We start from the raw sequence: 72,089 nt of genomic DNA, 5'->3' as shown, positions 1-72,089 counted from the left end.
TTTCCAGACAAAGAGAAACTAGCAGAAATTGGGCTGGTGAGTTTCTCATGGCCAAGGAGGCCAACCCAACACTCCTGGGTACTTGAGGGATGGTGAGATGAGGGGAAGCAGGTGCTTCATACATAAGCATCTCACCTCCCATCATGGGACCAGCAGCAGCCTTTGAACCTCTGTCCATTTCAAATCACACACTGGCAATCTCACTTTGATTACAGGACCAATTACTTTTTTCTACTATAATCTTCTGAGTATGCAACAAGATTATATCAAACTGTAGGATGTGGTATATTTATACAATGGAATATTACTTAGCCATACAAATGAAATAATGACATTTGCAGCAAATAGATGGTCCTAGAGATTATTGATAAGTTCATAGTAAAACAGAAGTAAACCCGACAGAGAAAGACAAATATCATATGCTATCACTTTTATGTGGAATTTAAAAAGGAAAAGATACAAGCGAACTTATTTGCAGAACGGAAACAGACTCACAGAATTTGAAGACAAACTTACGGTAACCAAAGGGGAAAAAATGTGAGAGGGATAAATTAGAAGTTTGGTATTAACATAAACACACTGCTAGATATAAAATAGATAAGCAACAAGAACCTACTGTATAGGGAACGGTACAGGGAACTATACTTAATATTTTGTAATAACCTATAAGGGAAAAAAAGTTGAAAAAAGTATAAAACTGAATCACTTTGCTGTCCACCTGAAACTAGCACAACATTGTAAATTAGCTATACTTCAATTTAAAAAAAAAAATCAGTGCGATTGGTCTTTGCTGGTGCCCAAAGGCTTCAGAAGTGTTCTAGTTTCTAGTTGTTAGATGAGTTAGAACTGATGATGACTCTATAATTAAATTGATGCAAACTGTCTTTATCCCAATCGGTCTTTTAAAGAAGATGTCTATTTATCTCTCCCACATTATTAAAGTAAGTAGTTGAATGGGAAGTCAAGATAGGGCCTATAGCAATGCATTTTTTACCGAGGAAAAAGTAAGCAGGTAACTTCCTCTCATATTCTTGTCCTCATGGTACATGGTAAAGCAATAAATGTCATGGAATTGATGTCATAAAATTGTTGCTCCAATCATATTCCAAGTGTCTTGCATGGATCTGGGTCTAATCCAGACACAATTTGAAGCCAAGAGGGGAGTCCTCTAATATTGTATTGTTACCCCCACAGTCCTTCTTATTCTTGTGAACTGAGATTCTTGAATACAAAAGTAGGGATCATTTGTTTGAATCTGGGATTCTAGGTCAAACTGTATCCACTATATTTTCCATAGAGTAGGTTCAAGTCCCTGGGCAGCTGTGCCAAATGGATTCATTTGTTTTACTAGGTGGGAATGATCCAGAATTGACCAGAGCTTCTACTTGCCACTCTAGAGCAGGGTCAGTCTCCAAGTGGACAGAGAAGCTCAAGTTTGTGAATCCCAGCTTTGGCTTTGCTGCTTCTTTGAAATTGAGAGATTTATGAAGCTGAAAAAAGAATTATGTTAGTCCAGAAAGAAAGAAATGGTATTTATTTTGCCCCTTGGGAAGGAAGTACATTCATTGTAAGTTTAGATATTTCCCCAAGGCAGGATGAGAAACATTTTCTGAAGGCAGGAGGAGAAAGAAGCTGGTTGCTGAATGAGTGATGAAGAGTTTATATAGGTAGAAAGAGAAGCTCTGGCTTGTGAACCATCTTCAAGAAGAATTAATACAAAGTATGAGCTTTCCCTCTTGTGTTTTTCCTTGCAGATACCTTGACTGTGAACAATGGTTTCAATAAGGAAGACAGAATGAGTTCTGACAGGAAGGTTGGGAGCTGTGACAGGCAGAAGAAAAATGAAGCCAAACAGCACAGAGATGTGTCATCATTGCTGGGTTCTACCTTGATATACATTCAGTTATCACTTCTTTTCAAAATGCTTGGATCTCCTTCAAGAAACAGCATATATGTTCTGACTTTGAAGTAATGGCTGATCTTTCAGGTACAGTATATTGAAATATGTCTCATAGCTTTCTTCCCACACTGTGAATTCATTAGTACATCCATCCATTCAAGGATCATTTATTGAGAACTATTATGTGATAGGCATAGTGGTAGGTACTATAGATTATCAACCACTTATTTCCTGGAAATCTTATAGTAGTAAACAATTTGCTTCTTTAAAAAGTTTTTTTGCTTTTATTCTAAAATTTGCTTTGGCTTTATGACTCATGCTAAAGGCTTCAAACCAAGAATGCCTGAATGAATAAAAAGGTAGAGATATTTGTAATGATTTACAGTGTTTTATATATGTATTTCATAGGCCTGTAAAGGCACTATATTCCTGTATTCATTATTTGAAATATGTAAGCCAATTATGAGGAAGATGGACTCCTGATTGACTCCAGAAATGCCCGAGTTGTTTCTCGGAAGTCAAGGTAATACCTTTCTGTGTGCTATTCGCCTTATTCTCTCATTGACAGCAAGTGAATCCCTGTATTTGTCAGTATGGATTTTATGCCTATTATTATTTATGGTGTAATGCTACAGTAATACATGCATTAACTCCCAGGCATGCATTTAGGAGATATGAGAGAGGGAGACTGTGGATCAAAGAAGAAGACTTGAGATAAGACAGAAAGAAAGAATGACAAAAACAAGGAGAAGTACACATTATTGTGTGGGAAGGTAGAGGAGGAGTAACAAATTGTGACCACCAGTAAAAGGACTTATGAATAAGTTACCCTTCTCATGGTCACCGTGAATGGAATGTAGGTCATAAAGCCTCCAGGGGAGAGGAAGAATGGCAAGAAAGGGTTAGTAGGTGAACTGTATCCTTTCAGCATCTGGGAAGGAAAAAGAAGAACACCTAGGCAGTGGGAGCTAGGGTCAGTGCTAGTAGAGAAGAGAGATTGTGGTGTAGCTGTGGGGCACAGGGTGGGCTAGGGGATCCTGGCCACCTCCAAGGCTTTGCATAGGCTGTACAAGAGGAAGTTTTATGGAAAGAGTGGGCCAGTTACCAGTGAAGATAATGAAAATGTAGGAGGGGTTGAAGAATTAGACTTAATGTCTGATTTCTGTGATAGTTTGGAATTTTAATTAAACACTTTAACAAAACTTCCTTGTCAAAACTTCCTCATAGGGATTTGTCCGATATTTCAAATGTTTCCCAAGTGCTGGGAAATGGAAATTTCCAACAGGCAACATTTCATAATTCTGCCGACCTGAGGAAGTTAGCGTAGCAAGTTTAGGTTTCATTCTCAAATCACATATCACCCTTCCCCTGGAAGTGTCCGTTTAACTGTTTATGATTTACTTGAAGGGTCAGTTTCAAAGAAGATTGAGCTGTGGCATAGTCTATACAGGAATGATGTAGTTTGAAGAAATCTAATGTGAACTCCTACAATCAAACCTTGGAGAATTAAAGTAAAAACATCTTAGTTTGTAATAATCAAATTTCAAGTGAAACCTACAGCCATTTGAGAAATGCTCTGCTGTCCTTTCTTGAGAGGTTCCTGCTAATAAATGTCTTGAGCCCTCTCCACTGCTGGTGTCATGGTGTTGGAATGGTAATAATAACTCAGACAACCAGCACTTGTCTGAACACAGTCTTGTGAAAGCAGGTTCTGTAAAACATAGAAGCCAACAAAGACACAGGGAGACTATGTTGTGAAGAAAGATGAATTAGCTGTAAGAAGTGTTTTGAGGGAGTTCCTGTCGTGGCTTAGTGGTTAACAAATCCGATTAGGAACCATGAGATTGAGTGTTCTTCTATCCCTGGCCTTGCTCAGTAGGTTAAGGATTCAGCCTTGCCGAGAGCTGTGGTGTAGGTTGCAGACGTGGCTTGGATCCTGCGTTGCTGTGGCTGTGGCGTAGGCTGGTGGCCACAGCTCTGATTAGACCCCTAGCCTGGGAACCTCCATATGCCGTGGGAGCGGCCCTCAAAAAGGCAAAAAGACAAAAAAAAAAAAAAGAAGTGTTTTGATTGGAAGAAATAATATCCAATAACTATGGAAGACAGAAAAGAAGGGCCATTAGCCCATTCCAAATGAGCAGAGAAAAGCAAAGTGGGAAAGTGAGAAAAAAAAAAAACCCTGTCACCAAATTGAAAAAAAAAAAAACCTTTATAACAAAAACTATATCAATGAATGACCTTTAGCTGTGGAAAGATACTATTGTGATGAAACATGAACTGAGAGGATTTTCTGAGGGCTAATTTACATTTTTTCTTTTTCGGTCTTCAGCATATTTTAGTAGATGCAGGGTTCTGCATGGTTAGTATCTTTGTCTCTCTGAAAAAGAAAAATGGGTCAGCTTGACATATCTTGATGTAAGCAGTCGGTCAGGTGATGTCTGTGAGAGGCATGACTAAAGCCAGATCAAGCCTTACTAGGAGAGGGGACATTTAGGGGCTTGCCCTGAAGTGGTATTTTATGATTTAGTTGAAGGAGGAATTTTCTTCCTCAGCTGAGCATGGCTGACGCTGAATTTATTGTAGGGAAATAGGATTTTTCTGACAGGCAATGAGGGAATTTGCCCAACATAGCCAACAGTACTTGGCTGGAGGACTTTCATGGTGGAAAAAATAATAGCTCCCCAAAGAGGTCCATGTCCTAATCTGATAACTGTAAATTATATTACTTTACGCACTGACAAAGAGCTTTGCTGATGTGATTAAGGTCAAGATTGATGTGAGAGATTATCCTGGATTATCTCGGTAGGTCCAATCTAATCATATGTGTCTTTAAAGTTGAGAAACTTTCATAGCTAGGTCAGACAGAGATATGATGATAGAGCAAGCATCATATAGATATACTGTGAGAAGGACTCATCCGCAGTTGCTTCCTTTGAAAATGGAGGAATGGGGCTAGGAGCTAGGGAATGTGGGTGAGCTTTAGAAACTGGAAAAGTCAAGGAACTGGAATGTCTAGAAAGATACACAGCTGACCTCTAGAACTGCAAGATATTAAATTTATGTTGTTGTAAGCCACTAAGATTATGGTACCTTGGTGGAGTAGCAAAAGAAAACGAATAGAGTATTGTACTTTGTCAACACGTTCTCTTTGTTGTTTCATGAATTCTGTCTAAATATAAATCTGTAGCTGTTAGCCTCTAAGGAAAATCTTGAATGTAGAACATGATTTTTTTTTTTCTTTTTTGGGTGTCCCTGTGGCATATGGAAATTCCTCAGCCAGGGGTTGAATCTTAGCTGCAGTTGCGAACTATGCCACAGCTGCAGCAAGGCCAGATCCTTTAACCCACTGTACTGGGCTGGGGATCAAACCTGAGCCTCTGTAGCTACCCACGCAGCTGCAGTCAGATTCTTAACCCACTGTGCCATAGTAGGAACTCTAGAACATGATCTGAAAGGCTGAATTAAGTAAATAAGCCTATCAGTTGTTACATTAACAAATTGATACATTCATTCTTTTTACTAGCAAATACTTTTTGAACCCCTGTTATCGACCAAGCATTTTATTCAGTTCTGGGATTAAAACCTGAATGAAGACAGATTCCATCACATACTCAAAGAAGAGTTTATGGATTTGTTGGTGGGGGTGGGGGAAGAGGGACTCTAACTATCAAACTTGCCATTTCAAGTTTGGAGCAGATAAGCTTGCGTCTTTCTGTTGTCCTTACTGTGAGCATTTAGAGTTCACTTTCATCTAATAAGTTTAACCAGTCACACTCCTCATCCTGTTTTCATCTTCCCCAAATTTGTTTAAATCTATAGTCTCTTGCCTTTTTTTTTCAGGGCCATACCCACAGCATATGAAGTTTCTGGGTTAGAAGTCAAATTGGAGCTGTAGTTTCTGGCCTATACCACAGCCACAGCAATGTGGGGTCTGAGCTGCATCTGGAAACTACACTGCAGCTTGTAGCAACACTGGATCCTCACACTGCGTGAGGCCAGGAATTGAACCTGCATCCTCATGGATACTATGTCAGATTCTTAACCTGCTGAGCCACAATAGGAACTCCTCTTGCCATCTTTTGTTCTTTTTGTTTGTTTCTAGGGGTGATGTGACTGATATCTCCTGTGTATTAGTGACCTTGGTTTTCTCTTAGGAACTTGGTGCAGCATGACCTTTCATTATCCCTCTGGAAAGATAAGCTATAACAATCCCTCCCTGGGCTAGTGCTTAAGTAGGAGAGAGGAAATAAATGTCAGCTTCTGGAACTACAGTCTTGATTCCAGGAGGTACATGCAGACCTTGCAAATCATTTAGCATTTCATTCTGCTGGGCTAGTTCAGAATAACTTGGAACAAATGATGAACGGGAATTCCGTCGTAAATGAAATAATTTAGGTTCAATTTTTTTGTTGCCACCCATTATTTTCTAGAATTATACATTTCTTTTTTCTTTCTTTCTTTTCTTTTTTTTTTTTTTTTTAAATATTTTTGCCATTTCTTGGGCCACTCCCACAGCATATGGAGGTTCCCAGGCTAGGGGTCTAATTGGAGCTGTAGCTGCCGGCTACAGCCACAGCCACAGTAACGCAGGATCTGAGCTGCATCTGCAACCTACACCACAGCTCATGGCAACGCTGGATCATTAACCCACTGAGCAAGGCCAGGGATCGAACCTGCAACCTCGTGGTTCTTGGTCGGATTTGTTAACCACTGCGCCACGACGGGAACTCCAGAATTATACTTCTAAAGGCATTGACAGATTCTCTTGGTGAAGATATATCTTCCCTCACCAGTGATCAGTTTCCTAGTTCTGACAGATACCTCTGCCCAGGCAAGTACCTGGATTGCCCAGGTAAGAATATCTAGATTCATTTTTTTTCCTACCCCCCCTTCTTTTATTGACTATAATAACAAGGGGTGGTAGCAGGCAAAGCAAAAAGAGGTTTAAAGCTGTAGAGTTCTCTGCTAACATGTAGTCAAATATTTATGTCTGAAGGGATTGTCTTTAATCCCCTTCCTATGTTTTAAGGTGATACTCTTCTCAAAACATGGCCCTGATGCATACAGATTAAATAGTGTTTGAATTAGCCAGAAAGAGAAGCTAAGAAATGGATGTACCATAGTTTATTTGTTTCTGTTGGTCCTTTCTTAGATTTCTGACATTGTGGCTCTGTGGCATGTCTCATTATCTTTGGCTAGCCTCTGCAGGATGGGTATAGTAACTATCCGAGGGGAGCAGCAGAGATGGGCAGATGAATGAGAGAGAAATTATGTTTAGGTAAATACTTTTAGGGAGGTGTTTTGCAGCCATGTGATAAAATGTACAAATTTAATTGCTCTTCCTCTTCTCACGCATGATTGCCTTGCTGTCCTACCCTGCCTGTGGGTGCCTGCAAAAAGCACATGATAGATGTTACAAGTAGGAGGTACAGAGAGGGCGTAGTGTGAGAACAAATGTGCTGGGAGTGGGTGAGTGACAGATTAAGGGAAGAGCAAGTAGCAAGCCTGGGCAGAGAAAAGAAGCAATATTCAGTCTAAGAGATCAGAGAGCCAGAACCTGAGAGTATCACAAAACTCCAAAGGCCAGGCCATGAGTTGATATGAGATTTCCCTCTCCTTCATCTTGCACATGAAGAAATCCTCTTATTCTGAAGATTCAAGTGTCTAGCCAGAAATTCTATTTGGGATGGAAAAAGCCAGGATTCTTCACTACCCTCTGATTCATTCATGACAATTTTCATAGTGAAGCATTATGTCAGGTTTGGCATAGATAACGTGGGTCACGTGGGTGGAGGGACTTCCCAGGATCCAGCCATGCCTGGCACACTCAAAATTTAGATATCCAGAGAGGATGAGGAGCCTGCATAGAATACTTAACAGGAGAAAATAAGTGGAACTGGAGGAAAAAAATCAGGAAAGTGTGGTCTCACTAAAGTAAAGAAGAGAGTTTCATGGAGTGAATTGTGGACTAATAGGAAAAACAGTATAACGTGTGGAGAGATGAGTTTACCGGATTTGGAAACCAAGAGGAGGTTTATTGGCATGATATGAAAGGAAGCCATGTTAGAATGCTTTTTTTCAATAACTAATTCTTGATGTCCACACAAATCTTTTTTTTTTTTTTTCCGAATACTTACTATGCAGTAGTCCTTACTATGTACGCTCTTACTATGTACACTACTCTGGGTGTTTGGGGATTCATTGATGAGAAAACAGACATGATATCTACTTTCATCATGGTTTCCGGGGGGAGGCAAATAAAAAAGAAAACAACAATTATTAAAGTAGGAATGACCTCAGAATATTGGAGGGAGAGAAAAAACTTCATTTTATCTGAGGCACAGTGATTAACAGAATGGACAAGTTAAGAGAAAATGCCAGAAGACCAGGGGTCAGATCACATGGTAAGGGCCTTGTAGACTAGATGATAAAGGAGTAAAATTTTATCCCACAGCACTGGCAAGACTTTAGAGAGGTTTTTGCCTGCGTGTAGTGCTATTTGATTTTGAGTGAATGAGAGATGAGGAAGTGGAGACTATAAATATCGTTAACTTCCTCAAGATGTTGTGCCGAGCAGAGTAGTTAACTAATACTTATTTACTGCTTGTTACGAACCGGTCAATATTTTAACTATTTTTTACCATCAGTAATGTAATACTACTTACTCCTACAATGGAACAGGAACTGTCATTAGTCTTATGTTGCTTACATGTAAGGACACTGAGGCACAGAGAAGGACCTAGAGTAAAAGTGGAGTTTTTTGTTTTCACTTGCTTGTTTTTCTTTTGATAGGACAGAGGTGGAGCTTCTATTTTAATAAGAAAGAAAATAGAGAATATGGCTTAAATTCAGGTGGGTTTATTGTTTGATAGAAGTTAGGAGTCTTTCCCATTATGGCGTCAATTTTCTCAATGTTCATCAGCTGAGGAAGAAAGGACCAGGGAGACACAAGGGTGAGAAATGACTGGTCAGTAGAAATAGGAGTATACTGAGAAATGTTTAACAACTTGTTTTCCTCTAAAAGCTTACTTATCCTTTACAGTTAGATCTATAATCTGTCTGTGGCTAACATTTTAGTATGATATAAAGTAGGGATCCATTTTCAGATAGAAATCCAGTTTATACAACACTATTAAAATTACTATTATTTCTCTAGTAAATCACAGTGTCACCTTTGCCAGTTAGTTAAGTTTATAGGTCTGGATCTCTTTCTGGATCTTTGACTCTTCTCTGTTGGTCAGTTGAAAATCTTTATTTTTGCCTGAAGTTTTCCACATCTGCAATGAAGGCTCAAATAAGACCTCTTGGGTTTGCTTTTATACCTTCCAGGAGCCTTACTGGGGTCAAGTCTAAATATCTACATATGAAATACAAGGTCCCCACTATTACTTGTCCCAAATATGGTGTGAAGTAAATTAAGAACTAGTATGAGGCACTGCTTAGATTCTCCCTACAGGACAGAAAGTTTTAGTTCTCTAGTTACTGGGAAGGCTGTCAATATTCAGCCCTTAGCTGTTAGTTCTCTTTGGGATTGCTGAAGACAGCTACCTTGCCCAAACTTGTGTCCCCTTCCTGGGGCTGCCCATGTCAAATGACTCCTCTTACTGACTGGTGATCTCAGGGAATGAGAAGCCGAAGGGATCAGGAGGTAGAGGCTTTATGGAGATCAATGCTACTTGACCTGAGTCTGCTGGTGGAGATGTTCCTTCTTTGGGAGCTGAGACCTCAAACTCTGAAGAGCCCTGAGTTTCAGCAATAAGAAGCTTCTCCAAGAACTTGGGGAAACTCCCCAAGGAGTGATGGTAAGTAGAGCCACTTCTACTTCATTTCTTAGTTCTTGGACCCATGTCCAACCTTCTAAAAGACTCCTTTCCTTGCCAGGTACTGCCTCAGATCTGTCATTTTAGTGGGTTCTCCTTGGTCTGGTGAGTTAGGACTAGTAGGTTCTGCATTCATGTGCTGACTCCTGCACTTTCTTTGCTGTTGTTCTCTGGATAGGAGGTGATATAATGTGAGATGCTGGGACAATGGGTCAAATGCTTTCTAAGCTTTCAGGCCTGCAAATAGGAGATACTGACGTCCTATTAGCATCAGAATGAATTGTTGCCTTTTCCTAGGTGGAAGGGATCTTATGCAGTCAACTTGCCACCAACTGGCTGGTTGGTCTTTACTAAGCTACCCCTAAAGTAGTGACTTAAAATGATGATTTTATTTTGCTCATGATTTCTTGGTTTATGAAGTTGGGAAGGATTTAGATGGCTGGTGTATTTCTGATCCACGTGATTTCAGCTGGGGTGCCTGAGGCTGGAGGATTCACTTCTAAGGTGGCTTTTTCCTCAGATGCCTGATGTCTCTGGGTACCTTGACCTCTCTTTCTCTTTCTATATGACATCTCATTCTTCGAGGCTTCTCTAGATGGCTTGGTTTTCTCATAGCACGGTCTTCTCAAGATAGAAATCTGACTTCTTATTTGGCAGATAATTTTTCTCAAACAGGAGTTACAGGAAAGAGGATTCTGAGAGGTTCCATGTGGCTGTTGCACAGCTTCTTACAACTTAGCTTTTGAAGTTCCAGAATGTCTGTATATTTATTGGTAAATGGATCACTAAGGTTCAGTTTGGATCCAAGAAAAAGAAGGAATAGATTCTACCTCTAGATGGTGGGGTGGGGGGTGGGGAGGGCACATGCCTGCAGGGAAGAAAGGCATTGATGGTGGCTGTACTGGAGACAAACTTAACAGTCTCATTGAGAGTCCTGTAACAGGGATTCAGGGTTGATCTCTGCTGTTGGCAGATAGGAGATTTGGAAGTAGCAGTAACTATATCAGCTTTGGTAAGTGGAAGTGCATCCTTTTCAGCTCATTTATGGCCTCCATTTCTGCCACCAGGGGTTACTTCATCCATGTGTCCAATACAAGGGATGGACAATGCAGAGGCTATGTTAATTGTCAAATAATTTTGTCTACCTGTGGGTTTAGTGCTTTTTCTATCATAGATTCTATTTAGGGATCATATGCAATACAAAATCTCCAGTCTTTGAATCCACTTCCATTTGTCCATCCACATGCTCCTACTATAGGTTTTCTTGACATCAATCTTTCCGTATCTCTTCTTCCAAAACTTTGACCAGCTATGCTAAGCTGTTCTGCATTGGCCACTTTTAAAAAAAATTCTCAAGCAGATGATCCTATATATCATCCAAGGTTTGGCCCATTGGGAGGACTTCCTCTCATTACTCTCTTTCAGGCCACCCTTGAATAGGAATATAATTTGGCCAGTGTCTACTTAGGCTTACACTGACATACTGAGCTGACCAATCCATGGACCAAGTTTAATCATTTAATCATTCTTCCCTTCATGTTCTCTAAAGAAACAGGAACAACAGGATATCTATAAAGATATTTATTATAAGAATTGACTCATACAATCATGGAGGTTGGCAAATCCAAAATCTGCAGAACCTATGTTCCACTGAGAGTCTAAAGGCCAGAAGGTGCTGTAGAACTGGGAAGAGAGTATGCCTCAGTTTGAAGGCCATCGGGCAGGAGAATTCTCATATTTAGCCTTTTGTTCTCTTCAGGTTTTTAGCTGATTGGATGAGGCCTAGCCACACTCTGGATGTCAGTCTGCTTTGTCTACCAATTTAAATATTAATCTCATCCCCAAACACCCTCACAGAAACATGTGGAATAACATTTGACTAAATATCTGGGCACTCTGTAGTCCAGTCAATTTACCACATAGAGGTAACCATCACAGTGAGCTAGCCATAAATAACTGCTATGTGGCTGTATGTATGAGCTGGTGCAATCATGGTGGAAGATTATGACATGTGGATCTAGCTACCTGCTCACAGAGCTTTCTAGAAACCTCAGGCCCTGTTCATGCTCAATCTCACATGTACCATTTGGATCTTGTGATGGTCTGCTGCTGGGCCCTGGGATCTTATTATGATTTTTTGGGTCTGACAGCTTAGCATCAACAGTTCTGGCCAGTGGTTCACTTGATGTCCCAGGAACAAGCTCTCCATCTCTACCATGGTTCAGTAGAACAGCAGACCTTGCTGTTCGTAAAATGTATATATATCTGGAAAAGAATTTTATATATATATATATATATATATATATATATACACATATATACATGTAATTCTATAATAATTCTCTCTCTATAATTCTTTCCATGTTACATGTGCACCTATAATACATGAGAGTTCTGGCTATTCTGTGTCTTTGCTGATACTTGGTATTGTGAGTCTTTTTCATTTTATCCATTCTAGTGGGTATATAGTGGTAATCTCTGTGGTTTTAATTTCCATTTCCCTCATGACTAATGAAGTTAAGCACTTTTTCATGTGCTTCTTGGTCATGCCTATATCTTCTTTTGTCAACTAAAAAAAATTAAAATATAGGTGTCTCAAGTGTACAGCAAAATGATTCAGTTACATGATATACACACACAGTTTTTTTCAGATTCTTTTCCATTATAGGTTATTAAAAATATTGAATATAGTTCCAAGTGCTCTAAGTAGGTCCTTGTTGTTTATGCTTTTTTTTTTTAAAATCTTTTTAGGACTGCTCCTGAAGCATATGGAGGTTCCCAGGCTAGGGGTCGAATCAGAGCTGCAGCTGCCAGCCTACACCACAGCTCACAGCAATGCCAGATCCTTAACCTACTGTGTGAGGCCAGGGATCGAACCTACATCCTCATGGACATTATATCAGGTTCCTAACACGCTGAGCCACAATGGGAACTCCTATCTATTTTATATATAGCAGGGAGTGTCTGTTAATCCCAAACTCCTAATTTATCCCTCCCTCCCTTTCCCCTTTGGTATCATACACTTGTTTTCTATGTCTGTGAACCAATTATGTTTTGCAAATAAGTTCATTTGTACATTTTTTTTAGGATTCCACATGTAAATTATATATTTTGGTTATTTATCTTTCCCTATCTGACTTACTTCACTTAGTGTGATAATCTCTAAGTCCATTCATGTTGCTGCACATGACATTTTTTCATCCTTTTTTATGGCTGAGTAATATTGTATGGTATATATGTACCACATGTTCATTATCCATTCATATGTTGGTGGACATTTAGGTTGTTTCCATGTCTTGGCCATTGTAAATAGTACTGCTCTGAACGTTGGAGTGCATGTATCTTTTTGAATTAGAGTCTTTGTCTTTTCCAGATATATGCCCAGGAGTGGGATAGTTGGATCATGTGTTAGCTCTATATTTAGTTTTCTGAAAAATCTCCATAGTGTTTTTTACAGTGGCTGCATCAGTTTACATTCCCATCAACAGTGTAGGAGGGTCTCCTTTTCCACACATCCTCTCCAGCATTTGTTATTTGTAGACTTTTTGATGATAGGCATTTTGACTGGTGTGAGGTGATACCCCATTGTAGTTTTTATTTGCATTTCTCTAATAATTAGTGATGTTGAGCATCTTTTCATGTGCCTGGTGGCCATCTGTATGTCTTCTTTGGAGAAATGTCTATTTATATCTTCTGCCCATTTTTCAATTGGGTTGTTTATTTTTAGATATTGAGCTGTATGAGCTGTTTGTATGTTTTAGATCATTTGCAAATATTTTCTCCCATTCCATAGATTGTCTTGTTATTTTTTCAATGGTTTCCTTTGCTGTGCAAAAGCTTTTAGGTTCAATTAGTTCCTATTTGTTTATTTTTGTTTTTATTTCCTTTGCTTTAAGAAATGGATCCAGGAAATATTGCTACGTTTTATGCCAAATAGTGTTCTGCCTGTTTTCCTCTAGGAGTTTTATGGTTTCCAATCTTAAATTTAGGTCTTTAATCCCATTTTGAGTTGATATTTGTATATGGTATTAGAAAATGTTCTAATTTCATTCTTTTACATGGAGTGGTCCAATTTTCCTAGCACCACTTATTGAAGAGAGACTGTCTTTCCTCCATTTTATATTCTTGCCTCCTTTGTTGTAGATTACCTGACTGTCAGTGATTTTATTTTTGGGTTTGAGCTCTGTATTCTATACCACTGATCCATGTGTCTGTTTTGGGTCCATTCGATTACTGTATTTTTATTTATTTATTTATTTTTAATTTGATTTTTTAATCATTTATAATGATTTTTATTTTTTCCATTATAGCCAGTTTACACTGTTCTGTCAATTTTCTACTGTACAGCAAGGTGACCCAGTTACACATACGTGTATACCTTCTTTTTTCTTACATTATCACTCTCCATCATGAGTGACTAGCCATAGTTCCCAGTGCTATACTGTATTTTTCAAGTGAGTCTTGAAATAAGGTAGAGTAGGGCCTTAGGACTTTTTTCCAAGATTATTTTAAATATGCTAAATCCTTTGCCTTTCCATATAATCTCTAATATCAGACTGACAGTTTCTACAAAGAAATAAGCCAGAATTGTCATTGAAGTTGCACTGAATCAGTACATCATTTTGAAGACAACTGATATTTTAACAACACTGAATCTTCCAATCTGTGAACATGGTATGGTATATCCTTCCCTCTCTTTAGGAAGGATCTTTTAAAATTTCTCTTAACAATATTTTGAATTTTTGTGGTGGATGTCTCTGAGAGCTTTTGTTAAATTTATCTCTATGTACTTTATGTTTGAAAAAATTATTTTTTTGTACAGTGATTTTTATTTTTTTTCCATTATAGCTGGTTTACAGTGTTCTGTCAATTTTCTTCTGTACATCACAGTGATGTTTGAAAAAATTATTTTCCATTTGTTCATTGCCAGTATGTATAAAAATATAATTGAGGCTTTAGGCAACTCTGCAACTGTTACCCAAAAATTGGGTTCACCTCTTAGAATGTATCCACCCAAAAGATGCAATCAAGCCAAATATTAGAAGAAGGGAGGATTTATTATTACTTGTAGCAAGTAAAGAAAATACTGGGATCTTTCCCAAAGTGGTGTCTCCCTTGGTTGTGGTCTGTGCGCATGGGTGAGAAGAAGAATTCCCAGACACATGGTGAGGTGAACAGAAAGAAGAGTTTATTGAGATAGATGCTGCTATTGGAGTGGGACACCTTCCTGATGATCAGGGAGAGCTGACCCTGAGCCCATGGTAGTGTTTGTTTTTATAGCTCAGGGAGAGAGGAGAGGTCTCGTGATACACCTGCTGATCTGTTGATTAGTTGGGGAAAGAGGGGTCTTATGATATGCTTGTTGGTTGTTGGGGGTGTACAAAGCCCCTATAGGGGTAGGGTAAGGAGTGAGTCACATGCCTTTCCTAGTAGGGGTCAGGAGGAAGGAGTAGGTCAGGTTGCTCAAAGTGGAGAAGCTGTCATTACAATGAGAAAGGTGGAATGATGATAAGTGTCTGGTAATTCTTGGCTTGGCCAGAGGCTTTGAGTTCTATCTCCTTGATGAAGCCTTGAGGTCCCACATCCCTGAACAGCATATCTCAGGGAGTTTTAAGCTAAGGGTATATGCATATTCATGGAAGGGCTTGGGTGGTTCACAGAGTCCAAGCTTCAGCTAATTGAATTTGGAAAGTTCAGAAAATGTCAATGTCATCAATCCTTAGGTTCCCATTGGTCTGATGGTTGAGTGCTTCAATTTAATCTTTACCTGAAACAGAACTGGGAGTCTTTATAATATACTGTATTATCTCTGCTATTGTTATTTATATTGCCTCATAAGAATTTTTTGTTTCTGCATTCTTTTATTCCCTTTAGGTCATTAATTACTGAGTCCTGTTCAAGGGCAAGCGTAAATGGCCAGGCTTCAATCACAAAATGGCTTCATTCAAAATGGCTTATCTTCTATCAAGAAAGCCATGCCTGGTTCTCTTTTTCTGGGGACCCCTCCACCCTATCAGTTTACACAACTTAAAACATTTCTGAATTCATTTATTACTTTTGGTAGCTTTTGTTTTTGTTTTCCTAAAGTTTTTTTTTCAATTTTAATTTTAATTTAATTTAATTTTTATTTTCCCAATACATCATTTTTTTCCTACTGTACAGGATGGTGACCCATTTACACACACATGAATACATTCTTTTTTCTCACATTATCATGCTCCAACTATATCTAAAGATTTTTTTCATATATGCTATTGTGCCATCACGAATTCAAACTGATTTACTTCTTTTTTTTTCCCTCCAAGTATTATGCTTTCCTTTTTCTTTTCTTATTGAATTGGGTAGGTACTTGAAAATAATGTTGATCAGAAATAATGAGAGCAGACATCTTTGCCTTGTTCCCAGTCTTAGGGATAAAATATTTAATATTTCATCATTGAGAAAACATTAGCTACAGATTTTTCAAAATTGATTAGATTGAGGGACAGCTGTTCTCCTAGTTTGCTAAGAGATTTTTTTTCCCCTTTCCATTTCTTTTTAAAAATCACATATGGATACTGAGTTTTGTCAGCATTTTGCTTTTACCTAATCCTATAGTTTTTCTTTAATCTGTATGGTAGTGGATTACATTGTTTGTTCTAATGTATTCAATCAACCTTGTTTTCATGGGATAAATCTTACTTGATTATGATACATTTAAAAATATAATTCTGTAATTGATTTACTAGTATTTTATTAGCATTTAAAAATATGTGTTCTTGAGGAGAGTTGTTCTGTAATTTCATCTCCTTATATAGTGCCTGTCTTATTTTGTTCTTAAAGTTATGCTATGCTCATGTGATGACTTGGACTGTTTCTTCCCTTCTCTAATTTTTGAAGGAATTTTTGTAGAATTTCATTATTTTCTTATCAAATGTTTGATAGAATTCACCATCAAAGCTATTTGGGCCCTAGCAGTTTTAAATTTAAAATTTGATAGTAAAAAAAACAGATATAATGCTATTCAGATTTTCTGTTTATTTTGTAAATTTGGTTAAGTCATGTTATTGTGTCCTCCCAGCCTATTGATAGTGACGTTCTTGGCTAGGAATGGCTGAGGACCTCACCCAGCCCTGCAGAACCGTCCCCCACTTTCACTCACAGAACATTCCCCTCACCCTCACCAATGTGTCTGGGCCAGTATTGTGGCTGGGCTGGCTCCTGTGGTTCTTATGATTGCAGGATGCACTTTCAGCAAGGAACCAAAGGGAATTTTTAAGAACAGGATTTATTACTCACAGGTATACAAATGCCTGAGGGCCACCCAACTAGGTCTTAGAGAGAGAGAGAGAACAAAAGAGAGGTAGAAGGAGAAACAGAGGTAGAGAGAGAGGAAACTTGGAGCTCTGACTTTATTAGAGTCCTAGAATAAGTTGTCTAGGGCTTTGTGAGTTCAGCCTTTATAAGATTAATTTAAAGAGTAGAGTGGGAATTTGGTTGTGGGAAGGGAGCAGCAGGGGTCACGAAAACGGTCAGTTACTTAGGTTACCTACAGCTTCCTAAGAGGGGAACTTCATGAGTGGGAGTGGCCTAGTTCCTTATCTAGTTGTTTTGCTCTGTCATAGATTTGGCAGTATATTTATTTGAGATGGATATCTTTGAAATGGATGTCTCAGCAATCAAAAGCTTTATGTCAGGCATGTACACTACATATGTCTTTCAAGACATGTATTTCATGTAAGTTATCATATTTATTGGCAAAAAGTAGTTCAAAATAACTTCTTGTTATTATTTTTAATATCTGTAGGATCTGTAGTAATGTATCTTCTTTCTTTTTTGCTATTTGGAGATTGTATTTTCTTTCTAGCATTCCTGTGGCTGTGGTGTAGACCAGCAGCTGCAGCTCTGATTTGATCCCTAGTCTGGGAACTTCCATATACTGCAGGAGCAGCCCTAAAAAGAAAAAAAAATATATATGTGGTACAAATGAATCCATCTACAAAATAGTAAAAGACTCAAAGTTATAGAAAACAAACTTATAGTTGCCAGAGGGGAGGGAGGGAGGGAGTGTGATGGACTGGGAGTTTGGGGTTAGTTAATGCAAACTATTACATTTAGAATGGATAAGAAATGAAATCCTGCTGTATAGCACAGGGAACTATATCCAGTCTCTTGGGATAGACCATGATGGAAGATAATATAAGGAAGGGAATGGATGTATATATATCTCTGGGTCACTTTGCCGTATAGCAGAATTGACACAACATCGTAAATCACCTATACTTTAATTAAAAAAAGAATGTAAAAGTGAGCTGGCAGATGGGTGCAGAGTCCCTCTGCATTTTGGGATTTTAGAGATTTGAAATCATGAGCATTAAAGTTTTATTGAACGTTCAGCTGTGTTCTGTACCCTTTCCCCCTCCCCACATCATGTCAAAGGAAGCATCCTTCTTTTCCTTCTGTTCTACCAAAGATAACAGCAGGCGTAGGACTGTCCATTCCTACAAGTGTGAGTTAAAACAATGGATCAGATCGTCAAACAGGCCACAAAAATCATAAATATTAGCCAGTATTAAGTTTTACTAGTAATTTCAGTATAGAAATAATGAAGAGTCTCAAACAAGGCAGTAAGAAATCTGAGATGCTGAGGATGGCTCTCAGGTTTTCCCTCTCTCCATCAAACACATGCCCTCTAGTTCAGAGTAGACAAAATCACTAAGTGAGTTATTGGGACATTACCTCATATAATGGAAGTATTTAGTCTATGACACACAAACATTTTATACCCTGGTTTATGTGACATTTTCTAGGGGGCCATGCCTCATAAAGCTACAGATTCTAGGTTTATAATTTTTATTTTGTTGATATAATTGACATATGTTTTATTTTGACCTTTTATTGACATTTGACATTTGACATTTTATTTTGTTGATATAATTGACATATACCTTATATTGAATCAGGTATGCAGCATGATTCAGTATATGCATATATTGGGAAATGATCATCATCATGTCCAGCTGACATCCATCACCATACTTGGTTACAATTTTTTTTCTTGTGATGAGAAGTTTTATGTTTTATCCCCTACTTCTAAATCACTAATCTGTTCTCTGTATCTATGAGGGCTTATTTGCTGTTTTCGTAGATTCCGCATATAAGTGAGATCATATAGTATTTGTCTTTCTCTGACTGACTCATTTCTCTTAGCATAATGCCTTCAAGGTCCATCTGTGTTATGTCTGAATGGCACAATTTCCCCTTTTTTAAGTGTCTGAATAATATGCCATTATATATTACACTTTATCTATTCATCCACCTATGGACACTTAGTTTGCTACTGTATCTTGAGTATTGCAGATAATGTGTGGCAATGGACTTGGGGGTGCAGATATATTTTTGAGTTAGTGTTTTTGTTTTCTTTGGATGAATATCCAGAAGTAGAATTGCTGGATCATATGGTAGTTCTATTTTAGATTTTTTGAGGAAGTCCATACTGTTTACAAAGTGGCTGGACCAATTTATATTCCTATCAGTAGTGCAAGAGGGTTCCCTTTTCTCCACATCCTCTTCCATGCTTGTAATTTCTTGTCTTTTTGACGATAGCCATTCTGACAGGTGTGAGGTAACATCTCATTGTGTTTTGTCTGAATTTCTCTGATAATTAGTATTCCAGCCTGCTTACTTACTCTATTTCCCAAACAATTACCTTGTACCATCTGAACAATTCAGTAGGATCCAGATGGACATTCTCTGAACCTCTGTATAATTCCTGTTAAATATCTCCCTGTCAGCAGTCCTTAAAACCAACAAAGTTGCTCTTAAGAAAATATTCATTTGTTATTTTAGGAGGAAAGACAGTATTATTGACTATGAAACTCGCCATTGCTACATTGCTGCTGCATTTGATTTTCCGCTTGATAGCTATGTCAGCTCTCTGGGTAGGCTCATCTACTGCCTTTTAAAACTATAACCGTTATATAAAAGAAAGTATTGACAGTAATAGGAAACAACTTCTAAAGAGGAAATGATGACTGGAAAGAGGAAGTTCATGGGCACCAAAAGAATGGTGTCAGCAGTTTCATGTGAGAATAGTATAATTAATGTCTTAAGCTTCTGAAGTCACAAAGAATCCAAGAGCAAAAATCCCTTATCTATTCTCCTTCCTCTTCCCCAGTAGGAAAAAAATAATTTAGGAGCATTACTTCAGAGTTTTGTGGGTTAGGTTGGAGGTTTGGGGGTGAGGAATCTCAGTTATCATTTACTGTAACTGTGTTCAGAAGAAACATTCTAAACAGTGTTGCTGCCTCTGAAACTGCTAGAATTTCTGGGTTAAGTGAAGTCTGACTATTTTAGGACACTGTTCTAACCACAAATTATAATAAACTTAAGAGTAAAACAATTATGGTATTTTCTTTCCTGGAGAAGAAGGTAAGTAAATATCCCTGAATCACAAAAAACTGCTACTCTTTCTGTAGGGGGAAAGTCTTTTTTGATATATTCTTATTAAAAATAAAAATGACTAGCTCCTTTCCCTTAAAAAATTTTTTTATTGGAGTATAGTTGACTTACAATGTATTACTTTCAGGATAAAGCAGAATGAATCAGATATATATGTATATGTATATATATATATATATACATATATATGTGTATACATCTATATGTCTCCATTATTTTTTGAGATTCTTTTCCCATATAGATTATTAGAGAATATTGGAGTTCCCATTGTGGCTTAGCAGGTTAAGGACCCCACATAGTGTCTGTGAGGATGTGGGTTTGATCCTTGGCCTCACTCAGTGGGTTAAGGACCCAGCACTGCTGCAAGGTGTGGTGTAAGTTGTATATGTAGCTGGGATCTGGTGTTACTGTGGCTGTGACCTAGGCTGGCAGCTGTAGCTCTGATTTTGACCCCTATCCTGGGAACTTCCACATGCTGCAGGTGCATCTCTAAAAAGAAAAAATAGAAAAAGAAAATAGAGAATATTGAGTAGATTTCCCTGTGCTATAAGTAGGTCTTTGTTACTTATCTATTTTATATATAGTAGTGTTATATGTTAATCCCAACCTTCTAATTTATCCCTCCCTTTTTTCCCCTTTGATAGCCATTAGTTTGGTTTCCAAATCTTTGAGTCTGTTTCTGTTTTGTAAGTTCTTTTGTATCATTTTTATTATATTGCACATATTAGTAATCTCATGTGATATTTGTATTTCTCTGACTTACTTCCTTTAAAAAATAATATATATTAACTGACAAGTCCAAAAAGTGACCAAAGCAAAACAAAACAAAATGCAATAAAAAATTTATTTAGTTTATACTCAAAATAAAATGTCATTTCATCTGTGCAACATTTTTAGCCAGGAAAATACTAAAGGCTGGCATTTTACTGAAATGTGAATCTCCTGGGGTTGGAAGCATGGCTATTTGTCTTGGAATTCTTAGGGTCTTTCACAATGTTTGGAATACACTAGATTTTAATGATTGAATAAATAAAAGGATGAATAAAATGGAAGAAAAGAAAATCTAGGAACTGACTATTAAAGATAGCATGCTGCCACAGGAATTGTGGAGAAGTAGGAAAACTCCCATAGTCATCACAGTCATGTCAGTAGCTGATAATTTTGATGCTGTCAAGGTCCAGTGTTCATTGTTTCCTGGCAGTTGCCAACAGCCCCACCTACCAAGAGGACAAAGGTTATCTAATCTAACCCTAACTTGCCCTTCCAACTTTATCTCTCAGTATTCCCCACATGAACTTTCTCTTTCGTCAAACTATTCTACCCATTGTTCTCTGAACACCTCATACTTTCCTGCCTCTCTATGCTTTTGTTCACATTGAACTTGGAATATGTTCCTCTGCATCTTTATTTGCAAAATCTTACTTATTCTCCCAAGTCTATCTCAAACACCAAATACTTCAAGAAAGATCCTCCAATCATCCTCACTATAAGCAAGACTATCTTAGAGCACTATTCCTTTCTTAACCACACAACATTGATTCGTATTCCTTGCATCGCAGTTATTTGAGAGATCACGGATTCCATCTCACAATCACTTTATCCCTTTATAAAGCATTAAAGTTTGATGAATTGACTGATTAATTCAGCATTATGTACTTATTGATTACTTATATATTTATTAAGTAATAGGGGCTGGGGCAGAAAAAGGAGCCTGATAAGTAGGTGGAGAAGATTGCTTTGCAGCTGTAGGAGGAACATTGGAAAAGCCTTGTGTCATAAATGTAATAGAGGAGGAGACTTTCAAGAAAGATTGATCTATTATGCTAAATGTTGCAGAGTTGTAAAGGTGAAATAGGCACCCATGGCAGGCAGAATTTCCCATGCCAGGGATCAAACCCATGTCACAGCAGTGACAAAGCCAAATCCTTAACTCACTGGACCATCAAGGAACTCTTCTATATTCTAATTTTATAAAAAATATAGAACATAGTTATAATAACTCTTTAATTGCCCATCTGCTAATTCTAACATTTATACCAGTTTTACAGATTGGTTTTGATTGACTTTTATACTCATTATGGGTCATATTTTCCCTGCTCCTTTGCATGCCTGGTAATTTTTGATAGGGTTCTGGACATTGTGAATTTTACTTTGTTTAATGCTGAATATTTTGGTTCTCTAAAAATACTCCTGAGCTTTGTTCTTGGATGCAGTTAAGTGACTTGAGAACAGTTTGATCACTTCATATGTTGCCTTTAAAATTTGTTAGGCAGGACCAGAGCTGCGTTTTCTCTAGGGCTAATTACTTCTCACTATAGAAGTAGAATCTTTGGGTACTTCAGATGTGAATTATGACACTTTCTAGTCTAGTGGGAACACACTATTCCTGGCCCTATGTGAGCACTGGGCACTCTTCTACCTACTCCTTTTCCAGAGTTTTAATTTTTTTCCAACCCTGAATAATTTCTCAGGGTTGGAAAAAAATAATGCAAGTACTGGGCAAAACTCAAGTCAATACTTGATCATATCCCTCTGCAGAGTTCAAATATCTGAAAATACTTTGTAATTTCATTCTAAGGAATCTAAGAATTTTCTTGTCCCCATTGAATATATTGTTGCTAAGGCACTTCCAGCAGTGCATATAGTAGTTAAAATCAGAGTACTTTCACTAAGTAGGAGCTGTATCACCTAAGATGTTCTAAAAACTGTTTTAAAACTTACAGATTTTTTTTTTCTTTTTAGGGCCACACCTGTGGCATATGGAAGTTCCTGGGCTAGGGGTCAAATCAGAGCTACAGCCACTGACCTATGCCACAGCCATAGCAACACCAGATCTGAGCTGTATCTGCGACCTACACTACAGCTCATGGCAGTGCCAGATCCTTAAACCACTGAGCAAGGCCAGGGATTGAACCTACATCCTCATGGATCATAGTCAGGTTTGCTAACCACAGAGCCATGAAAGGAACTCCCTGTTATAAAGCTTACAGATTTTTATTTTTATCTCTTATAGCATTTTCACAGTGACATATATACTATCATTAATTTTCTTGAAAGTCATGTGCATTCAGAACTTCCTAGAGTGATAAGCTATCTCCTTGCCATGTTCCAGCTCATTCAGCTGGTTCAGATGACTTTTCTGGTGGGTCTCTCCAAGGAGACACAAAACAATTCAGTGTCCCACTTGGGGATCCAAGTGTTTTGCATTTAACAGGACAGAATGGTGACTTAGTTTCCTTTTTTGTAAAGTAAAAAAAATTAAAGCAGAACATGAATATCCCTAGTTAATAATATCCTTAAATAATAATTAAAACCATTGTTTCAGCTTGCTTTATCTTAGTTTCTGGTGACACTTCTTTAGTATTGGCTTGAAATACTATATAGCTTTTAGTTTTTTACACTATTGAGCATGTAATGACCTGTAAGGAAATACTTGAGAAATTAGCACTTAAAATAATCCAACAATCCTTTTGTAATCTCTTTACAAGGTGAGTGATGTCACCTTCTTTTTACAAACAAGATAGTCAGGTACTACTATTCAGCTTTCCATTTCATAATGCCGAAGACTGGCTTTTGCTGTAATGATGGTTTGTTTTGTTTGAGTGATGGACAGCCATAGAAATCTCCTCAATGAAGCAACCTCTTGGAGAGCACTCTGTTCTAATCACTCTTCTCTCTTGAATCTTCACCTTCAATCAAACCTATCAATAGTCTCTTTGTTCTCAAAAAAAAAAAAACTATTACCATTACCACCACCACCACCACAACAAATGTTTGGGAAATCTTCCTCTCTTCCTGAGTTGTTATACTGTGTCTCTCCTTCTCACCATCAAACTTTCAAGTAGTTGCAACCTCCATTCCCTCACTCCCTACTCACTCCAAACCCTTTTAGTCTGGCCTTTGCCCTCTGTTAACTTACACACTATAATGTAGTCTGAAGCTGGACTCTCAGAAGTCATTAACTGGGTTAAGGATCTGGCCTTGTCACTTCTATGACATGGCTTTGATCCCTGGCCTGGGAACTTATGTATGCTGTGGGTGTGGCTAACCTTCCCCAAATATAAAATGAAAAACCAAAAAAAAAAAATTAGAACATAGAAGACATAAAAAAATCCCAGATCCACTTCTAGATGTTGAAATTACATTGTGTGAGATAACAAATAAATGGATGGAATTAATGGCAGATTAGACATTGCAGAAAAGTAATCAACTTAAAGACATAGCAATAGAAAAAATCTAAAATGAAACAGAGAGAAAAAGGGAATAAAAAATGAACAGAGCATCAGTGAGCCTTCAGACAAATGAGCTTAATATAGATGTAATACAAATTCCTGAAAAAGGAAAATACAGGAAAGTATTTGAGTAAATAATGGGTGAGAGTTTTCTAAATTTTGTTAAAAACCTACAGATTGAAGAAGTACATTGAAACCCAACACAAGCAACTTGAAGAAAACTATGCCATGGCACATAAGTATCAAATTGCACCAAAAAAATGATAGGGAAAATCTTATAAGTGGTAAAACATTATTATGTAGAGGAACAAAGATGATGATAACAGATTTTTCATCAGAAAAAATGCAGTTGAGGAGTTCCCGTCGTGGCGCAGTGGTTAACGAATCCGACTAGGAACCATGAGGTTGTGGGTTCAATCCCTGCCCTTGCTCAGTGGGTTAAGGATCCGGCGTTGCCGTGAGCAGTGGTGAAGGTTGAAGATGTGGCTCGGATCCTGTGTTGCTATGGCTCTGGCGTAGGCCGGTGGCTACAGCTCCGATTGGACCCCTAGCCTGGGAACCTCCATATGCCGCGGGAAGAAGCCCTTGAAAAGGCAAAAAGACAAAAAAAAAAAAAAGAAAAAATGCAGTTGAGAAGACAGTGACTACATCTTCAAGTACCAGAATGAAAAATTATTGCCTAGAATTATATACCCAGCAAAACTATCTTTGAGAAACAAAGGTTAAATAAGGATTTTTAAGCATGCAAAGTCCTAAAGAATTCATCATTAGCAGGTTGGCATTACAAGAAATATGAAAAGAATTTGTTTAATCAGAAGGTAAAAGATAATATGGATCTGCACAAGGAAATTAAGAGCAATGGACAAGCTAAGTACATGGGTAAATTTTTTTTTTTTGCTCTTTAGTGTCACATGTGTGGAATATGGAAGTTCCCAGGCTAGGTGTCAGACCTGCAGCTGCCAGTCTACACCACAGCCACAGCAATGCGGGATCTGAGCTGCGTCTGTGACCTACACGGCAATACCTGATCCTTAACCCACTGAGTAAGACCAGGAATCGAACCTGCATCCTCATGGATACCAGTCAGGCTTTTTACCGCTGAGCCACAATAGGAATTCCAAGATGTTTTTCTTATTTAAATATTTTTTCAAGAAAATTAAGTAATAAAAAATAATGACAATGTAGTGTGTGGTTTTAACATTTTCTGGTAGGGAGAATGTAAAAAATGGTCTCCCAAGAGTCCATGCCTTAATATATAGCACCATTAAATATGATGATATCAGTGTTATGTTATATTCTAATGTTCTGCCGCATTTAATAGCACAGTTGGACCTAACTAATCATATGAGTACTTTTAAAAGTGGGGCGTTGTCTCCATCTGGTAGTTGAGAGAAAGGCAGAGAGATTGAAAGCACAAGGATGATTTGATGTATTCATGCTGGCTTTGTAGGTGGAGGGGTTCACATACAAAGATTGAAGCTGAGAGTGACTGTGACCCCTTGTCTACTGTCAACAAGGAAATAGGGACCCCAGTCCTAAAACTACAAAGAATTGAATTTTGTCAGTAATAGGAATGAGGTTAGGAGAAGATCCCATGCTCCAGATGATATCTTGTTTCAGCCTGAGCAGAAAATGTAGCCAGATCATCCCAGACTTCTTATAGAACTGTGAGATCATAAATGGTGCAGTAAGCCTTTAAGTTTATAGTAATTTGTTATGTAGAAAACTAGATAACTAATACACACATGTAGAAGTACACTGTATTGAAAAAATAACACAGAAACTGGAGCGGGCAAATGAAAGTATTTAAATCTAACCATATCTATAGTCACAGTAATTGTAAATGTACTAAACACCTCATAGCACTGGGAACTATATCTAGTCACTTATGATGGAGCATGATAATGTGAGAAAAAAGAGTGTGTACATGTATGTGTGGCTGGGTCACCTTACTGTAGGGTAGAAAATTGACAGACCACTGTAAAGCAGCTATAATGGAAAAAAAAATCATATAAATACCTCAATTAAAAGGTAGAAATTGTTACATTAGATAAAAAGAAAGATCTAACTATATGGTGGCTAAGAAGTGCACTTTAAATATGAAGACATAAGAAGATAAAAACTAAATGGTTGAAAATGATATATTAACTCCATTCAAAAGAAAGCTGGAATGGCTATATTAATAACAGATAAAGTAGATTTCAGAGCAAAGGCTATTACTTGGGATAATGAAGGTTATCACATAATAATAAAGTATCAATTTTTCAGGAAGAAATAGCATTCCTGAAAACTCATGCTATCAGTAACAGAGCAGAAAGCTTTGCTTCCAAATATATGAAACAAAAACAGAACTGCAAGGGGAAATAGACAAATCTACAGTTATAATCAGATATTTCAATGTAATTCTCTCAATAGTTTATAAAACAAGTAGACAGAAAACTGGTTAAGATATATGACTTGAATAAGACAATTAAGCAGCCTGACCTATTGGCATTTCTAGAACACTTCACTCAATACTAGCAGCTTATTTTCAAGTGCATACATTTATTCTCAAGTGCTATGCAATATTTACAAAGATCATATTCTGGACCATAAAAGTCTCAATATCGTTAAAAAGATACAAGTCGTACAAAGTATGTTCTCTGGTCACAGTGGAATTAAATATGAAGTCAATAACAGAAAGATCTCTGGAAAATCACCGAATATTTGGAAACCAAATAGCACATTTCTAAATTACTCATGGGTCAAAGAAGAAATCAAAAGGGGAATTAGAAAGCACTGTGAACTGAATGAAAATGAAATCAGAACATATGAAAATCTGTTGGAAGATGCTAAATTGTAGTTATAAGGAAATTTATAGCACAAACCAAAATTTGGAAAAGAAGAAATAAAACTTTATTTCTAGACATCATAATGTTCTATGTAGAAAATCCAATGTCTAAAAAAACTACAAGATCTAATAAATGAGTTTTCAAGGTTGCATGATATAACATCAATATACAAAAATCAATTGTATTTCTATTATACTATTAATGGGCAATCAGAAATTTAAAAAATATTTAAAATAGCATCAAAAATATGAAAATACTTTGAGTTATATTTGACAAAATGTGAATAAGACCTGGGTACATAAACCTATAGAACTCTATTGAGAAGAACTCAATAATGAAGAGCTATACAATGTTCATAGGTCAGGAGAATCAATGTTGCCATTATGTCAATTCTCCTCAAAATAATATAGAAATTCAATATAATCACAATCAAGTTTCCCACAAACTTTTACATATGAATTGCAAGATAATTATAAAATTCAAATGAAAAAGGCAAAAGGCTGAAAATAACCAATGGAACTTCAAAAGAACAAATTTGGGGGACTTAATATTATCTGATTTCAAGTCCTAGGCAGTGTGATAATGGTATAAAGATAGACAAATGGATGAATGTAATAGACCAGACAGTGTGAAAGTAGACCCAACATATGTATGAACAACAAGGGCACAAAGGCAGTTGAGGGGAGAAAGTTTGGGCTTTTTAGCCAATAGTATTAGAACAATTAGATTTTTTATATGTAAAACAAGAACTTCGTATCTTGTACCATATACAAAGCATATACAGACCTAAATATAAGAACTAAAACTATAAAATGTCTAGAAGAAGAAAACATGAAAGAAAATCTTTTTGACCTTAGATTAGGCAAAGATTTTTTAGATATGGCACAAAAATCCCAATTATAAAAGAAAAAATTCACAAATTGAATCTAAACAAAATGAAAAGCTTTTTATTTTGAACTGTTAAGAGAGAAAATAGACAAGCTACCAATTGGCATAAAGTATTGGAAATCATGTCTGGTAACAGATTTGTATTCAGAAAATAGGAAGAACTCTCAAAATCCAACTATTAAAAAACATAAAACCCAGTGAAAAATGAAAAAAGTATTTGAACAGATGCTTCACCTAAGAAGATTTACAAATGGCAAATGAATACATAAAAAGAGTTTCAGGAATTCCCATTGTGGCTCAGCATGTTAAGGACCTGCTGACTGTGAGGATGCAGGTGTAATCCCTGGCCTCACTCATTGGGTTAAGGATCTGGCATTGCCTTAAGCGGTGATGTAGGTTGCAGATGTGGCTCAGATCTGATATTGCCATGGCTGTGGGAAAGGCCACAGCTGCAGCTCCAATTCCACCCCTGCCCTGGGAACGTCCATATGCTGCAGGTGCAGCTGTAAAAAGGAAAAAAAAAAAAAGAGGTTCAACATCATTCAGGGAGTACAAATTAAGATGACAAAAAGATTCCAGTATAAACCTATTAGAATGGCTGACATTAAAATGTCTGTAACAAGTGTTGGTAAAGATGTGGAGGAATTAGAACTCCTTTCCACCTCTGATGGGAGTGTTAAATTATATGGCGTCTTTGGAAGAAGGATTGGTTGGTTGAATAATGGCACCTCCGAGATGTTGATTTCTTGATACCTAGAACCTGTGAGGAGATTTCATGGTAAAGGGACTTTATGAACATGATTGAGTGAATGATCTTAGAGATCCAAGAGATTATGCTGGATTATCCAGGTGGGTACAATATAATCACAAATGTCCTTGTAAGGGGAGGGAGGAGGATGAATCAGCAATAGGAAGTATGATCACAGAAGGAGAAGTTCAATTTCTGAGAAAGAGACCATGAGCCTGGGGAGTGAGTGAGTGCAGGCTGGTGGGTAAAAAAGGAAAGAGCAAATTGATTCTCCCTTGAAGTCTCCAGAAGGAACATAGACTGGGCAACATCTTGACTTCTACTACTGGAAGAGATAAATTTGTGTTGTTTTAAAGCATTCTTTTTTTTTTTTTTTTTTTTTTTTTTTAGGGCCGCACCTGTAGCATATGGAGGTTCCCAGGCTAGGGGTCCAATCGGAGCTACAGCTGCTGGCTTACACTGTAGTCACAGCAACGTCATATCCAAGCTGTGTCTGCACCTACACCACAGCTCACAGCAACGCCAGATCCTTAACCCACTGAGTGAGGCCAGGAATCGAACCCGCCACCTCATTGTTCCTCTTTGGATTCGTTTCCACTGTGCCAGGATGGGAACTCTGTTCTCTCTTTCTCTCTTTTGCTTTTTTTGTAGTTTGTTATAGCAGTAATAGGATGGGCAATTCTTAAAATGTTAAACATATATCTAACCTGTAGATAACCTAATTCTTCCTTTCCTAGATATTTATGCAAGAGAAATTAAAACATATGTACATCCAAAAACTTGTATGTCAATATTTACAGAAGTGTTATATATAATAGCTAAAACATGGAAACAGGTCAAATGTCAGAGGTGAATGAATAAACAAATGACAATATATCCAAACAATAGAATGTAGAACTAAGCAATAAAAAAAAATAAACTATCGATAAATACATGTATGAATCTCAGAATAATTATGCTTAGTACAAAAGCCAGAAAAAGAGAATATATACTGTAAAATTCCATTTTAAAAAATTATAGAAAATGCAATCTGATCTACTGTGACCAGTATTTGCTTGGGATGGAAGATAGAGAACAGGGAAGAGTGAAAAGGAAGGTTTATAAAAAGTCATAAGGGAACTTTTGCAGGTGATGGATATTTTCATTGCCTTGATCATGGTGATTTCAGAAGAATAAGCATTATTAAAATTTATCCAATTGTATACTTTAAATATAATTTATAATTGTATGGGAATTACATCTAAAACAACAACAGTAGCAGCAGCAAAGAGCATATGCCTTATACTCTTGTTGTGAAGCTTAAATGAAATGCTATACATATCACTTCCTCTAACTCCTGGCATGTAGTTAGAACTCAGTAAGTTTTAGCTATTATTATTTTTCACTTTTGAGGATGGAGTGGTAGAGCTATAAATAATTGTGAATTACCAAGGATATTTTGAAATAAATATCAGGTCTCACTTTCTAGCAGTAGATATTGAGGAGAAAAATGAGGAACAGACTTATTAATATAGCATTTTATTACATATACTGCACAAAGATATGATGCAATCAGGGTGTGGCTCACTGGTGGTCTTTCTATTTTAGAGTAACAGCTGTGAAATCTTTTCTTGTTCTTGGTTTATAAAGTTTGCTTACCAAGTGACAAGGGTTCTATCGTATTTGGGGGGCATATTAGCTGCTTTCCAAATGTCTGTCAGATTGAACTGAATTAATTATTTCATCTCTGTAATTCAGGAACTTGAAATTCATGGCCATGTATACTATGTAAGTTAATTAATCTCAACTCAATTTTGGAGATTCCTTGCCTCAAGATACTTAGTCCTCTGTGATGAAAAATATTTAGTTAGTAATAGACAGGAAGCAGTGACTTAAGAGGAGAACATGCCTGGGGAACTCCAGAAAAGTAGGGGGAAGTGTCTAGAAGAAGTGGGGTTGGGCTGGGCCACAGAGGGCAAGGTACTTCCACTTCCCATGGTTTTCACATGTCCTTTCCTCAATGGAGTAGACTCTTCACCAAACAATAGATATTTGTGTTTTCTTTCTAAGTTCTTGTTCTTGCAGGGTTAGGAGCTGGGTACTCCTAGGTGGCATGACAATTCTTTCTTCTACCTTGTGTCTATCCCTCAAGTTAGTTTGTCTCTAAACATGGAACTGAGCTGGTTGCATGGAAAAGTTTAACAGACACTGTTGGTTCCCTACAGAACATCATCCCAAAGTATAGTTGCTTAATCTTGATCAAGTTTAACATCTAAGTGAGGTTAGGACTTTAAATTTTAGTCTTCTTCAGGGTAGAGTAAAAGGATTTTCCTATACTGACAACAGCTGGCTATTTTTTAGAGTTTAACTAAAAAATATTTTCTTAAGAGCAAAAATAAAGCAATATGACCTAATCAAACTTACAAGCTTTTGAACAGAAAAGGAAACCATAAAAAAAGAGACAACTTGTGGAATGGGAGAAAGTAATTGCAAACAATGCAACAGACAAGTGCTTAATCTCTAGAACATACAAACAATTCAGACAACCCAACAGCAAAAAAACAACCAACCAACTGAAAAATGGGCAGAAGATCTAAATGGACATTCTATCTTTTTTTTTTTTTTTTTTTTTTAGGGCCGCATTTGTGGCATATGGAGGTTCCCAGACTAGGAGATGAATCAGAGCTGTAGACACTGCCTATGCCACAGAAACAGCAATTCCAGATCTGAGCTGCATCTGTGACCTACACCATAGCTCACAGCAATGCTGGATCCTTAACCCACTGAGTGAGGCCAGGGATCGAACCTGTGTCCTCATGGATGCTAGTCAGATTTGTTTCTGCTGAGCCGCGATAGGAACTCTGACATATCTCCAAAGAATACATGCAGATGGTCAACAGGCACATGAAAAAATGCTCAACACCACTAACTATTATAGAAATGCAAATTAAAATTACAATGAGGCACCACCTCACACCAATCAGAATGGCCATCATTAATAAGTCTACAAATAACAAATGCTGGAGAGGGTGTGAGAAAAGGGAACCTTCCTGCACTGTTTGTGGTAATGTAAATTGGTACAACCACTATGGAAAACAGTATGGAGGTACCTCAGAAAACTAAGTATAGAACTACTATATGATCCAGCAGTCCCACTCCCAGGCATCTTTCTGGACAAAACTTTCATTGAAAAAGACACATGCACCCCTATGTTCACTGAAGGACTATTTGCAATAGCCAAGACATGGAAACAACCTAAATGTCCATTGACAGATGAATGGATTCAGAAGATGTGGTACATATACTCAATGGAAAACTATTCAGCCATAAAAAGAACAACATAATGCCTTTTGAAGCACCATGGATAGAACTAGAGATTTTTATACTAAGTGAAATTAAGTCAGAAGGAGAAAGAAAAATACCATATGATTTACTTACATGTGGAATTTAAAGTATGACAGAGATGAATCTATCTACAGAACAGAAACAAACAGACACAGAGAGGAGACTTTTGGTTGCTGAGAGGGAGGGGAGTGGGATGGACAGGGAGTTTGGGTTTTTAGATGCAAACTGTTACATTTAGAATGGATAAGAAATTAGGTCCTACTGGGAATTATATCTAATCACTTGTGATAGAATTTGATAGAATATAATTTGAGAAAAAGACTGTATATGTTTGTGTGACTGGGTCACTTTGCTGTATAGCAGAAACTGATAGAACATTATAAATCAACTATAATAACAAATAAAAAGAAAAAATTTCTAATTATAAAGGCACTGCAAGGACAGGATATATTTCTTATATATTAACACATGAAAGATGCTCATTATCATGAATAATCAGGGAAATGCAAATTGGAATCACAGATACCACGACATTGACAAATTTCAGTCTGTCAGTATCAAGGGTGAGTGAGGGTATTGAACAAGAACTTTTGTATACTGCAGGTGGGAGTGTATATAAACTGATGGCAACCACTTTTCTTTCTTTTTTTTTTTTGTCTTTTGTCCTTTTTAGGGCCACACCTGAGGCATATGGAGGTTCCCAGGCTAGGGGTCTAATCAGAGCTGTAGCTGCCAGCCTACACCACAGCCACAGCAATGCCAGATCTGAGCTGCGTTGCAACCTACACCATAGCCCACAGCAATGCTGGATCCTCAACCCACTGAGCGAGGCCAGGGATCGAACCTGCAACCTCATGGTTCCTAGTCGGATTCATCTCTGCTGCGCCATGACAGGAACTCCTACTTTTATTTTAGATTGAAGTATAGTTAATTTACATAATTAACACACAAGTAATACAAATTTACAGTGTTGTGTTAGTTTCAGGTATACAGCAAAGTGATTCAGTTATATACGTATGTATTCTTTTTCAGATTCTTTTATAGGTTATAAAATATTGAATATAGGAGTTCCTGTCGTGGTGCAGTGGTTAACTAACAAGATAACTTGTTGGTTATCTATTGTATATATAGTAGTCTGAAATATGCATGCATCCCAATGTTCATTGCCAGCACTATTTACAATAGCCAAGGCATGGAAGAAACCCAAATGTCTATCAACAGATGAATGGATTAAGAAGATACAGTATGTATATGCACAATGTAATATTACTCAGCCATAAAAAAGAATCTCCTTTTGTAGGAGATGTCCTATGCATCCCAGTTGTGCACTCCCTTCTGGTCGCCAGAGCTATATGCTCTAGTTTTGTCCTCTGTTTCGGTTGTGTGGGTCCTTTTGCCTTGGCAAGCTGACTACTGTGGGCAGTCTGATATGCCTGGCTGGTCTCTGGTCTGATTGGTTGCTAGGCCTTGCCTTGTGTGGAGGTTGCCAGCCATTGGTGGGCACAGTTGGATCATGATGCTGCTGGCTGCAGAGGCCCTGGGGTGGGGTATCCCAGAGGTAGTGCTGGCCCACCAGTAGGCAGAGCTGAGTTCTGGAGTGGGTGGTGGCAGATCTGGGGGTCCCAGGTTAGTTTCAGCCTGTTGGTGGCCAGGGCCAGTTTCTGACATGGCTGGCTGCAGGGTCTGTGGTGTCCCAAAGCTAGTGCTGGACTGCTGGTGAGTAGGGCTGGATTCTGGGTCAGCCGGATAAGGGGCCTGAGGTGTCTCAGAGCTGGTGCTGGCCTGCTATTAGGTAGGGCTGGGGAGGAGGGGATCTCAGGGATGGTGCCCACCCACTGATGGGTAAGGCCCAGGCCTAGTGGATTCTGGGACTAGGACTGGCTTACTGGTACATAGATCTAGGTCCCAGGGACCTAACTGCAGGGCTCTGGGATCCTGGAGTTGTTTTTTTGCCCTGTTGGTGGGCTGGGCCAGTGCCCATAGTTTTTTAGGGCTGTTACCAACCCACTGGTGGGTGAGGCCAGTCCTGGGGCTCATGTTGGCCCATTGATGGGTAGATCTGGGTCCTGGGGTATCTGACTTTGGGGTCCTGGGTGGTCTGATGTGAGGGCTAGCACATTGGTGTGTGGGCTGTGGTAGACAAGACTGGGTCCTGGGGTGGCTGTGGGCCCAGGTGGTTTGAAGTCAGCAGGCCTTTTCATGGTAGGCCTGTGTCTCAGTGTTAATAAACTACAAGGGGGATTCCAAAATTGTGCCTGTAATTTTTTTTTTTAGATTTAACATAATACATTTAAAGTGCCATTCATGCATGTCACCTCTGGCAGCAACAGTCCTAACGACACCTGGAATATTTCCTTAAGCACTAGACAGTTAAAAAGAATAGGTGCTGTTCATCAGAGAGGCAAACTATGAAATTGTGCAATAGCAAAACTGTAGAAACATTAAAACACTGACTACCCAACCACAGCACAGAGAGTATCCTCACGGTAGAGTGAGCTCCCCAAAATTATTTTCCATAGCCATCTGGCTCTCCTGAAAGTAAGCCCTGCTGGCCTTCAAAGCCAGATATTTTGGGAGCTCATTTTCCTAATGCAGGACCCTGGGCTGTGGAGCCTGAGGTAGGGCTTGGTTCCCTCGCTTTCTGGGGAGAGCCTCTGCAATTGTAATTATCTTCCCATTTGTGGGTTGCCCACCTTGGGGTGTGGGTGTTCACTGTACCACATCTGTGCTCCTCCTACCATCTCATTGTGTTTCCTTCTTTATATCTTTTATTGTAGAAGCTCTTTTCTGCTAGTCCTCTGGTTTTTGACATAGTTGTTCTGTCAGTGGTTATAATTTTGGTGTGCCAGCAGGAGGAGATGATCTCAGGGTCTTCCTACTCTGCCATTTTTGCCCCTCCCTTGATTGTTTCAAATTCTTAAATTCTGGTTCTTCTGTTGGTATTTAAAAGTAGGTGCTATCAAGTACATTAGAGTCACTTTGAGTTTCTACAGAGAGAGAAGAATTTGTCTTTTTCTCAAAGCTTCCTTCCCACCCAAAACATTTGGAGATTAAGAAACCTCCCCAAAATTTAAATGAAAAAAGTTGATAATATATATTTGTAAGGTATGTGTATGGGATCTTAGACATTTAGAAAGTTTATAAGAAAACAAAACAGCTCTTATAAGGGTTGATTCTCTTTAAAAATTCAAGTATGATCTTCAAGGTCTTGAGGTAGCTCTGGGTTTACCCTGGCAAGGAGATGGGAAATTTCTGGCTGAAGGATGGCTGCTAATGTTGGAGGAGAATGTGCAGAAAGAAAGGATAACTTGATCCCCTAGCTGTACAGTGGGAAAATAAAATAAAATAAAATAAAATAAAATAAAATAAAATAAAAGAATGAACAAATAAAAAAAAGAAAAAAGAAAAAGAAAATGGTGAAAAAACAAAAATCAAAACAAAACAGAACAAAAAAAAGAAAGGATTAATTTCTACTAAGATTCATTAATTAACCCAGCAAATATTTTCTAACAGCTTCCTAGGTGGATGCTCAGGGTACAGAATTAAGTAAGACAGACCAAAACTCCCACATTTGAGGAGCTTATATTTAGATCAGTTGATAAATTAATTTGCAGAAGAAAAAATGCAGTGCAGGGTGAATTAATCTATTAGGGCTAGAGATTACTATGGCTCTTTCGTAAGCTGTCACAAAAGAGCCCTAGTATTGTGGCCAGGTAGAGATGGTTAAGAACTGGGATGTGGGAGCACTTGGGAGACAGGAAATGGTGATGGAGATGGGGGACTGTGTTTGGGGACTTGACCCAGGAAGCAGGTGCTGGACCCCATGGGAAAGGCTGAGGAGAAATTTCTGAGGCAGAGCAGAAAGCAGTAGTGGCAGGTAACCATGAACATGAAGACCTAAAATGATGGCCCTGGGGCCTATGCAGGAAGAGCTGGCATTTCTAAATATCTAAGGAGAGGGAAAAGAGCACTCAGCTGTGTCTGAGGGAGGAAATAGGGAGAATGGAGATCTTCCTCTGGAACAAGCCATTGCCAGAATATTGTAACAACTCTTGGCTGTGTAATTCACTGATGTGGCAGACCACCCTTCACTATGTGACAGGAGTTGTCTCATGTGTCTTCAGCGAGGCCATTATCTGCAGGTGGATTTTCCTTACCACCAGCAGTCCAGAGTGAAGGGCTACTGATGCCCTCACGAGGTCATGATGGGGAAGTTAGTGACTCACTTGCCCTTGAATGAAACCACACTACACCCCAGTGAAAGCTCACATGGTTTTTGTTTTTGTTTTTTACTGGAATGGGTTTTAGGTAATTTTCTCAAAGTTCTACAAGTTTGTAGGTACTAGGAGGAAATCAGATACCTTGCCCATAGTAGATCTATATAACTTCCTTGCTCTCTTATGTCCACTAAGACCAGGGCTCACTGCCTAAGTCTTGAGGACAGGGAGGACCATCCCAAGAACCGTCCTTTTCTTCATACTTCTTTCTATTTTCAGCATTTTTTTTCCTTTAACCCTTTTGCTATTGATATTTTTGACCTAACCCCACACTTGTTTCTAAGACTTCTCACTATAGTAATCAAATTTCTAGTTTCTTCGTTCTTTCTTGTGAATTGCAAATTTTTTAGCCTCAGGAATTATTGATTGTCAATGCTTATTAACATGATATTCTGACCTTATATTCTGTTGAATGAATAAGTCTGGTTAGTATTGCTAACACAATATTCACTGATTCTGTGGGCCTGAGTTACATTATAATGTGTTCTCACAATAAAGGATGTCTGGTTCAAATCATTTCCCCCTAATCCTTAGATTCACCCTCACCATAAGAAAGAGGAGAGGTGGTTCGGGTGACTTCACTATGGAAGCTTTGTAATTAGACTCTGATTCTACTGTCTACTGTCTGCTCTGATTCTACTCTGGGGAGGTGCTGTTATGCACTTGAACCAACTGTCTGTCAGAGTTCTGGAGAAAGGGTTGATGGAAAGGGATCAATGGAAAATATTGTACATGAGAAAGGTCTTGGGCCAGTAATCATTTGCTTAAACCTTGTAGATAGTTTCCACAGAAGGTAACTTTGGTTGGAGATCAGTGGGGGATGATGATGAGTGGGAAACCTGTGTGGCCATTACTACTAGTAAAAGTCCTGTCTTGGTCTCTTGCCCAATGAAGGACACGGAATGTGGCTGCTCCGTTCTCATACCACTGGGCTCTCTCAGAAAAGATGAAGTTAGGAGAGAGCAGGGAGCCTTCTTTTCTTCAATACCTACTGTATGCGCAGCATTGCCAAATGCCATCCATATGTTTTTTCATCTCATGCTCACAAGAGTGCAGTGATATCTCATTTTATAGAGAGGAAATAGATGCTTAAAACCACATCCTGGTCACACAGCCAGGATTTAAATTAGCTTGCAGCAACTCTAATGACAGTGGTCCTATCACTTCTACTCTGGGGGTGTTTTCTAAAAGTGGGATGACACCTGGGCAGACTAACAGTTACTTCTGACTTCTGGACATTTGTCCAGTCATGTGGTGCTAGTTGTTGCTCCAACAGTTCTCCAACTTACTTTAAAAGTAAGGTCTTTAAGCTCAAGAATAGTGAGGGGAAATGCTGAAAAAAGAGGATAGTTTCCTTTGCTGATTTTAACACAGAGATTAGAATTTGGCAGAATTGTGTGGTAAATTTCCTTTTTTTTCCTTCATACTTTATTTTCTGAATGTTTTCAATGCATATATACATTCAGAAAAATACAACTATTTGCATTAAAAAAATCTTAAAGGGTTTAATGAGGTTTTAAGCTGTGGCAAGAAACCAAACTCTCTCATATGCTAATAGATGGAGTTTTAAACTCACGACATTAACAGATGGAAATTTGACAATATACATTTAAAGTCATAAACATGAAATCCATTTGACAGTACAATTTCTCCTCTAGGCATTAATTCTAAAGGAATACTGACATTTTATGGTAAATTTCTACCATGCTTTCTCTCCTCCCCATCTCAGGTCAGCTGTCTTTCTCATGTTTTGGAATTAAACTTTTAAAATATTTTTACGAAGATAATAGATAGACCCTAGGAAAAACAAGAATATATATAATAGATGAAGCAGAAATCATGACAAAGGGGATAGGACAAGTTAGTCAATAAATGATTGGGACACGGATATTTAAAACAAAAATGTATTTGAAGCCTAACCTTATACAACACAAACAGGTGAATTTAGAAATATCTTTATTCCTTTTCTTTTTTTTTTCTTTGCCATTTCTCCGTTTGCTCTCGCGTCATATGGAGGTTCCCAGGCTAGGGGTCGAATCGGAGCTGTAGCCACCGGTCTACACCAGAGCCACAGCAACATGGGATCCGAGCCACGTCTGTGACCTACACCACAGCTCACGGCAACGCCGGATCGGTAACGCACTGAGCAAGGGCAGGGACCGAACCTGCAATCTCATGGTTCCTAGTCGGATTCGTTAACCACTGCACCACGACGGGAACTCCAGAAATATCTTTAAAAGTATTAATGTCTACCTACATGCTAGCTGAGAAAAGTATTGTAAGTATAAAAGCACTGTAAAATTACAAAGGAAAAGTATTTAGCTTACACTATAGATTAAAGTTTAGGATATAAACAACCAGAAAGGCAATTTATGGGTAAATAGCACATTGAGAAAAATATGAGATGAGTATGATAAGTGAAGAATTAAATAGTTAAAGATGCTTTAGTTTTTATGACAGAATTTCTATTTTTTATTATTTTTTTATTTTATTTTTATTTTTTCTTTTTGTCTTTTTGCTATTTCTTTGGGCCGCTTCCGCAGCATATGGAGGTTCCCAGGCTAGGGGTCGAATTGCTGCTATAGCCGCTGGCCTACACCAGAGCCACAGCAATGTGGGATCTGTCTGCGGCCTACACCACAGCTCACGGCAACGCCGGATCGTTAACCCACTGAGCAAGGGCAGGGACCGAACCCACAACCTCATGGTTCCTAGTCAGATTCGTTAACCACTGCGCCATGACGGGAACTCCTATTTTTTATTTTTTTAATTAAAAATTTTTTATTAAAGTATAGTTGATTTACAATGTTGTGCCAATTTCTGCTATACAGCAAAGTGACCCAGTTGTACATATGTGTACATTTCCTTTCTTATATTATCTTCCATCATGGTCTATCCCAAGAGGCTGGATATAGTTCCCTGTGCTATACAGCAGGACCTCATCACTTATCCACTCAAAATGTAATTGTGTGCATCTACTAACCCCAAACTCCCTCCCCCCTCCCCCTTGCAAACCACAAATCTGTCCTCTATGCCTGTGACTCTGTTTCTGTTTTGTAGATAGTTTCATTTGTGTCATGTTTTAGATTCCACATATAAATGATATCATATGGTATTTGTCTTTCTCTTTCTGACTTACTTCATTTAGTATGAGAATCTCTATTTGCATCCATGCTGCTGCAAATGGGACTACTTTGTTTTATTTTATGGCTGAGTAATATTCCATTGTACATATATACCACATCTTAATCCATTTATCTGTGTGGCAGAATTTCTAAAGCAAGGCTTTATGTACTTCTAAGTACGTTTTAAGATAAGGCTTGTAATTTCATCTTGCTAAGATTTTTTTGGAGCTAATTATCAACAACACATAATTTTAAGTTATGCATATTTGATTTCCATGGTATATAGGTCCCTATGGAAGTTCTTGATGAATGGGTTCAATAGCTCAGAGCTGAGAATGAGCCCTGTGTCAAGGTGCTAGAAAACTAACTCAGCTGGGCATGGATTCTGAATCTGGGGGATGTAGTCATTCAACTCTAAATTAAGTTGCCAATCTGTATTGGCATCCAGCTCAGAACCAGAATTCATGGATATTATGAAAGATAGCACGTCTCATGAAACCTAGATACACTATAGCCATGGGGTTTTCCTTCTCCTTCATTGGTTAAATTTTCAAAAATTGAAATGAGCTCAATCTCCTATGGCTTATTCTTAGTGCATACATGCTGTCTTCTTTTTCTTAAGGGCTTTAAAAATTACTCAATGAATTTTATTACATTTATAGTTGTACAGTAATCATCACAATGACCATCACGACCCGATTTTATAGCATTTCCATCCCAAACCCCAGTGCATCCCCCCACCTCCCAACCTGTCTCATTTGGAAACCTGAAGTTTTTCAAAGTCTCTGTGTGAGTATCTGTTCTGCAAAGAAGTTCATTGTGTCCTTTTTTTAGATTCCACACGTAAGTGATAGCATTTGATGTTGGGGTCTCATTGTCTGACTGACTCCACTTAGCATGATAATTTCTAGGTCCATCCATGTTGCTAAAAATGCCATTATTTCTTTCCTTTTAGTGGCTGAGTAAGATTCCATTGTGTATATGTACCACATCATCTTGATCCACTCCTCTGTCGATGGACATTTAGGTTGTTTCCATGTCTTGGCTATTGCATATAGTGCTGCAATGAACATTGGAGTACATGTCTCTTTTTGAGTCATGGTTTTCTCTGGATAGATGTCCAGGGGTGGGATTGCTGGATCAAATGGTAGTTCTAATTTTTAGTTTTCTGAGGAATCTCCATATTGTTTTCCACAGTGGTTGCACCAATTTACAATCCAACTAACAGTGTACTAGGGTTTCCTTTTCTCCACACCCTCTCCAGCACTTATTGTTTGTAGACTTTTTGATGCTGGCCATTCTGGCCCATGTAAGGTGGTACCTCATAATGGTTTTAATTTGGATTTCTCTAATAATGAGTGATGTTGAACATCTTTTCATGTGTTTTTTGGCCATCCATTTGTCTTCTTTGACAAAATCCAACACCCATTTCTGATAAAAAACCTTCAGAAAGTGGGTATAGAGGGAACCTACTTCAACATAATAAAGGCCATATATGACAAACCCAGAGATAACATCATTCTCAATGGTGAAAAGCTGAAAGAATTCCCACTGAGATCAGGAATAAGACAATGATGTCCCCTCTTACCACTAGTGTTCAACATAGTTTTGGAAGTCCTAGCCACAGTGATCAGAGAAATAAAAGAAATAAAAGAAACCCAAATTGGAAAAGAAGTAAAACTATCACTATTTGCATATGACATGATACTATACCTAGAAAATCCTAAAGAAGCTACCAGAAAACTGTTAGAGCTCATTGATGTATTTGGCAAAGTCACTGGATACAAAATTAATACACAGAAATTGACTGCATTTCTATAACAATGAAAGATCAGAAAGAGAAATTAGGAAAACAATCCCATTTACCACTGCATCAAAAAGAATAAAATACTTAGGAATAAACCTACCTAAAGAGGCAAAAACCTATACTCTGAAAACTATAAGACACTGATGAAAGAAATAAAAAATGACACAAACAGATGGAAAGACATACCATGCTCATGGATTGGAAGAATCAATATTATCAAAATGACTATACTACCCAAGGCAACTACAGATTCAGTGCAATCCCTATCAAAGTACCAAGGACATTTTTCACAGAACTAGAACAAAATATCTTAAAGTTTGTTTGGAAGCACAAAATACCCAGAATAGCGAAAGCCATCCTGACAAAGAAAAATGAAGCTGGAGGAATCAGGCTCCCTGACTTCAGACTATACTACAACACTACCATCATCAAAACCATATGGTATTGGCACAAAGATGGAAATGCAGATCAGTGGAACAGGATAGAGAGCCCAGAATTAAACCTGTGCACCTACAGTCAACTAATCTATGACAAAGGAGGCAAAAATATACAATGGAGAAAAGACTGTCCCTTTAGTAAGTGGTGCTGGGAAAATTGGACAGCCACATGTAAAAGAATGAAATTAGAAAACTTCCTAACACCAGACACAAAAATAAACTCCAAATGGATTAAAGACCTAGATATAAGACCAGACACTATAAAACTCTTAAAGGAAAACATAGGCAAAACACTCTGCAACCTAAACCACAGCAATATTTTCTCAGATCTACCTCCTAGAGTAATGACAGTGAGAACAAAAATAAACAAATGGGACTTAATTAAACTTCAAAGTTTCTGCACAGCAAAGGAAACCCTAAACAAAACTAAAAACAACCCACAGAATGGGAGAAAATCTTTGCAAATGAATCGACTGACAAGGGATTTATCTCCAGAATTTATAAACACCTTCTGCAGGTCAGTACCAAAAAAACAAACGACCCCATCAAAAAATAGGCAGAAGATTTAAATAGCCAATTCTCCAAAGAAGACATGCTGTCTTCTAGTGAGACATCATTTCCCATTTATAAGTTCACAAGCCATATGTTTACGCAAGCCTTTGATACTATTTTCATCATTTATCTATACTTTATTGCCTCTAACTACATTCCCCTTTCAATAATGAGGACTCTAATTTGCTTTTCTTCACTGAACTGGCACAGTGAAGATCTACATTTCCTTAATGAGACTTAAGATTCTTTCCCTTCCCATTCTTTCAAGAAAAAAAATGGGAAGCATCAGCGAATTATTGGTAAGTCTAAAGAACATTTTATCTAAGCTTGCATGTTTATTGTGGGAATTATCATTTTCAATGAAAGGAGTGATTGTGTGATTGTGTGTGTGTATGTGTGTGCACATGTGTGTGTGGGGGGGTGGGGAAGAAGTTGGGGGAAGAAGGAAGGGCAGGAGTGGGGAGGGGGGTGCAATGGCTTGCTTTTTTTTCCCCTAGAAAAGTGTTAAGGGAACAAAGCTCCATGAATGGAACATATGGAGGTGGGATTTTACTGTGTTAAGCTTGCTCTCCACTTTTTTCTTCTGTCTCTAATTATTATTGGGTTGGGTTATTATTATTACATTTAATGGGGAATCTTAGAGTAGAAAAAAAATCAAGAATCTACTGTCTTCACAGAACTTATTTTTATATTGTAAACCCTTGAGCCTTTTGACTTCAAGACCAGTTCACACAAAACCAAATTAATCTATTAAACCAACAAATGCAAAACCCTCCAAAATAACCAGTGGTTATTTCAGACCACAGGTAGAATAAATAAAATCTTAAATGTTTGAAACGTTTTTTTTTTTTGATAAAAATCATTACCCTTGAGGATGCCTCTACCAAAAATTAAGAATGTCATAAATTTTGGTAACTAACAATGTAGCTTTCTCTCCAGTTAAAATTTTCATCTTTAGATGATCTAAGAATGAAAAAAAGCACAGAGTCTGTAGTTTTTTTTGAAATGTCACCACATTTGTTGTTGTTGTTGTTAATGGCAGTGAAGTGCTATTTCATAAGCTTGACATTGTAAGTGTTCTTCTAAATTAAACTCTGGGATTTGTTATTTCAGACTTCCTGTTCAGCAAGCCCCAAGCCTTGTGACAGGACTTCTGCTCTGTTTACCAATAATGTGAGTCAGGGCTTGTGGTTGTGGCACAGTCAGCCCCACAGCAGCTTTATCTCCTCTGACTTGAGGGAAGCCACCAATGGACTGGAAGGGGAATCTTGAAGATCTATTGGTCCTGAGACTTCAACTCTGCATGGTAACTTCTATTCTAATGAGGTTTAGAAACCATAGACTGAATTGTCCTTATCTTAGCCTGACACTGGTCATGAAGTTTTCTTTTGTGAAGTGGCACTCAATCATTACCTCACAGCTGAACTTTAGTATTGGACGCTTAGCTGCTTTCTTCAACTCATGCAGTGTATGCTCATCAGATTAATCTTTCCAAATCATGGCCCTGATGGTCAAGATGATGTCTAACCCCAACCACTGCCCTGGACTGAATTTGCTTCCTTTCTGGAAAAGTGAAGAAAAAAAAAATCCTATGCCCACTTTATAATCATTGTACCCTGACTTGATTGGAAAAAGCTTTATAGATAACTGTTGTTTCTTGGTAAATGAAATAATTGCCTTTATAATAGGTCTTGGAGTGAGGCATGTCTGAATAAAGGGATAATTCATAAGGTGATTTCACATTTTATTGAGTTAAAATTGGCTAAAATTGTTTCACTGTTGTCCAATTTATGTCCTGAATTTTAGTGTAGAAAGAATTTTTAGTATAACTCACAATGTGTGGATTTATAAGCACAGGAAGAATATATGTAAACTAAGCCTAAGTAAACCTGTATTTTCTTCAGTATTCTACAAAGTTATCTTGAAAGAGGGACCTATTTCTAAAAATAATTAAAATTATTGTAAAATCTATTCAGTGGTGACTTAGAGAGCTAATGTTCATGAGAGAGTCTATGTGTTTCCCTTTATTTCCAAGCTGCCTTTGGAGCTGCATAGCTAATTCTGGCCAACGCGTAGTGTATAGAAAATACGCACATCTCTTTTGGGACAAGGCAAATTGGGGTGCTGCACACTCCAGCTGCTGGAGGCACAAAACAGTAGAACTTCTGTTGTTAATATTTAAAAAGTCACATCTCACAAAACTATGGCTTATAACAGGGATTTATAGAAGAATACTTTGAGGCTGGAAATATGCATGACTAGAACTTATGTGACCAGAATTCTTTGTTGTCTAGCTGTGATTGCTTTGGCTCTGACCTCGAGGAATGAATGTTTTCTGACTTCTGCATAAAGGCTAGAAGACAAAGAAGAGGTGAGGTGAGAAGTCCATTCTTTTACATTTGTACTCCCAATCAAGCTCCAAACTGAAAAACCTGTGTCCTATGCAAGAGTAAATTTTTTTTTTTTTTAGTTGTCTTATGGCTGCCACACTTGCTGCATATGGAAATTCCAAGGCTAGGGGTTGAATCAGAGCTGAAGATGCTGGCCTAGAACACAGCCATAGCAATGTGGAACTCTGCCACATCTCTGACCTATACCACAGCTTGCATCAATGCCGGATTCTTAATCCACTGATTGAAGCCAGGGATCGAACCTGCATCCTCATGGACACCAGCCAGATTCCTAACCCGCTGAGCCATAACAGGAACTCCCCAACAGTAAAAGTTTTATTTATTTTTGCATAAGAGGTTTTCAAACCGGTTTCCAGGAGCATGGAGAAGGCTGTTGAGAGGAAATTTCTTTCCTCCCCCCCCATCTTCCCCATGCCAACCTCAAAACACATACCCTCCATATTTATTCAAAAACAGTTCAACCTTTTATGTATTTTATATATTGTGGGTCTGTGTGTGATTTAATTTAAATAAAGAGTACTGTTAGTGAAAATATTTTAAAAATCCTTGTTATATCTAAGTAGGATTATACAGAAGATTTTTGAAACACCCAGGTCCATTTAGAAATTTATTTCACCTGTCATCAATCACTGCTAAATAAGAGTCAGCCTCTACTTTTAGCTGTGAGTGAACAATTCAAGGAGAATCTTCTCAGTGATGGTCTCTCCCACATCTTCATATACGGTGTCTATGTTTCAGGCTCTGGGAAGTTCAATTTCAGAAGACCTTGCTGTCAGCCTGCTCTCTGCGTAGCCATGTAGACCTTGGCGGCTTGCTCAGAGGGCCTAGGGCAGGAAAGCTTTATTTATCATTTTTACTGCTATTGTTTTTCCTCTTGGGAGACACAGCATTAAACAAAAAGAAGCCTTTTCCAGCTCACTTGAATATTCCCATTCCTGCTGCCTGAGAATAAACATGATCCGTTTGGATGTTCTGGCCAGTTACAGTGCAACTACTCATTCTTCAGTTCACACACCCCTCATTTGTCAACTGGAAACTGTGTTAGCCTTCAAACCTGTCTCCTTTCATTATTCTCTGATTTTGTCCACTTCTAAAACATTATCTGAGGGTTCTTTTTCTAAATGTACATCTAATCATACATTGCTCTTAATTTTTAAAAAAAGACTAAAAGAATTCTTTACTGGCTTTGCTTTTCTACAGGCTAGAATTAAAATTCCTTGCCTTGGACCACAACATTTTCATGATTTCCAGTGTAACACTGAGAGTTAATAATTATTACGTGTCTCATATGCTAGTCAACATAATAGGTCATTTCAGTTAATCCCTTTTCACCTTCACGACAATTATGTGAGGTTGGTCGTTTTAGCTCCATTTTTTAAAATGAGAAAGCTGAGCTGAGAGAGATTAAATAATTTCCCCAAAGATAATGAATTCTCTTCTATCACTGATTCTTCCTGTTCACACTTCCAGGCCCAAAACACTGAAATCCCCACTGAAACCAGCACTGACATATACACTACTATCCATTATACCTCTTTGTCATCCTCACCCTGGGTCCTCTGCCTGCAGTAAGAAGAAATTTTACTTACTGGTCAATCTTTAATTAAGCCTCAAGGTCTAGATCTCTGCTTAATCTTCTCTAGGAGGCACCCTCTCTTGGGAATGAGTAATACTTGTGGACAGGTCACATTAGTAGATGGTGGACCCTAGGTGTGAAAGGTGTTCTCTGGCTCACTCCTCCCTCAGGGACTATTGATTACATCAGAAGACAATCATCTCAGGAATTGGAGGAAGGGTCAAATACAGAGGAGGTTTTGATTATTGTGATATTCCCACTGCAGACCATCTGTACCTCCTGATGTTTTATCTTTGAAAAAAATTGTTTTTGATATATCGAGACCAATGTGCTTGCACAAGAAGGATCTAGTTCCCAGGTAGTCAAGTGTCTAACAGAGAGATTTCTCTTATTTTCTAGATATGTTTTTTGAAATGAAAAAAATCTAATTGTAGTAAGTTTGAGTAGCATAAAATTGACCATCTTAACCATTTTTAAGTGTACCGTTCGGTAGTGTTAAATATATTCATAATGTTGTGTGATCAAGCTCTAGAACCTTTACATTTTGCAAACTGAAACTGTTCCATTAAGAGATTCCCCATTTCCCCTCCCCCTAGACCTGACAACCACCATTCTTCTTTCAGTTTCTGTAAGTCTGACTACTCTGGGTATTTCATGTAAGTGGAACCAAACACTGTCACTGGCTCATTTCACTTAGTATAATGTTCTCAAGTTTCTTTCATGTTGTAGCATATGTCAGAATTCTTTCCTTTTAAGCCCAAATAATATTCCACTATAAGTATATGCCACATTTTGCTTATCCATTCATCTGTATATGGACATTTTTTTAACTTTTATTTTTTATTGTTTTTTTTTTTTTTTTTTTTTTGCTTTTTATGGCTGCACCTGTGGCATATGAAAGTTCCTGGGCTAGGGATCAAAATGGAGCTATAGCTGAAACCTGTTTCACAGCCATGGCAACACTGGCTCCAAGATGCATCTGTGACCTATGCCATGACTTGTGGCATCACTCCAGATCCTTAACCCCCTGAGCCACAGTGGGAACTCCCTAGATGGACATTTGGATTGCTTCTATTCTTTGGCTATTGTGAACAATACTTCTATGAACATGGGGGTGCAAATATGTCTTTTGAGATCCTGCTTTCAGTTTTGGAGGGTATAGTAGTTCCATTTTTAAATTTTTGAGGAACCTCCATACTATTTTCCATAATTGCTGCATCATTTTAGATTCCCACCAGCAGTTCCCAAGAGTTCTCCAACAGTTGCTATTTTATCTCTTGTTGGTTTGTTTTTGTTTGTAAAAATAGTAGTTATCCTAATGTTTTAGGTATGGTTTTGAATCAAGACAAACTTTCTCTAAAAGTTAAGTTAGATGCTTTGTTTTATAGGCCTTTCTGACTCAAGGGTTACATATAACCCAAGATTGATAATTATTGTCCTCTGCCATTTTAATAAAAAAATCAGTGGTAATAGAAAAATCACAAATGAGTAAAAAAAAAAAAAAAAAAAGCTAAAATCTTTACCCAAGCTAGTAATGCCTACATGAAACCAAGTGGTTTGGCCACAAAACCACAACCTATAAGCTACCCTCCTCCTGGAGACATTGTCCCTTAGGTACAGTCATAGTGTCTAAGAGGAACTAAGAAGTTTCTAGGGTGTTAGCCATAGAAATTTGACTTTATAAGTATAAGGTATCAGCAATTATCAAATTCCCCCAAAAAACCAACAGTTTCTGGGGGACAGGTGTTGTTCCTGTAAATTTTTTTTTTATCTCTGGAATGCCTGACATTGTTCAAGGCCTATAGTAATTCATCAAAGAAATACATGTATGATGCCTGCCATGTGTCAGTGAGTCAGCCTGGGAGTCACTGAGGCTATATCAGAGAATAAAATAGACAGAAATCTCTGCCTTCATGGATCTTAGAGCATAGCAGGGGGGGACTGACTATAAGCACTTAGGTATGTGTAATGAGTGTATATGTAATATAGTGTGTATGTGCATTAATGTCAAGGGGGAAAAAGGCAGGAAAGGGGAATAGTAAATGGTAAGAGCAAGGTGGTTGCAATTTCATACTGGGTTCAAGGAAGGCTCACTGAGATAAGGCCTTTGGCCAATACCTAAGGAAACAGAGTGAGATATGCTGATTGCTTTCTAGGGAAAGTATGTTCTAGGTAGAGAGAATGAGGGCAGAAAGCCTGAGGTGGGGGTGGGGTTTGATGTGTTAGAAAATAGCAAGAGGACCACTGTGTCTAGAGCAGAGTGGGTAGGAGACAGAAATGGTCAAATGTGTAACAGGGAGCCAGGCTGCATAGGGCCTTGTAGCTACTGGATGTCCTTTGGTTTGGGGAGCCTTTGGGGAGGGGAGAGATGTGTTCTGAGCAGAAGTCAGGCAAGGTCTGATCTACATTTGCATGGATCATGCTGGCTACTCTGTTGAGAAGTGACTAAGGGCCAAGAGTGGAAGTAAACTCTCAAAAGATATTTATTCATTGATGGAAGTAGTGTTTGGACTTGGGTGTTATGTGAAGGGTAAGGCAGGGTTGGCAGTCTTCACAAGATGGACTATACAAATTCTGAAGATGCCAGGCCCCTGGCCAAACTGCTCATGGATGACCCACGTAAAGAGGGCATGTTCCAGAGAGTGCAACCTGATGTCTGTGAGGGTGGGCCCAGAACTGTGTGGCAGTGTCTGCTGTCTGCTTTGGGGTTAAGGCAGTCAGTCTATTGGAGGCCCTGTGACTGATCTGAAGCAGTGTGTTGAGATTAGCAAAAAGGAGAGCTGCCCACAGAGTATCTCTTTCTTTCTGAGTGGATGGGTTAGACTTACGTTTGAGAAATTTTTTCAAGGGCCTATGTCTGAGGGAATTTGAGCAAAAAGTCAATGGGTTTTCAGCAGTGGCCATGGGTGGTGGCCACGGCTGGGTGATTCTCACTAGAGAAATTCTTCTCTACTCCTTCATTAGTATTGATGAAAGTAACTCTGATGAAAGGAAATCACATGATGAGACTGTAGCTGTTTTGTCGAAAGTGCTACTCACTTGAATTGTAAAGCTGTGGATAACCTTTCACCTTAGGCTTATCCCTCAAGGGAATAAACCCCAAGGAAACAACCAAAAAGTACTTTGTACAGACAATGTCTTGAATTTTAAAGGGCATATGACTGAGAGCAACTCAAGTGTTTAAGAAGAGAGTAATAGCTAAACAAATAATCGCAAAACTTATTATAGAAAGTTGGAGTACTACAGAGCTACTAGAAATAAAAGCTTGGGCATTTTTTTTTTTACAATTTTTAAGCTAAAAAATTTAAAATGAACATATAGTTGATTTATAGTGTTGTGCCAATTCCTGCTGTATAGCTAAGTGACCCAGTTTTATACACACACACAGACACACACACACACATATTCTTTTTTATATTCTTTCCCATCATGGTGTATCCCAGGATATTGGATATAGTTCTCTGTGCTACACAGTAGGACCCTGTTGTTTATCTACTCTAAATGCAATAGTTTGCAGATATTAATCCCAAACCTCCCAGGGCTTTTCAGTGACTTCTTTTGGTCACTGAAAAGTACATAACAGATTGTTCAGATGAATAATGTAGAACACATAATAGAATATTTGTACAGTTGTACCTGTATCAAATATGTGTACTCCCATGTGGATTTAGAGATGTGGAAATAGTTTATAAATGAATTTAGAGAAAAGAAAATTGAGTTTAAACTCATTGGGTTCTTTTATGTAAAATCATTCTAAGACCAAAATCTCTAAAGAAGATGGGGGGGATAATGCATTGAAGGTACTGGATAAGGCTACTGGCCTTTTTTCCTCATACGCTGCTTAGACTCTTATTACTGTTTAATACCTATGCTTTGTCTTCACTAACATGGCCCATTCACTATGTTCCCAGAAGACTGAGGAAGAGGCAGACCAAGGTGAGAGTCCTTGACTGAGCCTTGAAAGCCCACCAGAACCAGTGGAAACGCTCTGCTGCCTGTGTAGTTGGTCATTGATGAGTCACCAGTGGTTCACAGGCCATTTGCAGCTTGGCCAGCTCTGAGAATAGCTCTGCCACTTGGTTTCAGGATGAAAGATGAGAAAGCTGCCCCTGTGTGGCTACTTTTTAAGCAAGCCAAGATATGTATATTGTGGTGGTTAAATGTAGTACCACATTTCACCAGCAAATCTCCTCTGTTTAGCAAAGATAGTGATAAGGGTATACATTTGTTTTTCCTCCAAGGGTCTCAATAAACTTGTAAATAAAGCTTTATTTTTCTGGTATATTCTAAATATAGACCATGGATGGTAAGATTTTTAGTTAGTTTTACTTTCTTCTTTAAATATTCCTGTACTGTTTGAATTTTTAAACACATTGAACATATTATTTTCATAGCAAAAGAAAGAAAAAAACACCTAGTCAGTATTTAAAATTTTCTGTTGACCCTTAAAAAGATTAATAGATCAGATCAGACTAATAACATTAAAAGTCTCTATGTGACAACCCTTCTCAATGCCCATTGTAAACAATGTTTAAAGATAGGTGGCAAGCTGATAGGGACTGTCAATTAATATCTCTGATACATGAGGATATTTGATAAATCATGAAGAAATGATGAGAGAAGGCCCAGAGATATAAATAGACAATTTAATGTGGAAATGGGCATAAACATGAAAAAAATGGCTAACCTTTAAATCAGTGCAGGTTAGAAGAATAATTAGCTATTAGTTTTCATCTGTTGAGTGGGAAAGTGTAATTGCTGATATTCATTATTGGCTATAGGAAGAGACCAGAGGTATTCTCATACATTCTGTGGGAATTTAAATTGGTACAAATTGAGGGCAATACCTCTTAAAATTTTAAATGAGAATATCCCTTGACTCACATGTTCTATTTCTGAGCAATTTCCTAAGGGGTTAATTGTAAAATTTTACACAGATTTTGTGATGAGATTGCTTGCGGTAGAATTGCTAAATTATATACGTAACCATTAAAAATAGAATTGATAATTATAAAATTGAATGAAAAGGGATACAGATTTGAGGGGGAAGAAGAAGCAGTGGATGTGGGGGACCTTCAGCAAATACTCGAAACTCAGATGGTGTTGTTTCTTCAGTTCTGAGAGGCACCGAGTGTTGTCAGGTCTTCCAATTTTTCAAAATAAGGCCCAAATTTGGATTTTAACATGACATTTTCCACATTTAAAAATGTGGGAGTTCCCGTCGTGGTGCAGTGGTTAACGAATCCGACTAGGAACCATGAGGTTATGGGTTCGGTCCCTGCCCTTGCTCAGTGGGTTAAGGACCCGGCGTTGCTGTGAGCTGTGGTGTAGGTTGCAGACATGGCTCTGTTGCTGTGGCTCTGGCGTAGGCCGGTGGCTACAGCTGCAATTCGACCCCTAGCCTGGGAACCTCCATATGCCGCGGGAGCAGCCCAAAGAAATAGCAAAAAGACCAAAAAAAAAAAAAATATGGTCCACTTCATCAAATCTGGCCCACGTAGGCTTTTTCAACTCTTTTTTTTCTTTTCTTTTTTTTTTTTTTAGGGCCACACCCACAGCATATGGAAATTCCCAGGCTAGAGGTCGAATTGGAGCTGTAGCTGCTGGCCTGCACTACAGCCACAGCCACAGCAACGCTGGAACCAAGCTCTGTCTGCGATCTACACCATAGCTCGTGGCAATGCTGGATCTTAACCCACTGAGCGAGGCCACGGATAGAACCCTTGTCCTCATGGATCCTAGTTGGGTTCATTAACCGCTGAGCCACAAAGGGAACTCCCACTTTTTCAACTCTTGATGTATATCTACCTACTTAAATATTTTTCCTCTCAAAATTTATGTAAAGCATGTATAGAAGGGTAAAAATAACATATATATCATGTTTAAAAAATAATCTAAAAAATCCTGAGTTATGTTACTACCACCCACCTTGCGAAGTAGAACATTAATGAAATCTGTGTTCTCCCTGGCAATCACATTGGATTTATTTCCCTTCACCTTCCTTCTGGCAGTTTCTGAATAGCCTGAGTGGAAATGGTATCTGTTCTTGGCACATAGAATGTTCTTAAGTGGCTGCTGCTGGTTTAGAGGGATGAGGGATGCCTGTTGTCTGGGCCTATCCACAGAAGTGCCGTCTGCCTCCCTACACACTTTGGTACATCAAATTAAGTTCATAGAGGTATAAGAAAATGGTATTCACGGTAATACTCAGAGTGACTGCACATGTGCTCCACTAATCTCTTTTAATGCTCGTGACAATCCTATAAGAGAGACTATTTTTACTCTCATTTCATAGATGGGGCAATAGAGGCATAGAGAGGTCAAGAAATATGCACAGGGCCATAAAGCTAGTTAGTTGCAGAGACAGAATGCAAAACAAACTCAGTTCCATTTGATTCCCCAGCCTGCACTGTAGCCACTATGAAATGTAGTCTTCTTTCAGATCATTTAAGTCCCTTAGGCATTAAAGGCTCTCATTGTCGGAACTGGCAGGGGTTCAACCCCTACCTACCCTGGAGTAGATTCCCTGGCTTCCTCAGTTAGGGACTCTCCTCTGAACCTCCTGCCTGGATCACTCACGTGCCCCACATATCTTCCTGATCCTTTTCATAGACACATGTCTTGTCTCTCCCTTATATTTTCAGGATCTCGAAGCAGAGGCCAAGGCTTTTTTTTTTTTTTTTTTGTCTTTTTGCTATTTCTTGGGCCGCTCCCGTGGCATATGGAGGTTCCCAGGCTAGGGGTCTAATTGGAGCTGTAGCCACCAGCCTATGCCAGAGCCACAGCAACGCGGGATCCAAGCCGAGTCTGTGACCTACACCTCAGCTCATGGCAACGCCAGATCGTTAACCCACCGAACAAGGGCAGGGATCGAACCTGCAACCTCATGGTTCCTAGTCGGATTCGTTAACCACTGCGCCATGACGGGAACTCCTCCAGGCCAAGGCTTTAACTCTGGGAGGACCAACCATACCGAGCAAAATGCCTCCACTAGTAATCCTTATACAAGTTATTTCCTCCCTCGCTTTTGTTTTTTGTTTTCAAATCCCGACCCCCATACCACACTTGGTATATTGCTAATTTATTGCCAACAAACCACCCCCAAATATAGTGTCTTAAAAGCACAGCCATTTTATTAGCTCATGATCTTGTGGTCAGCAATTTGGGCTGGGATCCTCTGCTGGTCTTTTCTGGGGTTATTTGTGCAGTTACAGAACTTTTGGCATCTGAACTGGGGCTGGATGATCTAACATGGCCTTGCTCAGCATTGAAGAAGTCTGTCAACTGGTTGGGCTAAGGGGACTCAGCAGGACCAACTCTTCTCAATGGGCCTCTTCTCCTGGTAGGCTAGACTGGACTTCTTCAATGGGCAATCTCAGGGATGTGTTCCAAAAGATAAAAAGTGGAAGCAATTTACTTTTTCTACATTCTGTTGGATACAACAAGTCAAAAGCTAGCCCAGACTCAGTGGATGGGGAAATTGATTCTACATTTTTTTTTTTTAAACTTTTTGATCCTCTTTAGCCATTTCTCCCCTGCCACCCCTACCCAACCAATCTGGTCTCTGTATCTTCATCTATGAGCTTTTCTTCTGAGTATAATGCCCTTGAGGTCCATCCATACTGACAGAAATGGAAAGATTTCATTCTTTTTTATTGCTGTTTAATGTTTTATAACATTCCATTGTATATGTACACAACATTTTCTTTATCCATTCCTCCACTGATGGACACTTATGCTGTTTCCACATCTTGATTGTTGTAAATAATGCTGCAATGAGCAAGGGAGTGCTTACACTAGTCTCCCTTTATCTATGGTTTTACTTTACGGGGTTTCAGTTATAGTTTTCAGTTATGCTTTAAGGTTTCGATGGTCAACTATATTCTGAAAGTATAAAATGGAAAATTCCAGAAGTAAATGATTCATAAATTTTAAATTGCATACTGTTCTGAGTAGCATGATGAAATCTTGTGCAGTCCTGCTCCATCCTTCTGAGATGAGGATCATCCCTGAGTCTAGCATATCCCATCTGTTAGACAGTAGCCTTTTCTTGACAGATATGATTTGCAAGTATTTTCCATTCAGTAGGCTGCTTTTTAATTTTGTTGATGCTTTCCTTAAAGCATCCAGAAGCTTTTTAGTTTAATGTAATCCCACTTATATATTTTGCTTTTAGTTTTGATGTCAGCTTAAAAAGAACTTCACCAAGACTCCTGTCAAGGAGCTTCCTGCCTATGTTTGATAGGAGTTTTATGGTTTCAGGTCCTACATTCAAATCTTTAATCCATTTTGAATTTTTGTGTTTGGTGTAAGATAATAGTCAAGTCTCATTCTTTTGCATGTGGCTATTCAGTTCCCCAATACCACTTTTGAAGAGACTGCCTTTTCTCCGTTTTATGTTCTTGGCTCTTTGGTCATAGATTAATTGACCACATACTTTTTGGGCTCTCTCTTCTTTTCCATTAATCTATATGTCTGTTTTTAGCCAATACCATACTATTTTAATTACTATGGCTTTGTAATATCATTTTAAATTGGGGAGCATTATGCCTACATCTTTTTTTTCTTTATCAAGATTGCTTTGGCTCTTTGGGGTCTTTTGTGGTTCCATGTACATTTTAAGATTATTTGTTCTATTTCTCAAAAAACTAAAAATAGAACTACCATATGACCCAACAGTTCCACTCCCAGATCAATATATCTGAAACACAAAATGAAAGAAAACAAAACACTGCTTTGAAAAGATGCAAGCAGCCCAATGTTCATAGCAGCACTATTTATAATATCCAAGTCATGGAAACAACCTAAATGTCCATTGACAGATGAATGATAAAGAAGATGTGAAAAAAGGAATGAAATAATGCCATTTGCAGCAACATGGATAGACCTAGGGATTATCATATTAGGTGAAGTAAGAGGAAGACAAACATCATATGATATCACTTATATGTAGAATCTAAAAAAATGGTACAAATGAACTTACAAAACAGAAATAGACTCACAGACATAGAAAACAAACACAGGGTTAGCAAAGGGGATAGCAAGGGCAGGAGGCATGTAAATTAGGATTTGGGGATTAACATATACATATTATTTATATATAAAATAGATATAAACAATAAGTATGTACCATATAATACAGGAAACTATATTTAATATCTTGTAATAACCTATAATGGAAAAGAATTTGAAAAAGAATATATATATATATAATGTGTACAAAAAAACTGAACCACTTTGCTGTATACTTGAAACTAATACAACGTTGTAAATTAATTATACTTCAGTAAAAAATGCTTGGCTGAAATAAAGTAAGTCTACTATATGATCTGGTGATTGCACTTCCAGGTATATGCCAAAAGAATTGAAAGCAGAGGTCAAAGAGATATTGGTACACTCATGTACATAGCAGCATTAATAACAATAGATAAAAGGTGGAAGAAACCCAAGTGTCCATCTGAAAATGAATGTATAAACTAAATGTCATATAGATATTTTGGAATATTATTCAGCTTAAAAAAGAAAGGAATGAGTTCCCATTGTGGCTCAGTGGTTAACGAATCGGACTAGGAACCATGAGGTTGTGGGTTCAATCCCTGGCCTTGCTCAGTGGGTTAAGGACCCGGCATTGCTGTGAGCTGTGGTGTAGGTTGCAGACATGTTTCGGATCCTGTGTTGCTGTGGCTCTGGCATAGGCCGGTGGCTACAGCTCTGATTTGACCCCTATGCTGCAGGAGTGGCCCCCAAATTGGCAAAAAGACCAAAAAAAAAAAAAAAAAAAAGAAAGGAAATTCTGACACATGATACAACATGCATGAACCTTGAGGATATTATGGTAAGTGAAATAAGCTGGTGACAAAGACAAATATTGTATGATTCTACTTATTTGAGGTTCCTAGAGAAAATTCATAGAAACATAAAATAGTCTGATGATTGCCAAGTGATGGGACAAGAAGGGAATCCAGGATTATCGTTTAATAGGCATGGAATTTCAGTTTTATTAGATGAAAAGAGTTCTGTGGATGGCTGGTGGTGATGGTGGGACAACAATGTGAACTTAATGGCCTCTGACTGCACACTTAAAAGTGGTGAAGATGATAGATTTTATGTGAATTTTACCACAGTTAAAATTTAAAAATGATGGAAACAACCTAAATGTCCATAGACAGAGGAGTTATAAAGAAGATGTGGCATATATATACAGTGGAATATTACTCAGCTATAAAAAGGAAAGAAATAACAGCATTTGCAGCAATATGGATGGACCTAGAAATTATGATGCTAAGTGAAGTTAGACAATGAGACACCAACATCACATGCTATCACTTATACTTGCAATCTAAAAAAAGGACACAATGAACTTCTTTGCAGAACAGATACTGACTCACAGACTTTGAAAAACTTGTGGTTTCCAAAGGAGACAGTTTGGGGAGTTGGGGAATGGGTTGGGTTGTGATGATCGTTGTACAACTATAAATGTAATAAAATTCATTGAGTAATTAAAAAATTAAAAAGTAAAGCTAAGGATACCTTGGACCTTGAAAAAAAATTAAAAAATGGGCTACTTTTGATATTCTTGGAGCATGATTTAATGAAGATGAGCACAGGATGGAGAGAGACCAGTTGGAAAGATTTTGTGAAAATCTGAGAAGAAATGGTGGTGACTTTAATTCTGGTTGTTTAAGTGGGGTTGATGTCAAAGGGAGGAATGGAGAAATAATTAGAAGGTAGGAGGAACAGGATTAATGAATGGTTGACTAGAAGTGGGTGGGAAGGGAGAGACAAGTGACTTTTGATGTGTGGTTTCAGGCTTGACAGATGGCTGGATGTTGGAGACATTTTTTGAGCTTAGATAGCCAGGAAGAGGGGCAAGTTGGTGAAAGCAGCTTTGACAAAGACAAGTGTGAGATGTCTATGAGATGACAAAGTGACCAACATCCTTTATTTGACTGCTTTGCACTCTGCTTCTACTGCCAACACTGACATTTGGTTTTCTTGTACATTTTATGCAAAGAAACAGTTTTATTTCCTTCTGAAGTATAATCGTGTCACCCAAACATAACACTTAGAGATAGATCCTGGAATTACTCAAATATGTGGTTGTTTCAAACAGTATTTTCTTAAGGTCAAAGAATGCTTAATACAACTGAACAGGTTGTGTTTCCAATGAACACTGGAATCCCAGAGGCAGAATGCTGACATGAAGCTTGCATAGGCACAAGGCCAAGTTCATTTCATTCTCATTTACTTTAATGCATCCCTTCTAGAATCTTGCTGATGGTGTAGATAAGAAGACTCACAGCTGTCACTGGGACCTGCCAACTGTTCTCTTTTGCTCTGTTCTCCTTCATGCAGATGAAATGTTTTTGTAAAAGTAACATAATGGTTCCCTAAATTTGGCTTGTTTATATTTAATGGTAACTTGCAGATGCTAACAGAGCATATTCAGGACAGGATATTTAATGTAGAATGGTAGCAAATCACTTATCTTTTGATGTTATCCACTTGGGAGCAGGCAAGGATGGTTTTCCTACACAAGTGTAAGTGTAATGATAAAAGCAAGGGCCCTGCATTCAACTTGCCGTCCTAGCAAGATATGTGATCCTGGGCAGGTATTTTAATTACCCTGACCCTCAGTTTCTGCAGGTTTAATTAAAAGGGGATAAAAGCATCTGACTTATAGAGTTATTGTAAAGATGAATAAATGCAAATGTACTTAGTGTGATCCCTAACATATAGTAGGCATTTAACAAATATCAATTTTTCTCCCCTGGTGAACTGGTTTGTGATTAAATACCAGATTTCCTCAAGCCACCCCAGCCTGAAGGTAAAAAGGGGACTATAACAATAGCATAAATGTTTCCACCTTTTTGGTGGGGGCTTACCAACTCCCTTCAAAGAACTCTTCCCAAATTTGTTGAGTCCCAGGACTATCTCACAAAAACTAATGAGCACAGTATTGCCAGCTCACACCAGTTAGCCATGTTCTCCTCTGCTTGGGTTGCACATGACCATTTGCTCCTGGGAGTGCTCTTTCTGGCAAAGCAAATGCAAAAAGTGCCAAGAACCTTCTGGTGCCTTTGGGAAGATGTTGGGAAATCCCCTTCTATCAGTGCCAGCTTCTACCTCTGTCGTGGAGGCTGGGCTGTATGGTGAGAGTGACCATACCATTCACAGGGCCCATGCTGCAATCATTGCTTCCTCTGTGCATGGAAATCACTTTATTTTCTTCCCTGCTGTGGTGAGACTCTCTTTTCTGTCTTCATAATAAACTTCATTCTTTCGTTGCCACGTTTAGCCCCGGTCTCCTTGAGGACACCATCATGAATCCATGGGGCCTGGGTCAGAGGAAAATTTGACTAATTGGAATTGTACCAAAAATCTGCCTTTCTTTTTAACACTGAGGCTTTATTTTAAGGCTGAGCTTTTATGTAAGGGCCGCTCTTCCCTGGGGAAGCGTGATTTCTAACCTCTCATTTTAGCCAGCCTCCCTCCTCATTACCCCTTAGGGCCACCTCCATATTTTTCCAGGTGGATGCTTCTTATGCTCTGGTTGACAATCTGCCACAGTTTACCATGCCACTGGAAGGTTTTTAGAAAATTTTTCCTCTGCGGAGGAGGAGTGGAAGGAAGAGAATCATGAAATGATAGTGTTAAGTTAGGACATGACAGCGTTGGAGCCTGAATTTGGGTAGTGGTCATGGAAAAGAAGGGGCAGATGGAAGAATCTTGATGAAACCACAGTTAGGTATGATCTGTGACTGGGCTGGAGGAAGTATCCCTGACAATTATCATGGATGATCCTGAGTTTTCTAGAAATTTCTGGGGAAATCTGATGAGTCTGCATAGTAAAAATTGGAATTCTAGATCCTTAATGCAAATTTTAAGAATCCTGTGCCCCTCAGCCCCCCACCCTGCCCTGATTCCCTTAAATTTCCCAGCGTCAATCTGGAGGCCCTCTTTCCTCTGCTATTGTCTGAGCACCAGGCTTGTGCGTGAGTTTCTAAATTTGCTTACCCCACGTGTGATAGTGACACAGACGTGCTAGCCTTCGTGAACCCACTGGTGAGCTGGATTCCCAGACACCCTGTCTGTCAGTGTTGGCAGTATTGCCTGTTCTCAGCAAGAGATGGAAAGAAGATCCTTGGGATTTCTCTGGGACTGAAGATGGATATCATTCTCAGCATTTAAATTTGCTTTGGATGGGCATTCTTCCCATGTCCAAGGTTAGGAACAATATAAGGGGTACTGGGAGCCAAAAAGTTGATTGGACTTGGCCTCATTCTCTTCATAGTTTGTATTTAGGCCTCAGCCTATTAAAAATCTTTTAAGAGGAGTATTTGGCACATTTCTGAAATATGTATTTGAACCTTAAGCAAGTGAACAAGAACAGGGACAGCTCTGGGAAATTCTCTGAGTGGGTCTGTGGCAGCCTGTAGTTGGCCCCTTCATTTTCATAAGTGTCCTCACGCTGGCACACAGCCTCTTGGAGTTCTTCACAGGGTACTTCACTGTGGATCAAATTTCCTTTCCAGGTTCAACATCAGATTATCATAGTCTTAGAGGTGTGAAGCCAATGGATGGTTTAATAAGTAATAATATGGGATTGTGCTTTTTACATATTATCCCATCTAATACATATACTCCTTTTAGGAGACAAGTGTTACTGGTCTTCTCGACAAGTGAGGAGAGATTGAAATCCAGGAGTATAAGGACATTGGGAAAGTTATGCGAATTGTAAGTACCAGGGACAGACTAGGACTGTGGGCCGTTCTCAAAATATACACCTAGATCAATAATGGTTTCAATCTCTTAATTTTCAGGAGAGATTTCTGATGGGGATTTCAAGAATCAAGATAAGCTCTCAGAGGCTTTATCTCTGATTAGGGCTTTATTCCAGTGGGTGGGGCTCTATTTTTTTAAACTTGCTTTTTAATGAAGTAAACACTTTGTGAAGCTTTCTTTCTTTCTTTCCTTTTTTTTTTTTATTTTCCCACTGTACAGCAAGGGGGTCAGGTTATCCTTACATGTATACATTGCAATTACATTTTTTCCCCCACCCTTTGTTCTGTTGCAACATGAGTGTCTGGACATAGTTCTCAATGCTATTCAGCAGGATCTCCTTGTAAATCTATTCTAAGTTGTGTCTGATAAGCCCAAGCTCCCAATCCCTCCCACTCCCTCCCTCTCCCATCAGGCAGCCACAAGTCTGTTTTCCAAGTCCATGATTTTCTTTTCTGAGGAGATGTTCATTTGTGCTGGATATTAGATTCCAGTTATAAGTGATATCATATGGTATTTGTCTTTGTCTTTCTGGCTCATTTCACTCAGTATGAGATTCTCTAGTTCCATGCATGTTGCTGCAAATGGCATTATGTCATTCTTTTTTTATGGCTGAGTAGTATTCCATTGTGTATATATACCAGATCTTCCGAATCCAATCCTCTGTCGATGGACATTTGGGTTGTTTCCATGTCCTGGCTATTGTGAATAGTGCTGCAATGAACATGCGGGTGCATGTGTCTCTTTTAAGTAGAGTTTTGTCTGGATATATGCCCAAGAGTGGGATTGTGGGGTCATATGGAAGTTCTATGTATAGATTTCTAAGGTATCTCCAAACTGTTCTCCATAGTGGCTGTACCAGTTTACATTCCCACCAACAGTGTAGGAGGGTTCCCTTTTCTCCACAGCCCCTCCAGCACTTGTTATTTGTGGACTTATGAATGATGGCCATTCTGACTGGTGTGAGGTGATATCTCATGGTAGTTTTGATTTGCATTTCTCTTATGATCAGCGATGTTGAGCATTTTTTCATGTGTTTGCTGGCCATCTGTATATCTTCCTTGGAGAACAGTCTATTCAGGTCTTTTGCCCATTTTTCCATTGATTGATTGGCTTTTTTGCTGTTAGGTTGTATAAGTTGCTTATATATTCTAGAGATTAAGCCCTTGTCGGTTGCATCATTTGAAACTATTTTCTCCCATTCTGAAAGTTGTCTTTTTGTTTTCTTTTTGGTTTCCTTTGCTGTGCAAAAGCTTTTCAGTTTGATGAGGTCCCATGGGTTTATTTTTGCTCTAATTTCTATTGCTTTGGGAGACTGACCTGAGAAAATATTCATGAGGTTGATGTCAGAGAGTGTTTTGCCTATGCTTTCTTCTAGGAGTTGGATGGTGTCCTGTCTTATCTTTAAGTCTTTCAGCCATTTGGAGTTTATTTTGGTGCATGGTGTGAGGGTGTGTTCTAGTTTCATTGCTTTGCATGCAGCTGTCCAGGTTTCCCAGCAATGCTTGCTGAATCGACTTTCTTTTTCCCATTTGATGTTCTTGCCTCCCTTGTCAAAGATTAATTGACCATCGGTGTCAGGGTTCTCTATTCTGGGTTCTCTATTCTGTTCCATTGGTCTGTCTGTCTGTTTTGATACCAGTACCACACTGTTTTGATGACTGTGGCTTTGTAGTATTTCTGGAAGTCTGGGAGAGTGATGCCTCCTGCTTGGTTTTTGTTTCTCAGGATTGCTTTGGCGATTCTGGGTCTTTTGTGGTTCCATAGAAATGTTTGGATCGTTTGTTCTAGTTGTGTGAAAAATGTCCTGGGTAATTTGATAGGGATTGCATTGAATCTGTAGATTGCTTTGGGTAGTATGGCCATTTTTACAATATTGCTTTTCCCAATCCAGGAACATGGAATATCTTTCCATTTCTTTACATCTTCTTTGATTTCTTTGATTAAAGTTTTATAGTTCTCGGCATATAGGTCCTTTACCTCTTTGGTCAGGTGTATTCCGAGGTATTTGATTTTGTGAGGTGCAATTTTAAAAGGTATGGTATTTTTGTATTCCTTTTCTAATAGTTCATTGCTGGTATACAGAAATGCAACTGACTTCTGAATGTTAATCTTATACCCTGCTACTTTGCTGAATTTATGAATCAGATCAAGTAGTTTTGGGGTTGAGTTCTTCGGATTTTCTATGTATCATATCATGTCATCTGCATACAGTGACAGTTTTATCTCTTCTCTTCCTATATGGATGCCTTTTATTTCTTTTGTTTGTCTAATTGCTATGGCTAGGACTTCCAAAACTATGTTGAAGAGCAGTGGTGAGAGTGGGCATCCCTATCTTGTTCCAGATTTGAGTGAGAAGGCTTTCAGTTTTTCTCCATTGAGTATTATGCGAAGCTTTCTTTAGCAGAGAAACGTCACGTGTCCTGGTTCGTTTTTTTTTTTTTAATTTTAAATTAAAAATTTTGTATTTTTTATTAAAGTATACTTAATTTTCAGTGTTGTGCCAATTACTGTTGTACAGCAAAGTGTGGGTCTGAGTGGGACCAGTCATACATATATATATATATATACATTCTTTTTCTTATGTAATCTTCCATCATGGTCTATCCTAAGAGACTGGATATAGTTCCCTGTGCTATACGGCAGGACCACCTTGCTTATTAATTCTAGATGTAATAGTTTGTATCTGCTAACTCCAAACTCCTAGTCCATCCTACTCCCTCCCCTGTCAAAATGTTTTTTGAAGTCTCATAATCTGTATTTTTTAAAAAGAATTCTAGGTCACATGGGCTGCTTCTTTTTTAAACTTTTTTTTTGTTTGTTTAAAATGAACCTTACCTCCTTTCGATAAATGTTATTTAATTGCATTTTGTTAAAAAGACTGAAGGAAAAGTGTGATTTGTAAAAATATCTGCCATCTTTGGCATTTTGGGTTTCCTAATTCTGAGTATTCCTGAGTGGTTGTTAGATCCTCTTCATACCTGCATGAACACAAACCTCCCTTACTGGGCTGGGCCCCAAGCAAAAGGGGGGAGTGGCCAAAGGTGGAAAATAAGCACCCTCAGTGTTCCCAGATTCTTCCTCTCTAGTCTTGTCCCCACCATTTATTCATTTTTTTAAACAATAAAATAAACTACAAATAAGACACACTTTCCCTTCCCTCTCCACTAAGAGGGGATCTTCAGACACATTTTTGAGTGATTTAAAGTAAATGTGGGAGTTCCCACATTTCCATTGTGGCACAGTGGAAACGAACCCGACTGGTATCCATGAGAATGCGGGTTTGATCCCTGGTCTTGCTCATTGGGTTGAGGATCTGGCGTTGCCGTGAGCTGTGGTGTAGGTCACCGGTGCGGCTCGGGTCCCGTATTGCTGTGGCTGTAGTGTAGGCCAGCGGCTACAACTCCGATTCGACCTCTAGCCTGGGAACTTTCATATGCTGCGGGTGCGGCCCTAAAAAGCAAAATAAATAAATAAATAAATAAAATAAAAAATAAAGTAAATGTGATTTTTAATCTTATCGTATTAGCATTAGCATAAGAAGACTTGGGGGTAATGGGATGGGGGACACAGAAGGAAGAAATCTGAGTGTCCCTTCTCTTTTTCCTAAGGCAGATAGTCTTCATTAGAAAAGACTTAAAGGTAGCCATTTCTTTACTTATTTTTTTCTTTTGGTGGATTTTGGCAGGGCTGCTCTGTCAGATGATACTAAGGTCCATTTTCTTTTTTTTCACTTTGTGTGACAGCGAGAATGAGGTTTAAAGGAAATAGCTGTCCTCTGTTCCCAGATTGTTGATCTGGGCAAGGTCCTTACCACCTAGTGCCTTCAAGGCATGGAAGGACTAGTTCCTGCCAGAGTTCTAAGGAGGGTTTAGACAGTGAATAAAAGTGTTCAAAGTACATTAATTGAACAAATGGAAAAGTTTTTAGTAAATACAAAACATTGTTAAAACTGAATGCCGGTGATCTGGAGTAGCCTTGATTTGAAAATGTCTCTTAAGATTGAATTATTTTTTTCCCCTCTGATTATGTTTAAATGCAGTGCAGAACAAGCTCTTCCCCCCATATCACCCTGCCCCTACTGCAGAAATAAGGTACAGTGCCAAAGTGGCAGTGATAAACATATGGTGGCTTGTTTGGTGTACTGCAAAAAATTTGTGGTATTATTCTGCCCACCCTGTGGTTACTACACCAGGAAGATCACAACCTAGTCAGGTCCTCCTACCTCCTACTCTCTGGATAGACTATGAATTTTTTCTTTATTGAAGTAGAGTAGATTTGTATGATATGAGTTTCAAGTGTAAGACATAGTCATTCAATATTTTAATAGATTATGCACCATTGAAAGTTATTACAAAATAATGGCTATATTTCCCCGTGCTATATATCTTTGTTGCTTATTTATTTTATACATAGCAGTTTAGACCTCTTTGTCCCCTACCCTTAACTGCATATAATGATATATAACCCCCTTCCCCTCCCTCTCCCCAATGGTAACCACTACTTTGTTCTCAATATCTGTGAATGTTTCTGATTTCTTATATACATTTGTTTGTTTTACTTTTTAGATTCTGCATATAAACGATAACATAGAGTATTTGTCTTTCTCTGACTTATTTTACTAAGCATAATATGCTCCAGGTCATTCTGCATTCTTGCAAATGGCTGAATTTCATTCTTTTTTATGGCTAATATTCTGTTATATCCATAACACATCTTTTTTTTTTGTCTTTTTAGTTATTTCTTGGGCCGCTCCCGCGGCATATGGAGGTTCCCAGGCTAGGGGTCGAATCGGAGCTGTAGCCACTGGCCTACGCCAGAGCCACAGCAACTCGGGATCCGAGCCGCATCTGCAACCTGCACCGCAGCTCACAGCAACACCTGATCATTAACCCACTGAGCAAGGCCAGGGACCGAACCCGCAACCTCATGGTTCCTAGTCGGATTCGTTAACCACTGCGCCACAACGGGAACTCCCCCATATCACATCTTCTTAATTGAGTCATCTGTTGATGGACGCAGGTTGTTTCCATATCTTGGCTATTGTAAACACTGCTGCTATGAATATTGGGGTGTGTGTATCTTTTCAAATTAGTATTTTTGTTTTCTGCAGCTATATACCCAGGAGTAGGATTGTTGGAGCATATGGTAGTTCTATTTTTAGTTTTTGTGGGAACTCTATACTGTTTTCCACAGTGGCAGCACCAATTTACCTTCTCACCAAGAGTGTACTAGCGTTCTCTTTTCTCCACATCCCTGCCAACCTTTGTTGTTTATAGACTTTTTGATTAAAAATGTCTATTCATATCTTCTGTCCATCTTTAATCAGATTATTTGTTTTTTGATATTGAATTGTATATACTGTTTATATATTTTGGATATTAACCCCTCATTACTCATTTTGTTTGGAAATGTTTTCTCCCATTCAATATATTTCTTTCTTTTTTTTTTTTTGCCGATGATTTCCTTTGCTATGCAAAAGATTTTAAGTTTAATTAGGTTCCATTTGTTTATTTTTGCTTTTGTTTCTTTTGCCTGAGGAGATAGATCAAAAAAAATGTTGCTGCAATTTCTGTCGAAGAGTGTTCTGCTTAAGTTTTCTTCTAGGAGTTTTATGGTTTCAGTCCTTACATTTAGGTTTTTAATCCATTTAGAGTTAATTTTTATGTATGGTATGTATGAGTTTTATGCTAGCTTTAAGCTTCTTGTCTCTTTGAACCATGTGAAAAAGGAATGCCATGCTATTGCTGTTCTTCATTTTATTGAATTTATTGAGAGCTGAGGGCTCCCATCATATAGGGACTATCTTAGATAAATCTCTTGTGATCTCACTCTTGTGTTCCCTGGTCATGGCTCACTGTTCATTTCCTTAATGTGCTCCTTTCCCTTGGCCCAATGGTATAAGCTGGCTTATAGCCTAATCATCCCCTACTGTCAAGTCTTTCCGATTTTCACAGTTTCTAATCAGCTTTTCAGTATCTTAAATAGGTCCCTCTTAAATGTGAATGAAAATTCAAAGATCCCTAGATATTTGAGGAAAAATTTTACATGAAATGAACTCAGAGGAAGTAAAGATAATGTAGGAAATAAAACAAAGAAAAAAAAAACTACAACTAGATTTCCAGAGAGATAAAAAAAGATAATAAATCTATGAACAAGGACAGTATAATAAAAATGAATATTAGAATAAAAAAGAGCTCTAGGAAAAAATTTACAGCATAAATTAAACCAAAGCTTTGATCAAAAAGTTGAATAAATGTCACAGAATTAATTGTGTGCCCCACCAAATTCATATATTGAAGCCCTAAACTCCATAATACCTCAGTATGTGACAGTATTTGGAGATAGAGCTTTAAAGAGGTAATTAAGTTAAATGTGGCTCTTAGAGTGTGCTCCAATCCAATCTGACTGATGTTCTTGTGAGAAGAGATTAGAACACACAGACAGCAGGTGTGTGTACACAGAGGGATGACCACATGAAGAGGCAGCAAGAGGGCTGCTCTCTGCAGGTGGAGGAGAGAGGCCTCAGAAGAAACCACCCCCTACTTGACCTTGGATTACTAGGCTCCAGAACTGTGAGAAAGCAGATATATCTCATTTAAACCACCCATTCTGTGGCATTTTGTTATGATATCCCTAGCAAACCAATATAGTAATTTTCCCAGGAAATAGAATCACAGCAACAAAACCAAAATAAACAAAGCAAAACAAGAAGATGGAAAGCATAGAACTACAAGAAAGTAGAGAAATAATCAAAACAGTTCAATATCTCATAAAGAGAAAACAGACGTATTGCAGGAAGAAAAGTAGAACAGAGAGAGTTTAAGAAAATCAGATAAAAATGCTCTGCCAAGTGCCTAGTATAACAATTGAAACAAACCACATACCAAATCATATTATTGTGCAATTTCAGAACAGTGGGAATAAAGAGCAGATCTTCCAATCTCCCAGAAAGTATGAGAAAGAAAAAGAAAGGTCAAAAGTTGATCACAAATACAATGAAACAGAAACCAGAACGATGTTGGATTCCTTAAGAACAGAAAATATACATGAATAATTGCAGGTGAGTGATTGTAAACTCATTTTATGAATTGAATTTGCCTCTATGACCCTACCTTAGGAAACCTCAAGGAACTTTTCTACTAATATATCATAATGACTTGTCTTGTGCCTAACTCAGATTAACACTGCAACACTTGGTAAATTGTGGTGTGAGGGTTCTGTATCACTGCTTAGTAAAAGTCAATGGAGAGTAAGAGAATGGACTATATGTGCCTTGTCTCAGTGGGGTTTGCTGGCACCAAAATATTATACCATTGTGCCGGTCAGATGACATTTGGATAACAAATAATTCTTTATTTTATTTTATTTTATTTTCCCACTGTACAGCAAGGGGATCAAGTTATCCTTACATGTATACTTTACAATTACATTTTTTCCCCAACCCTTTGTTCTGTTGCAACATGAGTGTCTGGACATAGTTCTCAATGCTATTCAGCAGGATCTCCTTGTAAATCTATTCTAAGTTGTGTCTGATAAGCCCAAGCTCCCAATCCCTCCAACTCCCTCCCTCTCCCATCAGGCAGCCACAAGTCTGTTTTCCAAGTCCATGATTTTCTTTTCTGAGGAGATGTTCATTTGTGCTGGATATTAGATTCCAGTTATAAGTGATATCATATGGTATTTGTCTTTGTCTTTCTGGCTCATTTCACTCAGTATGAGATTCTCTAGTTCCATGCATGTTGCTGCAAATGGCATTATGTCATTCTTTTTTTATGGCTGAGTAGTATTCCATTGTGTATATATACCAGATCTTCCGAATCCAATCCTCTGTCGATGGACATTTGGGTTGTTTCCATGTCCTGGCTATTGTGAATAGTGCTGCAATGAACATGCGGGTGCATGTGTCTCTTTTAAGTAGAGTTTTGTCTGGATATATGCCCAAGAGTGGGATTGTGGGGTCATATGGAAGTTCTATGTATAGATTTCTAAGGTATCTCCAAACTGTTCTCCATAGTGGCTGTACCAGTTTACATTCCCACCAACAGTGTAGGAGGGTTCCCTTTTCTCCACAGCCCCTCCAGCACTTGTTATTTGTGGACTTATGAATGATGGCCATTCTGACTGGTGTGAGGTGATATCTCATGGTAGTTTTGATTTGCATTTCTCTTATGATCAGCGATGTTGAGCATTTTTTCATGTGTTTGCTGGCCATCTGTATATCTTCCTTGGAGAACAGTCTATTCAGGTCTTTTGCCCATTTTTCCATTGATTGATTGGCTTTTTTGCTGTTAGGTTGTATAAGTTGCTTATATATTCTAGAGATTAAGCCCTTGTCGGTTGCATCATTTGAAACTATTTTCTCCCATTCTGAAAGTTGTCTTTTTGTTTTCTTTTTGGTTTCCTTTGCTGTGCAAAAGCTTTTCAGTTTGATGAGGTCCCATGGGTTTATTTTTGCTCTAATTTCTATTGCTTTGGGAGACTGACCTGAGAAAATATTCATGAGGTTGATGTCAGAGAGTGTTTTGCCTATGCTTTCTTCTAGGAGTTGGATGGTGTCCTGTCTTATCTTTAAGTCTTTCAGCCATTTGGAGTTTATTTTGGTGCATGGTGTGAGGGTGTGTTCTAGTTTCATTGCTTTGCATGCAGCTGTCCAGGTTTCCCAGCAATGCTTGCTGAATCGACTTTCTTTTTCCCATTTGATGTTCTTGCCTCCCTTGTCAAAGATTAATTGACCATCGGTGTCAGGGTTCTCTATTCTGGGTTCTCTATTCTGTTCCATTGGTCTGTCTGTCTGTTTTGATACCAGTACCACACTGTTTTGATGACTGTGGCTTTGTAGTATTTCTTGAAGGCTGGGAGGGTTATGCCTCCTGCTTGGTTTTTGTTTCTCAGGATTGCTTTGGCGATTCTGGGTCTTTTGTGGTTCCATAGAAATGTTTGGATCGTTTGTTCTAGTTGTGTGAAAAATGTCCTGGGTAATTTGATAGGGATTGCATTGAATCTGTAGATTGCTTTGGGTAGTATGGCCATTTTTACAATATTGATTTTTCCAATGGATAACATAATTCTATTCTAAGTCACAGAATTACAGAGCACTTCTTCAGAAGACAGAATAGGAAAGTGAATTAAATTGGAGAGTGGTCATGTGAGAAAAGGGTGAAAGCACTAAGGATGTAAAAGTTGAAAAAGGAATGTTTTAGTGATGCCAAAATTTTGAGCTTCAAGTAGCTGAAAAGTCCCCATATGGAAAAAAGATTAAACCAATTCAAAGTGGACCCAGGACAAATGACTCTTCATGGAGTGCCATTTTGGCTCAATAGAAGGTATATTAGTTCTCTTTTGTTGTTGTAACAAATCACCACAAATTTTGTGGCTACAAACACCATGTATTTATTACTTTTTGGTTCTAGAGGTCGGAAGTCTGAAATAGATCTATATGGGCTAAAGTCAAGTTGTCAGCAAGGCTGCATTGAACTATTTCCTTGCCTTTTTGAACTTCTTGTGACCTCCTTCATTCCTCGACTCCTGTCTCTGTTCTCCATCTTTAGAGCTAGCAGTATAGCATCTTCCAATTTCCCTTACTCTGACCCTCCTCTGTCCCTGTTAGAAGGACCCTTATTGGGCTACCTATGTAATTCAGGATAATCTCCCATCTCAAGATCCTTAACTTAATCAGATATGTTAAGTCTGGTTTGGGGATTAAGATATAAAATCTTTGGGGGCCGTTATTGTGCCCACCACAGTAGATAAGAAGTTTCTAATTGCCATGGTGGTTTAGAGATGGTATGGGTTGTCTTGGGGACCAGTGATTTATATCCACAGCTGGAAATGTCTGATCAGTAGGAATCCTAATTGCTTTTTTTAAATTTCTTGGAGCCTAGTTGACTTACAGAGAGTTGCATTAGTTTCAGGTATACAGCAAAGTGAGTCAGATATACATACACATAAATACATTCCTTTTTAGATTCTTTTCCCATATAGGTTATTACACAGTATTGGGAGATTTCCCTGTGGCTATACAGTAGATCCTTTTTAGCTATCTATTTTACATTTATAGTTACATTTATATTTATATTATATTTACCCTTTTCCACCACATTTCCCTGCTGTAACCATAACTTTGGTTTCAAAATCTTGTAGTCTGTTTCTGTTTTGTAAGTTTTATGTTATTTTTGATTATATCCCACATATTAATGATATCGTGTGATATTTGTCTTTCTCTGTCTGACTTACTTTACTTAGTATGATAATTTCTAGGTTCATCTATATTGCTGCAAATGCCATTATTTCATTCTTTTTAATGGCTGAGTAATATTCCATTGTATAGATATGAACCACATCTTCTTTATCCAGTCCTCAATTGATAAACATTTATATTGCTTCCATGTCTTGGCCATTGTAAATAGTGCTGTGATAAACATTTGGGTGCCTCTATCTTTTTGAATTATGGTTTTCTCCAATTAGATGCCCAGGAGTGGGATTACTAGATCATAAGTTTGTCCTAATTTAGTTTTTAAAGAAACTCCATACTGTTCTCCATAATGGTTACACCAGCTCACATTCCCAACAGTTTAGGAGGGTTCCCTTTTCTCAACACCCTCTCCAGCACTTATTGTTTGTAGACTTTTTGATGATGGCCATTCCAACTGGTATGAGGTGATAAGTCACCGTAGTTTTGATTTTGCATGATGAGTATCTTTTCATGTGGGGTTTTTTTTTGCCATCTGTCTTTGGAGAAATGTCTTTTTAGATCTTCTGACCATTTTTAATTGGGTTGTTTGCTTTTTGATATAAAGCTTTATAGAATGTTTGTATATTTTGGAGATCAATCCCTTGTCAATTGCTTTGTTTGAAAAGATTTTCTCCCATTCTGTGGGTTGTCTTTTCATGTTATCAGCAGTTTCTTTTGCTGTACAAAAACTTTTAAGTTTAATTATGTCCCATTTGTTCATTTTTGTTTTTATTTTCATTGTTCAAGGAGGAGGATCCAAAAAGATACTGCTGAGATTTATGTCAAATTGTGTTCTGCCTATGTTTTTCTCTAAGAATTTTATGGTATCTAGTCTTATATTCTTTAATCCATTTTGAGTTTATTTTTGTGTATGGAATTAGAGAATGTTCTAATATCATTCTTTTATATGTAGCTGTCAAGTTTTCCCAGCACCATTTATTGAAGAGACTATCTTTTCTTCATTGTATATTCTTGCCTCCTTTGTCATAGATTAATTGACCATATGTGCATGGATTTATTTCTGGGATTTCTATCCAGTTCCACTCATGTATGTTTCTCTTTTTGTGCCAGTACCATACTGTTTTGATTACAGTAGCTTTGTAGTATAACTTGAAGTCAGGGAGCCTGATTCCTCTACCTCCATTTTTCCCTTTCAAAAATGCTTTAGCTATTCAGAGTCTTTTGTGTTTTGACACAAATTAAATTTTTTTTGTTATAGTTCTGCAAAAAATGCCATTGGTAATTTAATAGGTATTGCACTGAATTTGAAGATTGCCTTGGGTAGTGTAGTCATTTTGATGGTATTGATTCTTCTAATCCAAAGGCATGGTATATCTTTCTATCTGTTTGTGTCATGTTTGATTTCCTTTCTCAGTATCTTATAGGTCTTTTTTTTTTCTTTCTAGGGCCACACCCATGGTCTATGGAAGTTCCCAGGTGCTAGGTGTAGAAATGGAGCTGCAGCTGCTGGCCTATACCACAGCCATAGCAATGTGGGATCCAAGACGCTTCTGCAGTGATAAATGGGATTGTTTCCTTAATTTCTCTTTCTGATATTTTGTTCTTAGTGTTTAGGAATGCAAAATATTTATGTGTATTAATTTTGTATTCTACAACTTTACTGAATTCATTGATATTCTCTAGTAGTTTTCTGGTAGCATTTTCAGGTTTTTCTATGTACAGTATCATATCATCTGCAAACATT

The sequence above is a fragment of the Phacochoerus africanus genome, chromosome 1 (assembly GCF_016906955.1).
Source record: "Phacochoerus africanus isolate WHEZ1 chromosome 1, ROS_Pafr_v1, whole genome shotgun sequence".
Lineage (NCBI taxonomy): Eukaryota > Metazoa > Chordata > Mammalia > Artiodactyla > Suidae > Phacochoerus > Phacochoerus africanus.
This window is presented reverse-complemented; position numbering follows the sequence as displayed.